We start from the raw sequence: 72,089 nt of genomic DNA, 5'->3' as shown, positions 1-72,089 counted from the left end.
TAGGGAAGGGAAGAACAACCTGCTTCTGATTCGAGTGCTCATCTTCTTATTCAGACGACGATATCTGCGTTTGTTAAACGGAGGTTATTATCTGACGTTGGAAGTCTGTAACACCCTCTAAATAATTTGTAATCAAGCTGGAGACACAGAGAGACAGGGAGGACAATCCATACAAAAGAAAAAGGAAACAATACGTTTAACTTCGCTTATAGTTCTCTCTTCATTCAAATGTTAATGTATTTTTAAATAATCGATTGCCTGGTGCATATTGAGCTCGCTATGATATTTCATGAATAAATTATAGATTGTCTACCGTTATATTCATGAATAAATGATGGATTACCTTCTCTAGCCAAAACTAAAGACACATCAGACTGTACTTCTCTTGACTAATAATTCCACTTAAAATAATGCTTTCTTCTTTATCTTAACCCTGTGCTGACTTTAAAATGATATTTATTGTACTCACTTGGAAATATGCATTGTTTTCTTGTATTCTCACTTTGCCAAAATGGCAAATTACTTTCATGTTCTGTCATTCCATCCATTATAAAGTGCTTGTATGCCTTATAAACTGTCCTTTCTGACGCCGGTGATGTGTGTTAATTTTATGCTAGCTTATTCACCTGGAACCACTTACCCCTAAGGCTGATTTAATTGCTACGTGCCTGATCTCTTTCTGACTTCACAAAACTATATTTCCATGTAGGATATTCCATGAAAAGAAGTAACTTTTTTACTTATACAAGTACAGTGTACCGATTAAAAACATACCTGTTCTCTGACTATACAGGTCGATTGACATGGACACTTTTTAGCTATGACTCAGATATACATCAGCATAATAACTATGCCACGATCACTGCCTTACAGATTTGTTACATGCAGTCTGTTCAGCATTTTGCAAATCACATATACAAACATGAATGAAGTAGAGCTTTGTATTATAACTGGATGGTGTGTTAAATGTCATTCTAATATCTAATATTTGATATAGTTAATAGCATCCCAGTAGCTATTATATTAGTAGCTGTTAGACCTAATTTTACCCTTATGAAGTGATATTTTCACTACTGCAGTATTGATGCCATATAAGTAGACCAATAAAAATAAACTGAAATACATACTAATGTATCCGTAAAGTGAAATGTGAAGCCAAGTCTGACCAGTCTTGAGATCCCAATCCTTGAGGTATATAACATATATGATAGAGAGAGGTGGGTTAAAAAATAAAGAAAGGCAGTTGGGTTCACAATTTCAGGATAAAAAAGTGCCCAATCCTGGTGTACACACTAGTGTCAGGACAGGAAAAAATGACAGTGTAGAATCCTCAAGACACGGAATCATTCCTAAAATGGGGCTAGGCCAGGCTCAGGGGGAGTACGGCCCTCCTGTTGTAGAAGGAAGTAGTAGTCCACAAAAACTACAATAACACCCTCTAAGCAAATTCTTTCAAAAATGTGTATTCTGCTTGAATTTAATTTCCACATTGCACATTTGCATTTGTTTTCGTTCTGTATTTATTATGCACATGTAAATATGTTGCAATCATTTTTTGACTTACAGTGCAGCTGTTCCATTAGAGAAGTCCACCCAAATGCTCAAACTGTTACTCCATCTACCGATGTGCCCATTTCTACCTAATGTTACTCATACAGTAGATATAGAATGCAGAACCTAGGACCCACAAAACAAACACAAAGGGGAAGGGGTGAAGGAAGGAAACCTAGAACTTGTAAGGAAGGGAATGACTCACAGTTTTCCTAATGTTACTTGACTCATTTTAAATCACACTTCAATTTTTGAATATCTGAATTGTTTCTTCAAAACTATAAAAACAGAATTTTTTCCCCACAGGGAACCCCCCCCCATTCCCCCATGTCAAGGGTTTGTTCCCTCACTTCCCCCTAAACTATACACCCTGACTCCATGGTCACACTACGGAGGGGAAAGAGAAGAGAAAAAATGCACCCAAACACACACTGTAGTGCATCGGTAGCCATAGTGAATGCATAACCTTCAGAACACTGGTTGTGTTCAGGCTTTTGTTTAATAGCGCATGTTACCTTTAAAGCACATACTGCAGTTTTGTGACTTGTGTGCATTTCATTTCTCATTTGACAAGACAGAAAAAAAAATCTTTGATTATGCTAGATCTAAAGTTATACAGTATATCTGAACCTCAGAACCAGCAGCTTATTTATGGTGCTGTGTACATACAGCTCAATCTTAAATCAGAATAAATCACTTTCCCATAGTTAACATTCTGTCCAGAAATGACCGCATGGGTATTCAGATAAAGTACATTGTTTTCCAAAACTGAATGTTTGGAAAGGAGTTGCTTTTCCATGTTGTTGCTACACATTTTCTATCTACTGCCAGTAAACTCACTACCTTCCCCCAGAGAAAAAGGCAATACTGAAAATGTGGCACTACTTCATGGATTGGGATTCCAAACAATTCAATGTTGTTAGTGTTGTTCAATTCTCTTCTTCCATAACTTATCCACAAAGACTGGCCAGACTATGGACTGGTGGCAGCACATACCCCCAGTACCAGTCACATGTCCCTCACACCTCATCTCCCAGTACCAATCAGCTGTCCCTCACACCTAAACTCCCAGGACCAATCACAATTCCCTCACACCTCAAACTACCATGAGGTGCTGACAAGAACATCTGCCTTGTCATCTTCCAAGCAAATAATTCTAACATATTTATAAAAGTGGATGTGACAGAGCATATGACATGGCCATTTTCTCTACTTGCTATAGAGCTTCATCCAGAGATTTGGACACTCTAATCCAAAGGACATTAGGTAATGAATAGAACAGCTCCTTGACTCCTTGTATAAAATCAAGAGCAATGAAGGGTTTGGGGGATTAAAAGAATGTAACCCCCCAAATATAACCTTAACAGAGAGGATAGAGATGGATACATCTGCAGATGGTCTCACTAGTATTTCAGAGATCCTGAGACAACATAGCCACCCTGAGGATGAGATAGCCATCCTGAGGATGACATAACCCCCATGAGGATGACAATGACATAGCCGCCCCAAGGATGACACGGCCACCCTGAGGATGGCATAGCCACTAAAAGATGAGATATCCATGCTAAGGATGAAACAGCCACCCAGAGGATGACATAACCCCCATGAGGATGACAATGGCATAGCCCCCCCCCAAGGATGACACAGCCACCCTGATGATGACACAGCCACCCTGAGGATGACATAGCAACCACGAGCTACCTACCATATGAAACACAAATTTCTTCAAGATTATTCCATATTACAGTGAGTTTTTCATCCTCTGAATGTGCTTCCATAATCAGGGGGAAGTTAAATATCTGGGACAATTCCATGGAGTACAAGGCTAGAAGCTTTGTCAGGCCTTGATCAGATGGATACTCCCATCCAAGTCCTTATCCTCCCTGAAATTCTACTGCAATACAGAAGGCTGTGGGTTCTATTCCCTCACATGCTAGATGGATTACTGACACTGCAGTGCAGCATGGGGATGGGGTGATGTCCTTCAGATGAGATGTTAAACCAGACATACATCTGCTTGAGTTGGTGGTAGATAGGGTGGATGTTAAAGATCCCAGAGCATCTATCAAAAAGAGTAGATAAAGTTCACTGATGCCCTGGCCAAACCTCTCCTAGTCGTATAAATACCACATCAGGCCTCCCCTGGAAAGAGGCCACTAGCCTAGTGACCAAACCCAGTCAACAAAAGATAAAGTTGAAATAAAGAAACAACTACACTAGTGGTGTTATCAGCTTATTTCCATGCCAAAGTTATATCTGCAAAATTATCTCAGCCCTTTTAGTCTGGGCATCCCAAATCCAATGTAGTTCATAGACACCCCATTTCCAATGTACTTCAAAGCTTTCTGAGGTTACTGACACCAACATTATTTGTTCATCCATACTCTCTGGATGAGGGTGAAAAAGCCCCAACCAATTCCTGTACTTTTGGGGCGTTTACACGACGAACCTACAAACTTTAAAAAGTGTTGCAGCAGTCATTACCACCCTGAGAACAACTTGTGAGGGAAAAGGGAAGAGAGTACAATGCCGTTTGTGAAAAGCATCGCATATCTCAAAGTGCCAACCCACACAACATGCTTAGTGAGTAAATCATCAGGATTTGTGGAACTTAGGGAACTCCTATCACATACTTCATTGTGTTAAAAAATCTGAAAACACACAAGATCCTGTCTTTATTCACCGTAATCCTTGTACAGTCTGATTATAAAACAAGACTACTAGATAAAATCCTTAAAACATGCTCCAAATAACGGCAGCTTAAACCTCTCCAATGTCTGTTTCATATGCATGCCAGTATTCAAAGAGAACTACGGCCAACAAGATGACTGGAAGCACAAGTCTGATGTTAACCTGCATGTAGCTAATTAAGGTAATGCCTGCTTGGTCCAGCTACATCAGTTTCAAAATCAGCAGATCTACCCAGGCTTCTCATGCATGTACATTTTGCAGATTCCCTTTTCTCAGCTTTGGTATCATGTACGTCAAAGAGTGCATCTTAGATGGTGGCAATTCTGGTGGTTCTAAACTGATATGTACATTGGCCACCTTTAAGGTGTTATCCTTGCGCCATTTGGGGATCCTTTTGTAATGCTAATTTGTTATCACAGATGGAAAGACACCCTTTATGTCTTTAGCCTAAGGATGACATCCTCCATTTCATGCAAGGACATCAGATCAATTAGCCGCAATCTCTTTCCCTGATGAGGCCTAGGTAAGTTAAGCTAACTTAGAATAGTTTTAGTGCCCTCAGATCACTTTACTGTATCTTGTCCAAGATATCTGCCTGAACACTGTAACATATGTCTGACATCTCTTTTCAAGTGAACCACTTTCTGAGGAACACATCTAATTGGGAAATACTGTGCACTGTTGGTCTTCCTTTTCATAGCCTGTGATGTAGTTGCAGTGACAATCACAGGTGCTGTAGAACTCCTGATATTCTGCATTCTAATATGTAGTCTCAGTGAATCAATAGGTAGCATCCTCACCTTGGGCCCAGACGGCAGTGAGTTCTATTCTCACACAAGGCAATTGTACTCATTTTTCAATAGTTACACTGCAGTGCAGCACAAGAAGGGGGGGCTGCACTCCTCGGTGTGTTGTCCTTTGAATGAGACATTAAACCAAGGTCTCATCTGCCTGGGTTGGTGGTAGCTCAAGTGGCTGTAAAGGATCTTATGATATTTAGTGAAAAGACTAGAGTAAGTTCCCTGGTATCCTGGCCAAAATTCCTCTAGTCAGCATAAATACCGCCGATGAAGATGCTGTTGATCTAGTGAGATTAACCTGCTCAGCAAAAGTGCATATTAAAAGGTAATATGTCTGGTGTTAGTTTCAAGTGCTTAGCCATTCATTATGTTCTAGCATGTATTAATGTTCTTTACATACCAGGAGTTAAAAGCTCGAAAATCAACTGGCATTGCTTATGTTAGCCCTTCCACAAACTGCCTTCTGTCTAGCAAAGGTATTCATCTCCATTTTCCAAGAACCCGGATTATACAGTTTCTTCTCGGGGTACTGGCCAAAAGTCAGCACGCTCTTCCTCTATCCATTCCATGAATGCTGTATTCTTCAGAGAGAAAGCAGCCCCCAGTAACCACTACTTTCAACAAGTGCTCTGACTTTTATCTACCTGTTTTCTGCATTGCAAAACTCTATGTATTATACTAGTATTAATGACAAAATGTAATCAGTATATTCCCAGAATCCTCCTGTAGCCTGCTAACTGATTTTCCTTATTTCATCTGTACAATACCTGTTAACAATGACACATTGTTATATCTATTTACTGGAGCTTTTCTCCCCGGGTCTCTGCTGAAAAAGGGCTTCGGCTCAGTCAGACATTCCCAGTCAACAAATGTAAAATAAAATAAAATAAATAATAACTACATATATATATATATATATATATATATATATTCAACCTCAATGGTAAATAAATCAAAAACATAGCTCTGAATGATGTGAAAATCCACAAAACTTGTTTACTGCTCTAGTAAAGATCTTCCACTTTAGGCCATATCAGCGAGTTGCCAAGTTCCATAGGCAGACAGAGAGAGAGAGGTGAGTATAGACTGTACTGTAGAGTAAAGTAATAAAATCCAAATCCACAATGATTATCATCTTAGCATGGGGAAGAATAAGTACAGAAGTCATCTTAAACTAACCTAATTGTAGAAGAATTCAGTGCCTGTGTAAGTGTACTGATATCTGCAGTGACAGTAAGATCCTACACAATACATTCATTCATTTTATACATACAGTGAAGCCACAGGTGATCCTTTCTTCTCAAACACCCCATGAAACCCATAACCATTCATAATAATAGCAGAAAGTTCCTTAACTGATGCTGCTCTCCTTTCCCCTCACTTAAGAGATGAATCTGGAGCTAGTCTGAACCCCCTTCCACAGAGAATTTGAACTCTTGTGTTTGAGCACCCTTTTACAGAAGAATCAGTTCTGCCTAGCTAAGCCTGAGATGCTAACAGGAAAAAAGTAGTAATTGAATAGTAGAGATATGATAACTTTACTTCGAGGAAAATAGGTTTTTGTGGTTAATAAGACCTCAAAAAAGTAACACTTTCTTGGAACTTATTGATATTAGATGCAGTGCTTACATAACAGCATGTATCAAGAAAGGGAGGAGAGATACATCATTGTTTCAAATCTCAGGATGCAACTCGGATGTTAAAAACAGCAATGCATGTACTTTAGGTACAGACTTGGTCGGGTATATGTGACAATGGGCTGCCATAAATGTGAAGATCATCCCTCAATGATAAATTAGAACCAGTTTTTCTGCATAAGGGAAAAATCCACCCCCATTGTCAAGGATAGTGAAAAGCTGTCAAGAACTAAAAATGACTCAAAAGGTGCCAGCGGTCATGAGAGTTGTACATCAGGTGTCAGGCTGAAGCTTGCATTCATTCAGCCTATCTCAATCATCAGCTAACTCTTTAGCTTCTCAAGATTACTAAGGGCTGGCCATCATTAAACTAACCAGGATCTAGTCCTTTAAATTAAGGACCACAGCAAACAGCACATTCATAGACAGTATAATCACATAAAACAAATACCAGAAGCAATGTTTCTAAGCATCTCTGCAACTACCCTGCAAGCAGCTAACATCTGTTTGGCAAACAAGGAGGACAGAGCCAGTAATTCCCATTTAACGAGGCCAGACATACTATGTGCTGCAACTTTTCAAGACATCCAATTCAAGGAATCACTCCTCAGCACAAATGGGATTCCACCCTACTGTTCGTAACTCTCAACCTCTTAATGCAAAAAGTCTGGATAAAGTCAAAAATAATGGGGGGGGGTCAAAGGCTGAAAACAGGGACAATTTTGTTTGTATGGATGGATGGATGGATGGATGGATGGATGGCTATATTTTAAATATTGCTCTAATAAACTTATACATTTTCAGAATGGTGACATGATGTCTGAAACTCAAACTTCCCTCATCATGCCGTGACTTCAGTGATTTGCCAGAAAACCACACATTTTATGAGAAACAGACCAAATATATGAGGCAAAAATCTGGACTGTTGAGAGGTATGCTTCTATTACAGGTACACATATGGATTTTATCAGTTCACACCTGTCCAGTTGTGAGCAAATACATAGTTTAAAAAATCAAAGTTATCAGAATAAAACCAGTAATGTGTTCCTCTCATCCCGAAGAAATAAAAAGCAATAAAAAAAGAAGATAAAAGAAGTCACTGAGAATCAGGACATAAAATCTGAAGTGATATAATCAGCCACACTTACAGTTACCCTGAAATGAGTTGTAACTGAGAAGGAAAATCTATATCCTGAGAATGAGAAAGGGTTAGGCCCTACTGAACCAGGACCTCAAAAGTGCAATTCTAGAGAGCATGAATCGACTGCTATCCGACACTGTTGACCCAGCATTTTGTCTTTGTGTGACACATCAACGTGCAATATCATATTCTGTTTTATGACTTTGTCCACATGTTGCTGCTACTACCATTGTAAATCCCAAAGAAGGATTCTGACAAATGAAATCCACCTGTTGAACAGCAGAAGTGGTTTAGTCTCTTTGGATTCTTTAAACTGGTGCTGAACTCCATTTAAGCCCACTAACTGCTTAGTACAGTAATACAGCCTTGACCAGATACTATTATTGTTGGGAATTCTTATAAATGGCCAGTAGACTCACCTCAGTTTTAGTAGAAACATGGAGAAGACGTCTGTTTAAATTCCCCAGGCCTGAAACAGTAGCTGACTCAGTCCATGATGCTTAGCTGCTTTCATAACCGCCTTTTTTGTGAAAGCAAAGCAGCCTTATGATCTATTTATATATATCTATATATATATATATATATATATATATATATATATATATATATATATATATATGTATATATATATATATAAATCCTATATATATATATATATATATATATATATATATATATATATATATATATATAATCCCTATATATATATATATATATATATATAGATATATATATACACACATATAAATCCCTATATATAATATATATATATATATATAAATATATATATATATATATATATATATATATATATATATATATATATATATATATATAATGTATACATGGGTTCCCTAGAACCCATGGAGAAGTCATCAATTCACAGTGCAAAACTAACTAATACAGCTGATCGCACATACTGTTTTTATTTTATTTTTTTTTTAGCAAGATTGTGGTACAATGGGATTGGAGAATTTACCGTTTTCCCAACTGTATGACAATCTTGGAGTTCGTATATATAATTAGTAAGGGGTTTGGGGTGTGCAGTGGCCCCCTGCAAAAAAGTACATTTGATTTTCTTTGAAGCTTTGTGATTCAAAGTGTTGCATATTTCAATCTTTGTGATTTGACCAGTTCTGAATGCATAACAAGTGTTCGAAATTTTTATACTTTTGGCATCTGTCATAGACTTACATTCATATATATATATATATATATATATGTATATATATATATATATATATATATATATATATATATATATATATATATATAGATATATATATATAGATACATATCGACACACACACACACACACACACACACACACACACACACACACACACACACACACACACACACACACACACACACACACACACATCCATGCATTTGTTTTTTGTACTTTATGAAATACCATTAAACTAGGTGACATTCTTCCTATATGCAATGCCTGCATTATTGAGTAATCCGGTTAATGGGTGACTCTGTATCTGTTATCATAGCTAACAAAGGGGTGCCGTTAGATGTCGTGTTGCCATATGCTGACTTGGGAGTAAAATGTTGATAGGTTCAATTTCTGCCTACATTTCAGGATCTTCCATCAGTCATTAATATAAGATAAATCAAATCTAACAACTAAAATCAATAAATACATAAATCTGTAAATTTCTCACTAGGTTAGCAAACAACAGTTTGAGATCATTCATATGATAAAAGACCTTATAATATTCATCAGAGAGCCCCTGCTGTAATCTGACAGCCGCTTTCACTCACTTATTCATTATTACTAAAAATAAAGCATTAACTAAGGCATCAAACGTGAACCATAAAATACTATAGTGAGCTTTCTATTCTTCGAATCAAACTGGATGGCAAGATGCATGGTGCAACATCACAAAAACAATCCGTCATTAGAAATATTCACATCATTATAACACACTAATGTATTACATATGTATAGCAACAATGACACTGTGGTTATTAGTTTAGTGATTTTATAGGCAAAGGATTCACTTAAGTATGTTACTAAGAAGCACATTGTAAATTGAGAGGTTGTGCTTCAGTTAATATATACTGACTGGATGGATGCCTGTAGGAGTACAATATAACCCTTTAAGGATATATAACAGAGAAATGGATGGGGACCCATAAACTGACTCCTGGGGTACTGCCCATGTCCTTATGGACACAGGTAGTCTGTATAATGACTTAAGGCTACAACACAGAAAACCCACTGCCTGGTACTGCCCCATCCCATATCTGGGGAACTAAGATATAATACTGTCATGTCCTGGGTATTATGGGCTAAACTCATAAATCATCTTGTGTTATTAGCATAGAAATCACCTATGAACCAATGAACTTATAAGAAAGTGCACCAGATGAACGTTGCTTTTGCTTTTTAGGTATTTACGTTAAACACCAAAAATTAGATAAGTGTTTCATAAAAAGTTAGCACTTCATTATCCTAGAAAGCACTGGATAGAAAGAATAGTTTCTGTTAGCTGATCATTTAAATGCTTGATTATTTTCTTCAGAAAGCAACTGAGCTACTAAAATGCTCACCATTCAAAGTATGTGTTGTATGTATCACAAGAACATAATTCATGAAAGGGTGTTATTATCCTGGTAGCTGGAGCCATACCTCTCAACCTCTTAGTGCAAGAAATCTAGACAAAGCCCAACCAAATGGGGGAACAAAAGCTCAAAAGTAGGGACATATTTTAAATATTGCTCTTATGAATTTAGAAAGTCGCTGGAGTAACAGGGTTTGTTTTAACAAATATTTTCTGAAGGATTTGAAGTCTAAAACTCAAATATATGTCGTTATTTAGTGACTTTAGTCCACAGATCATCCCAGTGATTTGCCAAAAAACATGACTTTATGAGGAACAGACAAAACAATCTGAGCCAAGAATCTGGACATTCTGTGAAAATATGGACAGTTGAGAGATATGGCTGGAGCAGAGGTTACAGTTGCCAGCTGTAGTGTCTGTGGTACAGTATTTCAGACTCTCAGCCCTCATTTGCCTACTGTATAACCTTGAGCAAGTTTCTTAATGAGGCATTGCTCTCAGGCCACCCTGAAAAGAGACTGTGTCCGGTGAGCCTACCTAGTTAATAAATAAAATTATTACTGTTACTATCAGTAGAATAAATTCAGCACATTTATGATAGGTTAACATTAATTCTAGGTCTACTGCCTGCTAACAATTTTGTGATTTCAAGTCATGTTTCAAATAACATAGTCAGTAAAGCTGCACAAATTTTGCTACCTTTCTTCAAATTTAGAAAAACTTGAGAACATAACCCAGGATTCAAAAAACTTTGTTGCATTGCAGACAGCAAACGTGCATGGTGAACTGCCATGTGCAGAGTGCATGTGATTCAGAGACACATTTACCATGAGCTGGAAATGTCAAGTAGGCCACAGTATAAGCTAATGGGATATACAGTGACATGGTAATATGGAGTATTCTTAACCTGAGTGCCATAGTGTATGCATATGAGACAAAAGAAGATGCAGATTGATTCATAAATGCCATGATACTGTGCCATGAAGTAGTGCCACCTACCTAAATGAACACCAAACGTCCATGTTCATGGTAAAAGAATTGCGAGATCATGTAAGTGGTCGCTGCTGCATTAGTAAACATTTATCTGTAACAAGCTCTAATTGCTTCTAAAGGCCACGATGATGCATAGTCTTATGTCTGTAACAACAATGTTATGGACTGGTGCCACACAGGCAAAAAGGCCATGCAAGACATTGTAAACATATGACAGCCTCATCTGCAGCCCTATGTGACTAGTGGTAACCAACGTAGGTGTCTATATACACTAGTTACAGGGACATTTTGGTAACCTACTGCTGACACAGTGAGTTTATTCAAGGTATCTGCTTTGAGAATATTCCATCAGTTTCTCAATGCCATACTTTAGCATAGGGGGAGCATCTGTGATCCCCACATACAACAGGGGATATAAGAAACAACATAAAGGACATGTATCATGTTACATTGAGGTACTGTGGGCTATAGACTGCACCCCACTGAAAAAAGGTCCCACCTGGGAAACTGGGGAAAGTGGTAAGTGAACCACAAAGGTATCACTTCATCAACTGCTAGGTGGTTGGTAACACACAGGTATGATCTACAATGTGTATGCAGGAGACTGACACAGTTATCACATCTCCCATATATGACACACCTATGAACTGTACCAAGAGTTTGCAAGGGGTGACGTCCCACAGGGCATCTTATTGGCAAAGGTGAATATGCCCTGGAATCTTCATTGATGACACCCAATTGAGAAGAGCAGATACAGTAAATTCCGCAAAACTTTGCACTGAAAAACAACACCAGGCTGTGCTGACCCAAGCAGAGACTGACCACACTGTGCATCATACAGGCTACTCAAGTGAAAATACGCAAAGGGCAAGGCACAGTTATCATCGTTAGCAGAAGTGGGGGAGGGTTCACATGTGTGGATGTATTTTATAGGCAAATGAGTTAGTGCTGAGAACAATGACAACAAGAACTAGTTGTGTATGTGAGCTTTGAGTGGGGATCCGTGTGTGTGTGTGTGTGTGTGTGTGTGTGTGTGTGTGTGTGTGTGTGTGTGTGTGTGTGTGTGTGCATGTGTGTGTGATGTATTATGTGCTGTGGTGGTGTCAGTGTGTTTATCCTGGAACACAACCTCATCAGTAGTTGCAGCACTGTGTATTGATGTACTGGACAGGTACAGGATCAAACATCAAATGGATGTACCTGCCCAAAAACCTGGCTCTGCTAGGAATTGCATTGGTTGTACCACAGCCCTGATTAGATGTTGGCATTCTGTGTGACCATGACAACATATGTTATAAGATATACCACTGCCAAGACTGCCATGACCCAGGCGATGTCATCTCCTGGCTGTAGACCCTTCCACAACACATGTAGTTGTGCAAGTGCTAGTGCTTCATCAGCATGATCTAAAATGTCCACGGTCATGATGGCCACCATATGTGCAGGTAGTGATTGAGTGGCCTTATGAATGGCAGTTGAGCTTGAGAGGACATTGCTTGTTCTAGTATGTGATTTAGTCTAGTAAAACAATCACATAGGCAGGATGTGTATTCCCGTACATGTTTGTTATGTACATGCTGTCTGGTGGACCCCAGCCATAAACAAACTATACAATAGAAGGAGGAAGCTACTAAATGATAGAGCAAAATCCCAAAAAGGGAAGGCATCACTGATCAGTATTAGCAAAAAACTACGGGCACTCATAAAATTGTCTGAGGCCAGCTTCGAGAGAAAAATTGCACAGGACACTAAGGATAATCACAAGGCTTTCTTTAGTTATGTTAGGAACCTGGGTGGTAATTCCCAGATATGCTCAGAATTAGTCCAAAATGACAAAAAATACACTGAACCCACAGACATTGCCAACATCCTAGCTGACAGGTTCAGCGCAAACTTCTCCCCCCCTCCCCACCAAAAGGGCAAATATCTATCCCAGCAGAGTGTTGCCCCCCTGACATCTCAGATACTCAGGTAAGAGCCGCCCTCTCCAAAGCAAAAAACACAGCATCAATGGGACCAGACGGTTTCCCGGGCTGCATCCTACATGATCTCCAAGAAGAGCTAAACCCAAACATAAAACTACTGTTCAATCTCAGCCTTACTACAGGATATGTGCCCAAAGAGTGGCGTACAGCAACAGTGGTCCCTCTCCATAAAGGTGGTGCCTCAACGCATCCTGGAAACTATCGCCCCATAAGCCTGACTAGCTTGGTCTGCAAAGCTATGGAAAGGATCATCATGGACCTCATAAATAAAGATATTGGGGACCTACAGACACTGAATCCTACCCAGTTTGGCTTTGTTAAGGGCAGATCCTGCCTCTTAAACCTGGTTGATTTCTTTGAAACAGTCACCAAGGCCATTGACGAGGGGAAGGTGGTCCACACAGCCTACCTGGACCTCACAAAAGCCTTTGATACAATACCCCACTCGGGCATTATAGATAAGCTCACCAGCTTAAATATAAACCCCTGTGTCACTAGATGGATTGCAAACTGGCTCAAGGACAGAACCCACATGGTTAGAATTGCTGGAGCCATGTCAGACTCCAAACCAGTTACAAGTGGTGTCCCACAAGGCTCAGTCCTGGGACCTCTCTTGTTCGGTATATATTTATCGGAGGTACAGGCCAACACGGAAGGACTGTGGCTGACCAAGTTCGCAGATGACTGCAAACTGGGCGCCATAATTGACTCTCCAGCTGACACAAGCATCCTCCAAAAGGGCCTCATAGAAACAGACAACTGGTGTCAGAGCCATGGCCTCAAGCTAAATGCAAAAAGTGTATAGTCATCCCCTTTGGCAAAAACAAAGTGCCCACAAATTACCACATAGGTGGTAATCCATTAAGTACAGAAGAAGTAATTAGGGACCTGGGAACCCAAGTTGATAGCAATCTCTCATTTGACAACCACTTGGCCAAAGTGGTTAGAAAAACATTTTATATAGCCCACCTAATCATGAAGGGATTCACATCTAGATCAGGGGAGGTCATTGTGCCTCTACTCATCCCTCATCAGGCCCATAATTGAGTACAATGCCCCTTTTGGGATGTACCTTACCAGACACCTGCAGCAACTGGAAAGACCCCAAAAGTACCTCACCAAGAGGATCAAAGGTCTCAAACAGATGCCATATGCTGCCCGGTTAAAGAAACTCCAGCTCTACTCAGTGGCATACCGCCTGTTCAGAGGCGATCTGTGCCTGACGTATAAAGCCATGTCCAACCCGGAATTAATGGATATGCTGCACCTCAGAAAATCCAAATCCCATCGAGCTACCCGCTCGAGAGACTTGAACCTCAGCACTGAAATAAATAGGACATGCTGGATTGACAGATTCATAACCCAGAGGCTCCCTTCACTCTGGAATAAAATCCCAGTCCAGGTTAAGCAGAGTCCCTCATTGACTCTCTTCAAGAGGAATCTTGATGAGTGGATGGGAGATCTTAGGTTTACCCCGGGTATCACTTCTGTGTCACTGTTAGACAGAGGCACAGTATACTAACCTCGAAAAAGGGCATAGCAAAATAAATTTAAAATGGGTGGTGAAAGCCACACACATTCTCGCTAGGCTTATAAATGCCCTAGGGCAGATAGCCTAGTATGAACCTATGGACCTATGTTGCACACCTGACATCACTTTCCTAACTCTGCCGTGGCTGTGATAGTAGAAGCCTGTGGTTCTATGATGGCTCTGCACATTTGCTAGGTTGCCATAGTCACATCAGCTTCAGGAGTAGGGTTGTTAGCATGTCTACAACATGCACTAGTACTCACCCCCCTATGTGTACCTCCCCTCCCAGGGGCTAAGACCAGATCCTGATTTGTGTCCAGCAGGGGGCAGGCAAAGGCACAGCTGCCCCTGCCAACTATGATCCAATGGGAGATAAACTCTGTAAAGCAAGAGTTCTCCTCCAGACTCATTAGATGGGATAATAACCTGGAAGCCCTCCATGTTTAACGTACCAGTAACAAAACCCCTTATTACATCATAGCTAACTATAGGACACCCTCAATGTCCCTCTTGGCCCATACTTGCTACTTGATTAGTATGGAGTGCCTATGTATTCAGCCAAATACCATTCTCCTAGGGGACTTCAACTACCTTTTCATCAACTGGGAGAAATATACATACCCTAACATGTTTGCCCAGAGATTTCATGACTTCATAAATAAAACTTGTTGGACCAGCTAGTCCACTCCCCAGATAGGGGCAACAAAACACCAGATTAGTTCACTCCATTCGGTACAATGCTGTTCTCTGCTAGTTGTTACTTCCTCCCTAATCAAATCAGACAATAAATCAGTCACATTCACCGTAGGTATGAGGCTGGAAGCGTCCTTCAATAACTCAGTATGCAGAGATTATGCTAAAGCTAATCTACTCTACTAAAACTGAGTGATTACCTGGCTAAGTTCAACATTCCCTCTGTGTATTTGGAAACATTTACCCCAGAATTCTACACATATGTAACCACCATGAAAAACTTCTCCAAAGCTAACTTTGGGATCCTAAAAACAGAGGTGGCTAACTTCACGGCACCCATGCAAATTGAGAATAGTTGCATGACCACCGAATCATACACCAATGCACTGTACAAACACGTACACAAATGCATGGATCTCGCCATACCCAATAAAACCAAGACACTCTCCTCCAAAAAAAGGAAGCCAGTCTGGTGGTCCTCTCCTGTAAACAAACTTTACAACAGAAGGAAGAAACTGATGCGGAATAAGGCGAAGTCCCAAGACTGGAAAATCTCTCATCAGCCTCAACAAAAAGTTGAAATCTCTCATCAAATCTTATAAAGCTAGCTATGAAAACACAATTGCAGCAGATAGTAAAGACAACCACAAGGCCTTCTATAATTATGTAAAGAATCTCCACGGCAACACCCAGATTTGCTCTGAGCTACTGCACAATGGTACCTCCTATACCGAGCCAACAGATATTGCCAATATACCGGCAGACAAATTCAGTGCCAACTTTAGTCCTCTTTTCACTCCTAAAGGACCAATCACAATAACAGTAGATTGCCAGGCACCCAGTATTACTGCTGCACAGGTTAAAACAGCACTGTCCAAGGCCAAGAAAACAGCTTCTATGGGACCTGACAATATCCCTGGCTGTGTTCTACATGAACTACAGAGTGAACTGGCACCGCACCTGTGTGCCCTGTTCAATCACAGCCTCACCTCAGGCTTTGTCTCTACCAAATGGTGCACTGGTACAGTCATCCCTCTCCACAAAGGAGGAGGGACTACAGACCCTGGGAACTATTGCCCCATTGCCTGATGAGTCTGTTATGCAAAGCTATGGAAGGCATCATTATGGACCTAATAAACAAGGATATAGGGAATCTCAAACTCTGGATCCCACACAGTTTGGTTTTATGAAGGGTAGATCATGCCTGCTCAACCTGGTTGACTTCTTTGAGTCAGTCACCAGAGCTGTGGATGAAGGCAAGGCGGTTCATAGGGCCTACCTTGATCTGGCCAAGGCCTTTGATATCATTTCCCACCCAGGAATCATAGAAAAACTCACTAAGTTGGGCATCACCCCCTATATCACTAGGTGGGTTGCAAACTGGCTCACAGATAGAACCCACATTGTAAAAGTAGCTGACTCCAAGTCAGACTGCCAACCAGTCTCGAGTGGAGCCCCACAGGGTTCGGTCCTGGGTCCTCTCTTATTTGGTATCTACTTCACTGAAGTCCAGGTCAACACGAAGGGACTCTGGCTGACAAAGTTCGCAGACGATTGCAAGTTGAGAGCTATTATTAACTCCCCAAGTCATGATGACATCCTGCAGAAAGGCCTCACTGAGACCAACGACTGGTGTCAGAACTGTGGCCTTAAGCTCAATGCTAAAATGTGTTGCCATCCCCTTTGGGAAAAAACTTGGTTCTGTTCTATGTGGCACATCTCATGACTAAAGGTTTTGCATCCTGGAAGAAAGAGGTCATTTTCTCCCTCTACTCTTCCCTCATTAGGCCAATCATTGAGTATAATGCCTCATTTGGCATGCGCCTCACTAGACACCGGCAACAACTGCAGGAATCCAAAAGTACCTCACAAACATGATCCTAGGCCTTAAAACAGTTGTTCTATACGGACAGACTCAAAAACTCCAACTATTCTCTGTCTTATATTGCCTACTTAGAGGTGATCTCTGCTTGACTTAAAAAGCCATGTCTGACCCAGCTCTGTTAGAAATGCTACATCTGAAGAAATCCCAATCCCTCTGCACCACACACTCCAGTGACCTCAACCTTATTACCACAATCAACAGAACATGCTGAAGGGAGAGGTTCATAACCCAGAGATTGCCCATGCTATTGAATAGACTTCCCATACATGTCAAACAGAGCAGCTCGCTGGCCCTCTTCAAGAGAAATCTTTATGAGTGGATGGGAAATAGAAAATTCACCCCATGAATCACTCCAATGGCTCTATTCAACAGAGGTACTTGGAACTAATATCGGGTGGCAGGATGGGCTAGGCTTGTAAAGGCTCCAGGGCCATTAGCCTAGTATAAACAGCTGCATAGATGCATCTGTCTCCCACTGAAGTAAATACAGAGCCAGACTAAAAAATAAACTACTATGGTAGATCCCAAATTCAAACAGGTTCTACAATAAATGAAAAAAAGCTCATTGCACATAAAAATAAATGTAGCTCTCTAGTTATCAAAAACACTCTCACTGAACTTAATAAGGAACTCAAGTTGATCAAATCAGCCAAAACTAGATATGAGGTAAAAACAGCCACCAGGCAAAAGTTACCATAAGGCCATCATTAACTTGGTTAGAAATCTCAGAAACAATGTTCAGAACTGTGCAGAGGTAACAGTAAATGCCATCACCAACTCAGACCTAGGCAATCTCCTAGTTGATAAATTTAGTTCTATCTTCAGCCCCATCTCAAATATTTCCACCTATTAAAATATATTCATCATCATCAGCCCCCTTTTTCCCATTTTTCTACATGGGGTTGGGGTGTCATGTTAACTCTTGCCATCTCTCTCTGTTCAATGCCACACTCCTGCCTTCTTCATCACTCATTCCTGACTGTCACTGTTCTTCTCCCACACAATCCATCCACCTCTTTGCTGGACACACTTGTTTCCTCTTGTCTTCTTCCTGTTTGTCTCAAATCTTTTTCACCAGATTGTCTTTTGCTTTTCTGCAATTTAAGCTACTTTGGCTTCTGCTTTTTTTCTCCTCATTTCTTTGTCTGCCCCACAGTGTGCATCCTACCACCCATTTAAGGCACTTCATCTGCATCCCCTCTAGCTTCCTCAACTGCTGTGCCTTCACTGCCCAGGTTTCTGTACCATACAGCAGTACTGGTAGAACTGGTCACACCACTGTTTTGTTCATCTTACTTTTCATTTTCTCTGGCATCCGCCTTTCATATACTACCCTGACACTCCAGGCCAGGTGGCTGCAGCTTTTCATATACTACACCTGACACTCCAAGCCAGGTGGCTGCAGCCTTTCATATACTACACCTGACACTCCAGGCCAGGTGGCTGCTGCCTTTCATATACTACACCTGACACTCCAGGCCAGGTGGCTGCAGCCTTTCATATACTACACCTGACACTCCAGGCCAGGTAGCTGCAGCCTTTCATATACTACACCTGACACTCCAGGCCAGGTAGCTGCAGCATTTCATATACTACCCCTCACACTCCAGGCCAGGTGGCTGCATCCTTTCATATACTACACCTGACACTCCAGGCCAGGTGGCTGCAGCCTTTCATATACTACCCCTGACACTCCAGGCCAGGTGGCTGCAGCCTTTCATATACTACACCTGACACTCCAGGCCAGGTGGCTGCCGCCTTTCATATACTACACCTGACACTCCAGGCCAGGTGGCTGCAGCCTTTCATATACTACCCCTGACACTCCAGGCCAGGTGGCTGCAGCCTTTCATATACTACTCCTGACACTCCAGGCCAGGTGGCTGCAGCCTTTCATATACTACTCCTGACACTCCAGGCCAGGTGGCTGCAGCATTTCATATACTACCCCTGACACTCTAGGCCAGGTGGCTGCATCCTTTCATATACTACACCTGACACTCCAGGCCAGGTGGCTGCCGCCTTTCATATACTACACCTGACACTCCAGGCCAGGTTGCTGCAGCCTTTCATATACTACCCCTGACACTCCAGGCCAGGTGGCTGCAGCATTTCATATACTACCCCTGACACTCTAGGCCAGGTGGCTGCATCCTTTCATATACTACACCTGACACTCCAGGCCAGGTGGCTGCAGCCTTTCATATACTACCCCTGACACTCCAGGCCAGGTGGCTGCAGCATTTCATATACTACCCCTGACACTCTAGGCCAGGTGGCTGTATCCTTTCATATACTACACCTGACACTCCAGGCCAGGTGGCTGCAGCCTTTCATATACTACTCCTGACACTCCAGGCCAGGTGGCTGCAGCCTTTCATATACTACTCCTGACACTCCGGGCCAGGTGGCTGCCACCTTTCATATACTACACCTGACACTCCAGGCCAGGTGGCTGCAGCCCCTATGATTCTAGCTTTGATCTCCATATTCAGACTTACCTTCTCCTCAGCCATCCCTCCCAGCTACTTCTAGCTGTTAACCTGTTGCACTATTTTCCCTTTTATCTCAATTCTCATCTTCTTCTGAACTTCACTATTTACTGCCATTACAACTGTCTTATCTGTACACAGTTTCATCCCATGTGCCTTCAGTTTTGCATTTTACTCTCCTATACTTTGCTGAAGTTCATGCTCAGAGTCTGCCTGTAATGCCACATCATCTACATACAGCAGCTTTGCTGATCTATCGCTTTCAAGCAGTTTGTAAATGTACTCCATCATGGGTATAAACAGCAGTGGGCTCAGAGCTGAACCCTGGTGTGCATCCACCCCTACTGAGAACTCCTCTGGGACACAAAACACTGTTCGTACTTGAGCCGTTTGGTCCTTGTACATAGCTTGCACTAATTCTACCAGTGTTTCTGGGACTTTGAACCACCGCAGTGCTGCCCAAATCAGCTTTCTTGGGACCTTGTCATATGCTTTTTTCAAGTCTAGAAATGCCCAGTTGGAGTCTTTCTTTATCTCTATTTTTTCAACTGTCTGTTTCACTGCAAACAATAGGTCTGTTTTGCTGCATCCTTATTTAAATCCAAACTACTTATCTCCCACCTTACATTCTACTACTCTGTGTATAAAATCACCCTCTCCAGAGTTCTCGTGCAATGTGATAGGAGTTTGATGCCTCTGTACTGCCCACAGTTGTGGATGTCCCATTTGTTCTTGTACACTGGCATGAGTATGCTTATTCTCCAGTCATCTGGGATACACCTTTCTCTCCACACAGCTATGAGTATTCTCAGGAGCCATTTCTCCCCTATCTCACCCAGCATCTTTATCATATCTGCTGTAACCTTATCTGTGCCTGCTGCTTTCCCTGACTTCATTTTCCTTAGTGCTGTTCTTACATCTTCTAGGGTAGGCTCCTCTGCTTCTCTCATCCACTGTTTGCAAATGCTACTTACAAACAATGGTTTATGCTGTGGGCTAACTGTTTCACTGGGGATTACTTTGCAATCACTGATTTTAACCATTCCCTTTCCTTACTAGGAGGAAGTCTACCTGATTTGCATTATTGTATGTGATTTGTGACTGTCACTTTTTCTAAACTATGTGTTGGCTACTATTAAGGCATTTTCCAGACAAAAGTCTAGAATAGCCTCTCTTTCTTTATTCCTGTTTTCCCACCTATGTGGACCAAGGCAGTCATCATGTCCTGTTCTGTCTGTCCTGATATGTGCATTCAAGTCACCCATTTATCAACACCAATTCATGTTGTCCTTCTTTATCTAGCAGGTCCTGCAACTGCTGTCTGAATGCACTCTTTTCCTCACTATCACAACCCTGGTGTGTGGCATAGGCTGAGATTATGAATACTGACCTATAATTGCACTGGAGTCTGACTGCCATGAATCTGTCACTAATTCTGATGATATCCCTTACTGTCTTGTGAAGCCTCTACCTCAACACAATTCCTACACCATTTCTAGCCTGTCCTCTTCCTGAGTAGTGGAGTCTGGATCCAAAGCCAAGTGGCTTTGCTGTACTGCCCTTCCATCTCATCTCTTGGATACACAGGATGGCCAGCCTCCTCCATATCATCATGGCATCCGCTTCCAAGCTGTTTCCTATCAGAGAGCTTACAGTGAATGTAGAAATTCTTAGTTCATGTTTAGCAGCTTGATTGGTTTTATATCCAGTTTTTGCTCAACAGAGCTATCACAGGTAACCCAAGCTGGGCAACTGGACACCAGTTGGTAAGTAGCTTACTGACCCAGGATTTCTGGGCTTTATGGTGGGCATATAATGGTCAGTAGGGGGATATACCATTTGCATGGGTCCCTGGCATAGGTCGGAGTAGGTCCTCAACCCACTTATCACCAGCAAAGATCCATGCCCATTTGACGACATTAGCAAACATGACCAAATGACCTAGAGCAATATTTTACACCCTTGAGTGGCTAGCCATGCTTTGATACATGGTCTGTGATCCATGTTCTCATATCATGAGGATACTGTACAGAAAAGTAGATGCCCAGAGCAGTTGTTTTATACAACACTTCCCCCTACAGAGCACCATGTATAGTCTGTGATGCTGTCCACAGCTCCATTCCTTTGGGTGAGTTTGAGCATGTTTTTTTGGAGATGGGTGGTAACCCACAGAGAACACAGGGACAACATGCAAACTCCAAGCAGGCATTGGCAAGAGGTTAGGATAGAATCTTGTACCTTGTGCATGGAAGGAGAAGACCTTAACCATTATGCCATTAGTATAGTCTTCTTTCACTCCCTGCCAAACTGAGTATCAGCATGCAAGCAGGATTTGTACCAGATGAATGGGAGACAGCCACAGTCATCCCCCTGCACTAAGGTGTGGACCCAGGTAATTAAAAACACATGCATCTGATGAGTCTCATCTGTAAGGTTAAGGAAATGATCATCATGGAATGAATACAGAAGGACATAGGCAACCTACAAATCCTTAACCACAGCCAGTTCATTGTTTTGTCAAGGGAAGATTCTGCCTTCTTAACCTGGTCAACTTTTATAGGGTCACTGAAGCAAAGGCTGAGGGAATATCAGTACACACCACATATGTAGACCTCAGAAAGATGTCTGAAACATCCTGAGCTTGGGTAGAGTTGATAAACCCACTGAGCTCAAAGTAAATCCTTATGTAACTCAGTGAATGGCTTATTAATAGGAACCAAGAAAACAGGCTTAGCGGCTTTACTTCCTTTAAAAGACCTGTTTTACAAGCAGTGCACCCCAGGGGTCAGTCCTCAGCCACTCCTCCTTGGTATTTCATTTTTGGAGTTCAAAGCCTAAGCTAAGAGTTTATGGCTGGCCAAATCTGCAGATGACTGTAAACTTGATGCCATCATAAACTCTACAGAAGACATGAAGATCCTCCAAGAGGAATGTTTCCAAACAAATAGCTACCTATCATGTCTTAAAATTATTCTTCTTCTTCTTCTTTCGGCTTTTTCCCGGTTAGGGGTCACCACAGCGGATCACCTTGTCCACACATTGAATGGCAGTGGAGTTTTACGGTGTCGAGTTGCCAGCCCGGCGCCCAACCTTCCACAGAAGGCACACTCACACGCACACCTAGGGCCAATTTAGAGTGTCCAATCCACCTGCAGCATGTCTTTGGGATGTGGGAGGAAACCGGAGCACCCGGAGGAAACCCACGTGACCACAGGGAGGACATGCAGACTCCGCACAGAAGGCACCCCAGCTGAGGATCGAACCGGAGAACTTCTTGCTGTGAGGCAGCAATGCTAACCACTGCCCCACTGTGGCCGCCCACCTATCATGTCTTAAAATTAAATACCAAAAATATGTGTAATAGTATCCTTTGGCAAACATTATGTTCCCTGTAACTAGCTTATCTACAACACACCACTGAAAATTGGTGCAGTAGTTAGGGACCTGGTCACCTGTATAAGTAATTAATTGCCCTTCAATCACCATGTGTCCACTATTGTAAGAAGGTCCCTGAATGGATAACTTATTAATGAGTATGGTGTCTACATCCAACAATGTGATAATTTCACTGTACTTGGCACTTAATAGTCCGATCATTGACTATAATGGTCCCTTTAGTATGTACATTTTCCAAGCATGTGGCATAACGTGAATGACCATAATGCTTTCTCACAAAGAAAATCAAGGGCCTAAATCATAAAATCTATATTGACTATCTCAAAGCCTTGTCCCTTTTCTTGGTATCTTATAGGCTACTGAGGGGTAATCTCTGCCTCAGATATATGCCTCCGCTGAACCCATCCTTTCAAACCTACTACATATGTAGAAATCCAAAGGTGACATAAAGACCTGGGGATGGAACTGTATCACAGAGGGTAACACTTCTTTGGAATCAAAGCAAAGTACAGGACTTAGCTCTATTCCAGTTAATCTGAATGAGGCACTCCTAAAAATGGAGAACATCAGTATCTGTGCAGTAACTGAGACCTGGTTGAAGGCCTGAGAGAGCACCCCTGCAATACCAAGCTACAACTCTTACCACACATTTTGGCCAGCAAACCAGGATTGAAACACTAAAGGTGGAAGAGTGTCCATATTCACCAAAGATATTCACACAACCAGGTTAGTTGCCCAACATAATGCGTCTGAAATTCTCCAGGTGCAACTAACACTAGGTAAGACTGCAATCCAAATTGTAGCTTGCTACAGATCCCCAACCATGCCCCAAGATTCTCCCTACACCTTTCTAAACATACTGGAAAATATTAATATACAACCAAACACCCTAATACTGGATGATTTCAACTACCCTGCCATTAACTGGGAAAACTACTCATGTACAAACACCTTTGAACAACGGTTCTTGGAATTCATAAATTCAAATGCCCTGGATTAACTAATCCATAGTCCCACCAGGGGCTCCAATATCCTAGACCTGGTCATTACCAGCATGGGAAATCGATGCTCGACACCTATGGTAACCCCTTTGTGGGTCAGATCAGACCATAAGCTAATCACCCTTAACATCCACTTTCCACCCCCACCCCCCAGTAAGGAAACCTCCATAAAAAAACTTCTCCAAAGCCAACTTCATGCTACTCAAGTCAGAAGTTACAAACTTCATAACACCCATGCAGATGGGAACTGAAAGTTCGACTGCTGTGTCCTACACTAAGGCACTGTACAAACACATCCACTCATGCATGAATCATGCCATCCCACATAGAACCAAGATGCTCTCCTCCAAAAAAAGGAAGCCAATCTGGTGGTCCCCTGTCATAAACAAACTTTACAACAAAAGGAAGAAACTGTTGCAGAAAAGAGGAAAATCCCAGGGTGCAAAAAAACTCCCTTACCAGACTCAGTAAGAAGCTGAGATCCCTCATAAAATCCTCTAAAGCTAGTTATGAATATAAAATTGCCAAAGATTCCAAAGACAACCACAAGGCATTCTATAACTATGTCAAGAATTTGAATGGCAATACTCAGATCTGCTCTGAGCTACAACAGAATGGCATTAAATATACTGATCCCAAGGATATTGCCGATATCCTGGCAGATCAATTCAGTGCCAACTTCACCCCCCTCTCACCCCCTAAATGGCCCATCTCAATATTGGAAGATTGCCAAATTCCAGAAATAACAACCACGCAGGTAAAAAAACGCACTCTTCAAAGCTAAGAATACAGCATCCATGGGACCAGATGGCATCCCGGACTGTGTACTATATGAATTACAAAATGAACTGGCACCTCACCTAAGTGTGATGTTTAATCATACCCTCACCTCAGGCTTCATGCCCACTGAGTGGTGCACAGCTACAGTTATCCCACTCCACAAGGGGCGATCCACCTTGGATCCCGGGAACTACTGCCCCATCAGTCTGACGAGCCTGATCTGCAAGGCCATGGAATGTATTATCATGGAACTTATAAACAAAGACATTGGCAGCCTTAAAACACTGGACCCCACCCAGTTTGGGTTCATGAAGGGCCGATCTTGTCTCCTGAACCTGATTGACTTTTTCAAATCAGTCTCCAGAGCCGTGGATGAGGGTAAGGCAGTCCACACAGCCTATCTGGACCTCGCCAAGGCCTTTGACACCATCCCCCACTCTGGAATCATAGATAAACTTACTAAGCTGCGCATTAATTCCTATGTCACTCGATGGGTTGCCAAGTGGCTTACTGACAGAACCCACACTGTAAAAGTAACTGACTCCAAATCCAGCTCCAGACAAGTGACAAGTGGAGTACCTCAGGGTTCAGTCCTGGGACCTCTCTTGTTTGGCATCTACTTCTCTGAAGTACAGGCCAACACTAAGGGACTCAGGCTAACAAAGTTCGCAGATGACTGCAAACTGTGAGCCATTATTGAATCCCCAAATGATGTCGATACTCTGCAAAAAGGCCTTACAGAAACAGATGCTTGGTGCCAGAGACATGCGCTCAAGCTCAATGCTAAGAAATGTATAGTTATCCCCTTTGGGAAAAAACATGTACCTGTGAATTACCACATAGGTGGCAGTACACTAAACACTCAAAGTGTGATAAGAGACTTAGGGACACAGGTGGACAGTGGTCTCACCTTCAATAACCACATTGCCACAACAGTCAGGAAATCCTTCTATGTGGCACACCTCATCACTAAAGGCTTTTCATCCAGAAAAAAGGAGGTCATTGTCCCACTGTACTCATCCCTCACTAGACCCATTATAGAATACAATGCCCCATTTGGCATATACCTCTCAAGACATCTGCAACAACTGGAAAAGCCGCAGAAATACCCCACTAAAAGAATTACAGGCCTAAAGCAGATGCCCTATGCTGACCGCCTTAAAAAACTCCAGCTATATTTTTGTTTTGGTTTTAGAGTTTGTACTGTTAATTGTTGCTTAGATCTCTGTTGAAACTGTTTTCCCCACCTCCCCCTATTTTCTGCCGTGTCTTCAGTTGGTATAACTGTTTTTTACAGCTTGTGTGTTATCTAACTCAAGGATCACTTGCATAAAATTAGACCTGTTAGTAACAGCCTGCATTTCATTGCTGCAACCTGTGTTTTGAGAGACTGCTTTTAAATCTATCTGCAAATATACAGAGCTGAGTATATTCTTTTGGTTTTAGAATTTGTACTGTTAATTGTTGTTTAGATATCTGCCTTGTTCCACCCACCTTCCCTATTTTTGGCTTGTAGTTTAAATTTGGTGGCTTTTGCAGTTGCCCGCCCCACTGTAAATTTGATCTGGGACACTCCCCCAGTCCCATCTCTTTACCACATTCTACCTAATAAACTCTTTCTGTACTTGCTTTTAGTCCTTTATAATTTAATTGTATTTTTTAAACTGTGTTTGGTCTAATATTGCTACATACTCAAGTGTGCTAGCTTGCACTGCATATGAATTGTTTTTACTGCTGTTTTATATACTTTTCTGTAAAAAAAAAAAAAAAACTGTAAGCCTGTTTCCTACCTTTCCTGTAACTAGTGTTCCAGATACAGATTTGCTGTATCCAGGACTGTATGTAAGCTTCTGAGCCCCCCAAGCCTTACTGTGTTGGAGGGAAGCCTTCTAACTTATCAGGGGGAGTGGTAAGCACTAGGTAACCTGTCTACCACATAAGGAGTGGTTCTGGCCCAGAAATGGTAGTTATTGGCCGTTTGGGCAATCTCTTTCATCTCTCTCAACTTTCTGATTTGAAAGCCTGCCTTTGCACTTGTTTCTGTCCTGTAACTCGTCTAGTGCAGATACAGATTCTTAGTTTTAGCACTTAAATTTGCTTATTCGTGCTCAGCACTTGTTCAGAACTTGTAAGCACTAAATAACCTACTAATTACTACAGCACTCAGGAAAACAGCTCTTGTACTCACTTTCCTCACTTATCTAGAGGAAAAGAGTTTTTTATTCAGGCATATCCAAGGGTCAGCTCCCAGTGCTCTCTCCTGTCTATCTGATGAATCTTGGAATCTTGAGGCAGTATAGAAATTGCCTCATGTACACAGACAACCCTCTCTTCCTACCACACAACACTACAACCTGTGAGAGATGAACTTATCTAGCCAAACTGGAGGTAAAGCTCTCTCCAACCAAGACTGAAACTTGACAGTTAAGCGGAGAAGGAAAACATTTGCACCACACCACACTCATCACATAGTCTCACTAAATCTACACCACCAAAATCCACACATAGTAACACAAAAACATTCGCGGATGCTCTCAATAATAATCTATCTAAGCAACAGATACCTCCAAAGTAGAAACGCAAGCAAGCTCCATCCCCCAACACAACCCAAATGACACATAGCCCACAGACTCAGTGTGCCACTCAACCACAGCCAATAAGGCAGAACAATGTACCCAACACACTAGTCATAGGTGACTCTATAGTCAGGCACATTGATGTCCCACTCACCAGGCTAACCAAGGAGAAGGTTACTGTCAGCTGCCTGTCAGGCGCCAGGACCCGCCACATAACCCACGCACTCAGGTCACTCCACAACAAATACAAATATGACTCTGTCATTATCCATGTTGGTGTGAATGACCTGAGACATACCTTCCTGGACTACATGAAAAAAGACATGGAAGAGCTCTCCGATCTTGTAGCCCAAGCAGGTATGACCCTAGCCCTGAGTAGCATTCTGCCATCGCCCAGAATTATACCACAGTACAAGAACAAAATGATTGACTTCAGCAATTGGCTATGCTTCTGGTGTCATTCTAAGAGGATCGGTATCAGTCTGATTGGGATGACATGGTCGACACACCACAATGCTTTGCCAGAGATGGCCTGCACCTGTCACCCCTGGGATTCCAGATACTGGCTAAGGCTCTTGTCGCCCCAATAGTGCCTTTTTTAGGCAAGGTTCAAATGACAAATTCACCACCATAACAGGAACAGGTAAGCAAATACTGAGGGTAATGCTACTCAATGCTAGAAGTCTAAATCTCAAAATGCACTCACTCAAGGCACTTCTTAAAATGGAGAACATCAATATCTGTGCAGTGACTGAGACCTGGTTCAAGGCTCCAGAGAGCACCCCTGCACTACCAGGCTATAACCCATACCACACTTTTCGGCCATGTAACCTGGACCGAAACACTAAAGGTGGAGGTGTGTCCATATTCACTAAGGATATCCACACCTCCACGCTAGTTGCTCAGCATAATGCATCCGAGGTTATCCAAGTGCAACTAACTCTAGGCATAACTGTAATCCAAATTGTAGCTTGCTACAGATCCCCCACCATGCCCCAGGATTCCCACTCTAATGGGCGACTTCAATTACCCCACCATTAACTGGGAAAACTCCTGTGTACCAACTCCTTAGCTCAATGCTTTCTGGAATTCATAAACTCCAATGCCCTGGATCAACTTATCCACACCCCCACCAGGGGCAACAATATCCTAGAACTAGTCATTACCAACATGAGTGACTGGTGTTCCACACCTGTAGTCAAATCCTTGTTGGTATAATCCGACCATAAGCTAATCACCCTAGATATCCACATCCCACCCCCACCCCCCATTAACTCATTCCCTTCAGTACAGCTCTTTTGAATGTGTGCCTTTAACTCCCAGTGGGAGTGGATTAAGCCTTTAAAAAATGAAGTTATCACCTGACAGTTCTAGAAAATACTCATTGAGAGAGGTCAATTATCAATACAGTTGTGTTTGCCATCACATATGCTTCAAGACAAAATATCCTGGTACCTTGTAAGTAACATGGTTTTGGAATTTTTAATGCAAATATGAACAATCAATATTTGATGCCTAGAGGAACAGTAGGAGTTAACTGCAGAAGATGCCTGGAGGAGCACTCGGCTGTAATGAGTTAGAAACAATGATAAAAAATTTCTCCAAAGCCAACTTCATGCTTAAGACAGAAGTGGTGAACTTCATGACACCCATGCAGATGGACAATACAGTTACAACTCCTGAATCCTACACAAATGCACTCTATAAGCACTTACATAAGTGCATGGATCATGCTATCCCAAACAAAACCAAGATGCAATCCTACAAAAAAAGGAAGCCAATCTGGTGGTCCCCTGCATAAACAAACTGCACAACAGAAGGAAGAAACTGTTTTTAAAAGAGAGTAAAATCCCATGAGTGGAGGAGCTCCCTGGTCAGCCTCAGTAAGAAGCTGAGATCCCTTATATGATCCCCCAAAGCTAGCTACAAAAACAAAATTGCCACTAATTCTAAGGACAACCAGAAAGCATTCTATAGCTATGTCAAGAATCTCGATGGCAACACCCAGATCTGCTCTGAGTTACAGCATAATGGCACAAAAATTACAGAACCAACTGATATTGTCAACATCCTGGCAGATAGGTTTAGTGCTAACTTTACCCCCCCCCCCACACCCCCTAAAGGGCCCATATCTATACAGGAAGAATGCAGAGTCCCTGTAATCACAACTACGTAGGTAAAAGCTGCACTTTCTAAAGCCAAAAACACAGCATCCATGGGACCGGACAACATCCCAGGCTGCCTTTTACACGAACTTCAGAACGAACTGGCTCCCCACTTAAACACCATGTTCAATAATAGCCTCGCATCAGGCTTTGTGCCCATTGAATGGCGCACAGCAACAGTTATCCCACTCCACAAAGGGGGAGCCACCACTGATCCCAGGAACTATCGACCTATTAGCCTGATGAGCCTGGTCTGCAAGGCCATGGAACTTATCATCATCCCTCCACCTAAACACGCTGTTCAACCTCAGCCTCTCCCTACGTTCCCATGGAATGGTGCACAGCAATGGTTATTCTTCTCCACAAAGGAGGGGCCACAACTGACCCTGGTAACTATCGCCCCATAAGCCTGACTAGCCTGGTCTGCAAGGCTATGGAGTGCATCATCATGAAATTCATTAACAAAGACATTGGGGACCTCCAACCACTTGATCCGACCCAGTTCGGCTTTGTTAAGGGCAGATCATGCCTACTAAACCTGGTTGACTTCTTCGAGACAGTCACCAAGGCCATAGATGAGGGAAAGGTGGTTCACACAACCTACCTTGACCTCGCCAATGCTTTCGACATCATTCCCCACTCAGGTATTACAAAAAAACTCACCAGCCTGAACATAAACCCCTACGTCACGAGATTGGTTTACCAACTGGCTTACAGACAGAACTCACACGGTAAGAATAGCGGGCTCCAGGTCCGACTCTAAACCAGTCACAAGTAGTGTCCTGCAAGGCTTGGTCCTGTGACCCCTACTGTTTGGCATATACTACACAGAAGTACAGGCAAACTCAGGAGGACTATGGCTAACCAAGTTCGCCAATGACTGCAAACTGGGAGCCATAATGGACTGTCCAGCTGACACGGACATCCTCCAAAAGGGCCTTACTGAGACGGACACCTGGTATCAAAGTCATAGCCTCAAGCTAAATGCCAAAAAATGCATAGTCATCCCATTTGGGAAAAACAAAACACTCATGAATTACCACATAGGTGGCAGCCCCCTTAATACAGAAGAGATAATAAGAGATCTGGGGACCCAGGTAGATAGTAATCTCTCCTTTGACAATCATATTGCCAAAGTAGTTAGGAAATCCTTCTATGTGGCCCATCTAATTACTAAAGGGTTCACATCTAGAAATAAAGAGGTTATAGTGCCCCTCTACTCGTCACTCATTAGACCCATCATAGAGTACAATGCCCCATTTGGGATGTACCTCACAAGACACTTCCAACAGCTGGAAAGACCACAAAAGTACCTCACCAAGAGGATTACTGGCCTCAAACATATGTCCTTTTCAGCCCGACTGAAAAACTCCTGCTGTACTCAGTGGCATATTGCTTACTCAGAGGTGATCTCTGCCTGACTTCCAAAGCCATGTCCAACTCAGAGTTGATGGACATACTCCACTGAAATAAATCCAAGTCACTGCGAGCCACGCACTCTAGTGAGCTAAACCTCACCTCAACAATAAATAGAACATGCTGGAGGGATAGATTCCTGTCACAGAGTCTCCCCATGCTTTGGAACAAAATTCCAAATTACATCAGGCAGAGCCCCTCACTAAGACTCTTCAAGAGAAACCTTGACGAGTGGATGGGTAACAGAAAATACACCCCTGGGATCAATTCATTGGCTCTGCTTGACAGAGGATCAGTTAATTAATCAATGGGGAGGTGAAAGCTGACACACTCTGGCTAGGCTTATAAATGCCTTCGGGCAGATAGCCTAGTATCTACCTATGAACCTATGGAACCCATAAACAAAGACATTGGTAACCTCCAAACTCTGGATCCCACCCAGTTCGGGTTTGTGAAAGGCAGATCATGCCTCCTGAACCGGATTGACTTCTTTGAGGCAGTCACCAAAGCCGTAGATGAGGGTAAGCTGGTTCACACAGCCTATCTTGACCTCGCCAAGGCTTTCGACACCATCCCCCATTCTGGAGTTATAGCTAAACTCACTAAACTAGGTATAAATCCCTACGTCACAAGATGGGTTGCCAACTAGCTCACTGACAGAACCCACACAGTAAAAGTTGCAGACTCCAAATCTGACCTCAAACCAGTGACAAGTGGAGTACCACACGGTTCCGTCCCGGGACCTCTCCCATTTGGTATCTACTTCTCTGAACTACAGGCTAACACAGAAGGCATCTGGCTAATGAAGTTCACAGATGACTGCAAACTAGGAGCCATAGTCAAGTCCCCAAATGATGTGGACATCCTACAGAAGGGCCTCTCTGAGACAGATGCCTGGTGTCAGAGCCATGGCCTCAAGCTTAATGCCAAAAAGTGCAGTGTCATCCCCTTTGGTAAAAACTCTGTACCCATGAGTTACCACATAGGCAGCAATCTACTTAACACCGAATTTGTGATAAGAGACCTTGGGACCCAGGTGGACGGTAGTCTCTCCTTTGATAGTCACATCACCACAGTAGTCAGGAAGTCCTTCTACATGGCACACCTCATCATAAAAGGGTTCTCATCCAGGAAAAAAAAGGTCATTGTTCCTCTCTACTCAGCACTCATTAGACCAATTATAGAGTACAATTCCCCTTTTGGAATGTACCTCACAAGACATCTGCAGCAGCTGGAAAGGCCACAGAAGTACCTCACAAAGAAGATTACTTGCCTCAAACAAATGCCCTACACTGACCATCTCAAAAAATCCAGCTTTATTCTGTAGCATATTGCCTACTCCAAGGTGATCTCTGCCTAACATATAAAGCTTTGTCAAACCCAGAGCTGTTGGACATGCTACACCTAAAGAAATCCCAATCCCTCTGAGCTAGATGCTGTAGGGGCCTAAACCTTGTCACTACAATAAACAGGACATGCTGGAGGGATAGATTCCTGTCCCAGAGACTTCCCATACTCTGGAAAAGGCTACCCATCTATGTCAAGCAAAGTTCTTCATTAGCACTCTTCAAAAAAAATTTGATGAGTGGATGGGAAATAGGAAATACACTCTGGGGATCACTTCTGTGTCTCTGCTTGACAGTGACACAGGAAAATAACTTTCTTGGGTGGCGTAAGCCAGGGAACCTTGTTGGCTAGGCTTACGTAGGCCCTTGGGCAGATAGCCTAGTACCTACCTATGAACCTATGAAAACAACAAATTCACCCATAGTTTAATACTTTTATCATTCATAGATAGAGGTAAAATTTAAATGTATTCCCTCTGGGCTATTTGTACTGAAAATACAAGGGCTTTTGTTTATTTGTATTTATAATACTGGGGTTATGAATTTCTTAGGAATATGTGGTTAGGCTTCAAAAGATCCTCATGTATCAATAGCCTAGTATGTGCCCACAGACCTATTAAACTACCCTCTCTTCATATATAAAATGGGGCACCTGATCCACAAAATAATTTACCCCACCTTCCCTGCCTCCACTCCTGCTTGTTCCTTCAGTTTTCTCCTTATGTTCTATCCCCTGCTTGTTTTCCCCTTTTCATTACTGTCCTATATTCCCATTTCACTCCTTTAATTGATCAAACAATAGATGGACACATAGGAATCAGAGGCCTTTAAGCTTTGTTCCAAATGTCCTTTTTCTATTTCTTTCTACTGCATGCATGGGATCATGCAGACGTTCATCAAGGTGCATGCACGACAGTTGAGTGCAGTTTGTACCTGTCATTCTCTGCGAGCACACACCAGTGCTGCATGCTACTCTTGTATGGGCTACTACAGCTGTGAATGCAATATTTAATAAGCTCAACTCTCTGCATTTATAGGTGGGCTGCCTGCAACTATGGGTTCAGTCTTTCTGAATCTCAGCCATGGACTACCAAAGTGCAAACGACTCCAACGTCGAATTCCGCATAAGCGAAAGGCAAAACCTCGCCCCTTTTTGACCCATGGTAGCACTGGTGTGGAGTTCTGGCATGTTTTTGGCATTTAAAATTTTTTGAGGTTTCAGTTCACTTAAATGAGTGGATTAAGAGGCCGGTTGATCATGTGTGATCGATCATGTAGAGGTAAACCCTTTTACATAATTTATCTTTTGTTCATTTTTACAGGTAAGTAGTAATTGAAGCTGAAACAAATGGCATGTCATTAACAAACAAATCAGAGGAACTGGTTTTAAAGAGTCAGACTGAAAAAGAAGTATTTTTCCAAAACTGGTCAGATGCATTGCAGTAAGTGGAAATAGCACTGCTAAGTAATGTATTAACTGTGTGATCGCCCCATACAGATAAGCTCGTAATTCACTTCCTAGGAGGTTGATTTTATATCATACTGAAAAATTGCTTAAAGCTACAAATCTCTTCAAGAAGTAAGACTAAAATGGTACATTTTTAATTCCAGATTTCTTCAATATATAATTCAAGAACAGATCAGAATGAAATGAAGACATAGTCCATACACTGAAATATTTTCAGAAAACTCTAACTTGAGAGACATTACCTAAGTACTGTATCAAAAAATAAATATCTAGAAAAGTATTCCATTCACCAATACAGACAAACACACACATGCATCCATACAGAAACACACACATAGAAACACACAGGCACATCCACATATTTTAATATTTTATATTTCTCCAATGTACATATTGTCAGCCTGGGATTGTGCTGAAAGTATCCCTTGTGTTAACTACTGTCTTTTTCTGTAGATTTAATTTTGTGTTTTCTTATCATTTCAAAATGGAGTTACTTTCACACCCACATAGTCACTGCTTTTCTATTTGATGTACATTGTTTGTATAATTTACACAGAAACATCTTGCTACAGCAAAATTAGATGTGACGCACACAGTTTGCTAGTTTTATTCTTAGAACTTCTATAGGAATATAAATAGAGTCCCAGACATCGAGTCTTAATTTCTATAGAGTAAAATTCCTTGTATTTGCCATGCATTTTATCCAGGACTAACAGATCCAGAGAGCATCCTTTTATTATTAATTTACTTATTTAAGTTTGTTAACTGCGGAACAGCACTGATAACCAAAGAGTAATTCCAGTCTGTTTTGAAGGTACTAAACAATTTGAGCAGCATCTGCCAACCAGACTATAAATGCAGGGTGAAAACAAAATAATCTTATCTTGAGAAATGAAATAAAAAACAGTATTTAGACAAAGTTCAGAGAAAAGGTACAGGTCATTTTAAGGGGTCCCAGAGACTGATATCAAAACACAGCATGTATGTATAACTTTTCAGCACATATACACTATGGGTTATGTATTAGCAGTAACAGCAGGGCTGTAGCTGGGGTGAGGTGAAGAAGATGATTGCCCCAGGTGGGTGCTGTTAAGGTCATGCTGGGAGGAGTCAATGGGGAACAAGTATAGTACTGTTTTCATCTATGAAGATGTGAGGATATCACTGCTTTGTAAATAAATGTCAGTGCTGCATTTCAGGTTGTAGAAGTGCAGTGCTTTGTAAATGAATGCTAGTACTGCATTTATAGTTGCAACAAGACAGGTAATGTTTTGTAAATGAATGCCAATACTACATCTTCTTTTTCTTTCAGCTTTTTCCCAGTTAAGGGTTGTCACAGCAGAACACCTGTCCGCTCATGTTTGGCAGTGGTGTTTTATGGTGTCGAGTTGCCAGCCCGGTGCCCAACCTTCCACAGAAGGCACACACACTCATAAACTCACACCTAGGGAAAATTTGGAGTGTCCAATCCACCTACAGCATGTCTTTGGGAGGAAGCCCACGTGTCCACAGGGAGGACATGCAGACTCCACACAGAAGGCACCCCAGCCAAGGATTGAACCAGAGAACCTCTTGCTGTGAGGTGACAATGCTAACCGCTGCACCACCGTGGCCACCCAGAAAATGCCATTAACTACAGTTCAAAAAATAAATGCAAGAGAAATAGATAAAGTAGTCCATGAAAAAACAAAAATATCACTGATCATTAAATCACTAGGAACAGCAATGTTATAGTGTCTTACAGAAAGAAAGAGAAAGACAGGGTTCATAAAACGCCAGAAATTCAAAGAAGCAAGAGAAAGATATCCACACAGTTCCAATACTGGTAAGAGCAAAAGGACAAAAAGAAATTACAGTCTATGCTACCAATACATGTAACCCTGTATGAGGTACAGGTGGTTGTAATTATAAGTGCAGTTTTGTAAATGAATGTACTATTGCATTTGTGGTTGTAGTTAGAAGTGCAATGCTTTGTAAATGAGTCCCAGCATTGCATTTATATGTACAGCTGGACATAGTATTTTGTACATGAATGCCAGTACTGCATTTGAGGTCGTAGTTATGCAGTGTCTCATAAATGAATGCCAGTACTGCAGTTATAGTTGCAGCTGGCAGTGCAGTGCTTTGTAAATGAATGCACTACTGCATTTGTGGTTGCAATTAGAAGCAAGGTGCATACTAGTAAGAACAGCAAAATGTTTGCTGCAGCCTGTTACAACTGTAGCAAGCAGCTTGTTAAATTACAAGACTTTCTCAAGTATGGTTTTTTTTGGGGGGGGGGTTGGGGTTGAGAATGGTTCCTGTCTGGACAACTGCTGTTTGCACCAGATGACCTCGCTATAACTCTAAGAGTTTGACCATGTTCACTTCAAACAAGTTGACATCAGGCACAGGTTAGATATATTTAAAATCATAAAATAGGAATATTGAAAGCAGTAGTTATCTAACTGGACATCGAAAGGAGAACAGAGTGATTAGTGCAAGGTAGCATAAACTGAATTTCTTGGTTTCTGCTCATGTACTGTTATACACGGACTACACAGTAAGTTAAGTGGTTTGGCTCAGGGCTGTGCAATACAGTGGGGAGTTGATGGCATTCAAAACTATCGCTAACTCAGGTCAAAGATCTTAGATCTTCTGATATGCAATCCATTGCAATGCTATCTCCTGTTACTCTTCCGGAAAAAAAAGCCATCGTTACATAATAAATATCCTGCCATCTTTTACATATGCTATTCATCTGCAAGTTCTGCTAGTAAGTAAATAAATTGTAAGTTTTTATTTTAATAAATGATTGTGCATTACAGAACCAAAATTCACCTGCAGTGAATTTATTTTTCATAATTTAATATGGAAAATGACAGCTCAGGAATTCAAAGCAATAAAACAATTCAGTCTTGTATATTAAATTGTTTCTATCATAATTCTGTTACCAAGTAACAGAAGTACAATGCTAGGGTATCATACCCTACCCAGGGATATTTTCAACCATAGTTATGTGTCTAAAATGAATATTGTCAAAAATGTATATGTGTTACTTCACTATGTCTTCCAGCTGCCTGCATGCTTAGCCACTGCGTTTGAATATCCTGAACTGCTCAGCTTATAGATAGAAAACTTGTTAATAAAATCTTTGTGTAAGTCAAAATATGTAAATTCCTAATAATTCCATCCATTCCACATCACAATTCAAAATCACTTCCTAAGAATTGTTTATATTATAGTGATCATTATAAGGGAGGTATGAAAGGTGCAGCCCCCTTCATAGGAGTGGAGTTTTATCCCCCATAGAACAACTAGAGATTTTTTACAAAAGTCCATCAGATGGATTGTACCATTTTGTAGTCTGTTGCTCTATGTTTGCTTTCTTAATCTGACATTTTGTCTACTCAATTGACAGTGACATGTCTAGGTTTGCCATTTTCTGAGCAATGCCTAATGCTATGTGTCTGAACTGAGGTATACCAGTATAGTGGGGTCACATCTGTGTCTGAACTGAGGTATACCAGAATAGTGGGGTCATCTCAGGTGTGGATCCATTATTGGATGCAACTGCTTCAGAGCTGCACCATCTTCTAGATCATTCCACAATGATATTCCCTATTAATTATATTGTATGCATGAGAACTGTAAAATCTTTGGTGGTTCAAGATGCCGTTAACAATAGAATGAATATTCCGAATACCCCGATATTTTTTCTATCATGTCTTGTGCTACAGCTTGTATCCCTTTGGTTATTTAGGGGTCTAGGTATCTTATATTTTACCACCTTGTTATAGTCCGAAGATTGTGCACCCTGGAATTGGCCTTTTCTAGACATATTACTATGTATGTGTGACTGCTTAATTTAATGATCCATTATCCATGAGGACTTTTACTTGATTAATTAAGTTAAGCACATTGTCAGTTTTGAATGTTATAATAGCCCATTTTTAATTATTTTCCCCATTTTAACAACTAAAACTATCAATACTATGTTTCCATCCTCCCTATCTAAGCTTTGTTCTGTTTGTTTTTGTCTTCACAATAAACTTACAACATAAGTGGCTGCAAAGGTTTCATCACATTTAATCACATATACATGGAGTTCAGGGAATTTCATTTCTAGTACCTTCTCCTTACATGGACAGAAATTAAACATTTAATATATATACCCAGGGTCTCTTTTCCAGTACATTCTGCTTCCACAGACAGAAATGAAACATTTAATATATATATACCCAGGGTCTCTTTTCCAGTACATTCTGCTTACATGGACAGAAATGAAACATTTAATATATATACTCAGGGTCTCTTTTCCAGTACCTTCTGCTTACATGGACAGAAATGAAACAATTAATATATATACTCAGGGTCTCTTTTCCAGTACCTTCTCCTTACATGGACAGAAATGAAACATTTAATATATATACCCAGGGTCTCTTTTCCAGTACATTCTGCTTACACAGACAGAAATGAAACATTTAATATATATACCCAGGGTCTCTTTTCCAGTACATTCTGCTTACATGGACAGAAATGAAACATTTAATATATATACCCAGGGTCTCTTTTCCAGTACATTCTGCTTACACAGACAGAAATGAAACATTTAATATATATACCCAGGGTCTCTTTTCCAGTACATTCTGCTTACACAGACAGAAATGAAACATTTAATATATATACCCAGGGTCTCTTTTCCAGTACCTTCTCCTTACATGGACAGAAATGAAACATTTAATATATATACCCAGGGTCTCTTTTCCAGTACATTCTGCTTACACAGACAGAAATGAAACATTTAATATATATACCCAGGGTCTCTTTTCCAGTACCTTCTCCTTACATGGACAGAAATGAAACATTTAATATATATACCCAGGGTCTCTTTTCCAGTACCTTCTGCTTACATTGACAGAAATGAAACATTTAATATATATACCCAGGGTCTCTTTTCCAGTACATTCTGCTTACACAGACAGAAATGAAACATTTAATATATATACCCAGGGTCTCTTTTCCAGTACCTTCTGCTTACATGGACAGAAATGAAACATTTAATATATATATACCCAGGGTCTCTTTTCCAGTACATTCTGCTTACACAGACAGAAATGAAACATTTAATATATATATACCCAGGGTCTCTTTTCCAGTACATTCTGCTTACATGGACAGAAATGAAACATTTAATATATATACCCAGGGTCTCTTTTCCAGTAACTTCTGCTTACATGGACAGAAATGAAACATTTAATATATATATTCCCAGGGTCTCTTTTCCAGTACATTCTGCTTACACAGACAGAAATGAAACATTTAATATATATACTCAGGGTCTCTTTTCCAGTACCTTCTGCTTACATTGACAGAAATGAAACATTTAATATATATATTCCCAGGGTCTCTTTTCCAGTACATTCTGCTTACACAGACAGAAATGAAACATTTAATATATATACTCAGGGTCTCTTTTCCAGTACCTTCTGCTTACATTGACAGAAATGAAACATTTAATATATATATTCCCAGGGTCTCTTTTCCAGTACCTTCTCCTTACATGGACAGAAATGAAACATTTAATATATATACCCAGGGTCTCTTTTCCAGTACCTTCTGCTTACATGGACAGAAATGAAACATTTAATATATATACCCAGGGTCTCTTTTCCAGTACATTCTGCTTACACAGACAGAAATGAAACATTTAATATATATATACCCAGGGTCTCTTTTCAAGTACTTTCTGCTTACATGGACAGAAATGAAACATTTAATATATATACCTTGGGTCATTGCCCTGCTCCTGTTCAAGCATCACTATTGCTGTAGCGGAATCATGCATGCATTTATACCTATAAAACGCATAATTTTACTTCAGAGCTTTTCTCCCTGGGCTTCCACCCAAACGGAATATCCCAGTATACAAATGTAAAATAAAATTAAGTAATAAAATATCTTATATGGGACCCTCACTTATAAATGACACTACGAATCAAGATGATTTCTTAGTTTTATTATTTACCCCCAGAAAATCCAGCCCTGTTGACAAGACTCTTTACTGTTCATTCCCCTAATAACACTATCATTGAAGTTGTCCCTTGTACCAAATTGCTAGGGGTCATCATTGATGACGAACTAATTTTTGACCTTCACATCCACAACAACATCAAAGCAAAACATCAAAAGCTGGGTGCCTTATATAGGCACAACAATTTTGTCAGTCTCTCTGCATAAAAGGCCTTAGCCTCATCCTTCCTACTTCCAACCCTTCTACACAGAGCTCCCATCTTCATCAACCTACAATCCTCCTTAAAAAATAAGCTGGACTCTTGTTACAGCAAAGTCGCTAAATTTGCTTCAAGTGCAAAATATTCTACCCACCATTGCTTATCTCTGCATCAGTTAAAGTGGCTAGAATCCCCCCACCTTACTTACCTACAGTTAACTACAACCCAAAAGATAATCTTTCAACCTGAAAGCTGCCCTTCCCCCACCATGTACCACTCCAATCACCATATCAGTTCTGAAAACAAAATGTTATTATCCATTGAGAAACCCAAACTCTCAGCTGGCCAAATGCTGCACTCTCATTCTGTCTCTAAGTTATGTAATAATATTCCTCCTTCACTCAGGAAAATCAGTAATTCTGCTTCCTTCAAAAAATCCTCACATTACATTTTTCCTCTCACTGGCTATGCTCCTGTACCTCACCAAATACCCCCAGCACTTGATTTCCTTCTCACTCCCCTCTTCTCCCCTGTACCTTTCTGACTCATTTCTGTCACCTTGACTAACTCTGACCTATCACCTGCTTTCTACCCTGAAGTCAATGCTGCTCACCTTAGAACTCAACTTTCATAAACATAGCTGACTGTAATACATTATTGCCACTTCGGGCACTACTTTTCCTCCTATGTCACACTACTGCCCATAACACTTGATCCTAAGCATTAACACAGTTTACTCTTGCATATAGTTAAGGATTTTTGTATGTAATTAATGGAATGACATTGTCCTATGTTTCAACTTCATTTTTTACTTTTGTATGTATCAACATTGTTCTATTGCCTATTTATGTATTACTGTGAAGCTTATGTATATATTACTGTGGAGCTTATGTTTGTAATACTGTGGAACTTTTCTCCCCAGGCCTCCACTGAAAATGGGCTCTTCCTAGGCCCAGTGGACTTTCCCGGTCAACAAATGTAATAAATAAATAAATAAATGTTAATCTGTGATTGTTTATGCATGTATTTGTCTGTGCATACATATGTGTGTGTGTGTGTGTGTGTGTGTGTGTGTGTGTGTGTGTGTGTGTGTGTGTGTGTGTATGCTTGTGTGAGTGTGTGTGAGTGATTTGTATGTATGCACATTTGTGTGGTGTGTGTATATGTGTGTGTGTGTGTGTGTGTGTGTGTTTGCACAAGCACTTGTGTAGTGTGTATGTGTGTGTGTGTGTGTGTGTGTGTGTGTGTGTGTGTGTCTGCGTCTGCGTGTGTGTGCTTGTGTGAGTGTATGTGGGTGATTTGTATGTATGCACATTTGTGTGGTGTGTGTGTTTGCACAAGCACTTGTGTAGTGTGTGTGTGTGTGTGTGTGTGTGTGTGTGTGTGTGTGTGTGTGTGTGTGTGTGTGTGTGTGTGTGTTTCTGTGTGTTTGGAGGTTCATTGTGCCATGTGCCTCGAGTTAACATATTGCTTCTGTAATCGTCTGAACACTTTCCTTGCAAGTTATCTGCCATATGTACAGAGGGCTATTTTGTCATCTATATGCAGGGTGAACAAGTTTAGGGTATGAGACAGGATCACAGTTAACAAGCATTAGCAATGGGGGGGCCAGGGGGCTTTTCTTGTGCCCCAAGTCATCTATATGCAGGGTGAATAAGTTTAGCGTATGAGGCAGGACCACAGTTAATAAGCATTAGCAAGGGGGCAGAGGAGCTTTTCTTGTGCACCAACTTACTATTGTGTGCAAACCCAAATACTTAAACAGCCTCTGACCATTGTGCTAACTCTAAACTTTATCTTAGAAAACCCCTTTCCATAACACCACCACTACATAAGGCAAGCTCAGACACACACATGCACAATACTACCCCTATGCCCTCACCTAACAGTTACTGTAATTGTAAACCACAAACATTCTCACAAATGCATGCATGCACAATGCTACCACTATCCCCTTACCTAACCCTTACTCTAACCATAAACCACAAACACATGCATGCACAATGCTACCACTATCCCCTTACCTAACCCTTACTCTAACCATAAACCACAAACACATGCATGCATAATGCTACCACTATCCCCTTACCTAACCCTTACTCTAACCATAAACCACAAACACATGCATGCACAATGCTACCACTATCCCCTTACCTAACCCTTACTCTAACAAGTCTTGAATGCAAAATCACAAACTAGTAAAACCAAAAACGGCAAGCAGCACTGTAAGCAGAGTCGTAGGACCGATAACTTTCCAATATACACAATTTAATAATGAAATACAATACACTAACACAATACACTGAGCACTTTCGATAGGATCAGTGTCCTACCTTCTTCAGATACCATACAGGTCAATTAACAGGGTTTGTAAATCATTAGAAAGCCACAATTAAACAGTTAACCAAATGCCAGAATAACTCGACTTGTCCTTAAAGGTGCAATGGATAGCTTGGTGCTATGCTCTACCATATGTAAACCGATATAAGCACACTTTTCTCAAATTTAATAAATAAAAAATGCTGCATATTCTTACCTAAAAAGTCAAACAAAAAATATAATAAATACAATTAATATAATTGTGTAAATATAATATAAATTTAGTATAGATGTCCAATGTTTTTCAAAAAGATGAATAAATAAATAAATTTAAATCTGTATGCAGTATGTATAACATAGTGTATAATATATTATAATATGTTATAAAATGTATCTAAAACCTATAAATAAGTATGTTAAAAATCTTCACATATAAGAACACATACCAGGGGCAACCAAAAATTAGTACTCTAAACATTTTACCCATTATTGACACACATTACCAGCTTAAAGTTACAATTGAATGCCATATACAAATCATTGACCTGACAACCCATAGGTAGTATAATAAAGAGGTCATGGTATTCAGCTAAAATCATCTTTTCAAAGCTAACCGTTTCAAAATCCAGCAGGAGTCTCAAATATGCAAGTACTCATGGAGTTTTTTTGGAAAATGTTAGCAAATTAGAATACTCTAGAGACTCCATTTTCCTCACAATAGACGTCAAGGACCTCTACACAGTCACCCCACAGGCTCATGGCCTAGAATGGATCAGAGAATTTCTGATTCTCAAACAAATGGAAGAGAACACTATTTATTTAGTGGAGACATTACTTGAAATTGTATTTAAAAATAATTATATGGTTTTTGATGGACACTTTTTTCTGCAAAAGACAGGGACAGCCATGGGCTCTCCATGTGGGGCAGCTTTGCTATTTGCATCATGGCATACTGGGAGAGATCCTTGCTTTTCCAGAACAAGTTATGTATGGAAAATGTAGCCTGGTCTACTCGTTACCAGGACGATATGTTTATTATATGGAAAGGTCCTACAGCACTTATTCTACCTTTATGGATAGTATACAATCCATGACCGATTTCTTCGAATTTACTTATAAATTTGATGAAATGGAAATTAACTATTTAGATGTTCATCTTGTCAAGGACATAACTAATAGAAGATATAAGAGTGTAATACATAGAAAACCATCCTATTCAAATTCTTTCTTACATTTTACAAGTAGTCACCCCTTTCACCAAAAAAAGGCCGTAGTGAAGGGACAATTAGTGAGAGCGGCTAGGATGGTCACTGATGATACAGATTTCTATTTGGAGTGTTCACTTCTTAAGAGCATGTTTCTAAGTCGTGGGTACCCTAAACCCTTGCTAGATTCTATTGGCTTGGAAGTTAGCAATAAAAGGCAAGTAGGTCATTTTAGGCCCTTGCTAACCAATAGGTTATCTTCTATATCAAATGTCCTGAGTACAGTTAATAATAAGTCTCCTCCTAAGCTTGAATCAGACTACCGTGTCAGCTTCCTTTGTACTTACTCTTTGGACCATTATAACATGAAAGAAATTTTGTATAAGAACTGGTCCATTATAACAGAAGATCTAGGCTTAGTTAAAATGTTAGGCCTACAACCTAAAATCACGTTCAGAAGAGGGGCGAATTTAAAGGCCATATTAGAAAGGAAAAATACTACTAATATCCAAGCTAATTCGGGTACGCACAAACGTGGTGCATGTCACCAATGCAAGTTTAGCACAAACGTGGTGCATGTCACCAATGCAAGTTTATTTGTGGTGACAATAAAATTAAATCGAAAAACAAAAGGGAGATATAACTGTCAAACTAAAGGTATTATATACGCAGCCACGTGTTCTCAATGTACCGTATTTTACATTGGAAAGATGGAGAGAAAACTGAGACAGCGTATTTATGAGCATGTATATGCCATTGGCAAGAAAGACTTGAATAATGCTTTGGTCAGACATATTGCTGACTTTCCTGACCACAGTTTTAAATTCTCAATCCTACAACAAAGATACCCGGGTCCTAGTGGGGGTCCGTGGCAGTTAAATTTAGAGATTGATGAAATTATGTGCCAGATTAGAACTGAAGCCCACATATACCCTGGTCTTAATGAATATTTATCTATTAAAAGCATTTTGAAATGGTTAGCTTTGAAAAGATGATTTTAGCTGAATACCATGACCTCTTTATTATACTACCTAAGGGTTGTCAGGTCTATGATTTGTATATGGAATTCAATTGTAAGTTTAAGCTGGTAATGTGTGTCAATAATGGGTAAAATGTTTAGAGTACTAATTTTTGGTTGCCCCTGGTATGTGTTCTTATATGTGAAGATTTTTAACATACTTATTTATAGGTTTTAGATACATTTTATAACATATTATAATATATTATACACTATGTTATACATACTGCATACAGATTTAAATTTATTTATTTATTTATTTATCTTTTTGAAAAACATTGGGCATCTATACTAAATTTATATTATATTTACACAATTATATTAACTGTATTTAATAGATTTTATGTTTGACTTTTTAGGCAAGAATATGCAGCATTTTTTATTTATTAAATTTGAGAAAAGTGTGCTTATATCGGTTTACATATGGTAGAGCATAGCACCAAGATATCCACTGCACCTTTAAGGACAAGTCCAGTTATTCTGGCATTTGGTTAACTGTTTAATTGTGGCTTTCTAATGATTTAAAAACCCTGTTAATTGACCTGTATGGTATCTGAAGAAGGTAGGACACTGATTCTACCGAAAGCGCTCAGTTTATTGTGTTAGTGTATTGTATTTCATTATTAAATTGCATATATTGGAAAGTTATCGGTCCTACGACTCTGCTTACAGTGCTGCTTGCCGTTTTTGGTTTTACTAACCCTTACTCTAACCATAAAGCACAAACACTCTCACAATATACTCCCACCCATAACACCAATCCAATGATTTTTCTCCGCAAAATGAACTGCTGGCAAAATTTTATTTTACTTTGCATTGTTTGAAAATGAACTGTATGGGGGAATTTAATAAAGCTTACATGATTTTATTTACCATGTAAGTCTTGTGCTGCACTGCTTACATGAACGTAAGCAAGTTTTAGATTCAGTAAACACTGCTGAGCAGCTGATACACACATGTGCCAACACGGCAAGTTCCTTGGCATGCAAATCACCTCATAAGCAGGTGAATCTCATGCAAATGAGGCAGGTAGAGTGATCCAGCAAGCTGATAGACAGCCCTTCGGACCCTGTGTCATTGTCCATAGTGTACATGAAAAAATTCCGTGTACAGGAGCATAGACAGACAAACGGGCTGTGAAACTGGAGATATATGGACAGAAATGGTATACAACATACATATATGAGTGAAACTATCCTCCTGTGCATCTGAAAAATTAAAGGAAATAACTTGTCGTTATTTTATTTTTAATAATCTGAGCATGTTTGTGTAACACACAGCAGTGTGTAAACATGCCTTGTAAATAAAAAAAAAATTAGAAACAATGAAATTAATGTTATGTGACAGAAATGTATTACAGGACCTTGTGTGGAGTATCTACAATGGTGCATCGGTGCTATTGCTAATGTGGTAGGGCTAGGAAGTTTGTAGTTTCTAGACTGTGAGCATGGATCCCTATGCAAATAAGGTGGAGTACTGAATAGCATAAAGGGGTAATTGCGTCCGCATATCACCTTCATGTAGGCAGAGAACCATGTTGATGTTTGCACAGGAGGTAGCTGACATCAGGGGAGGTGTGTCCAATAACTTCTAAGCTTATTTCAGCTTAATTGTGCCTGTTTTCATGGCACTCTGCCATGCTGATCATGCCCTTTCAGGGGGGTGCACCCACTTCTAAGCTTTGTTTAGCTAAGTGGAGCATGTTTCCATGTGTTAGCGAGGCATCCTGCTATGCTGAGTATGGAAATCTTGGGGGGGTGAGTACTAAGAGCTAAGCTCTGTTTACCTACTGGGCACGCATTTGCCTGGTGTGTCACAGTGCTCAGTGTTTCTAAAAGTCATATTAATTAGTTTTGCCCCCTGTTTAACTTAGACTAGAGCCACTAAATGATGTTAATGATATATCGGACAGGTGGAATGCATCATAGGTAGTCAATGACAAAGTCAGTACCTACAGCAGAGCACTATAAAGTATGCAGACACCCTACAATCTGATTTTCCCCCATACTCTGCATCATTGGAGTACATACTTGGGAATTTTAACTGACAGAATACTAGGAGCTGCTGCAGGTCTGCTACATCGGTATATGCTAGATGCTGAAGTCATTGCTGTTGCTGCTGACAATAGGACTAGACTGAGAAGGAGAAGAGTGTTCAGGCCCAGGGTAACCTTCCAGGAGCTACATGAGCTGGACATTGTAGAGAGCAACAGGGTGGACAGGGACATACTACAAGAACTCACTGAGCTCTGCCATCCTCAACTCAGACCCAGAGCCAACAGAGGGGAACCCATCCCAGTGGAAACAAAGGTATGTGTAGCCCTTAGGATACTAGCTACAGAGACTTTCCAAAGACAACTGGGGACATGATGGTGGTCCCACAGTCGGGTTTCTATTAAGCGATCAAAAATCCCTTTAGGTGAATACGAAGACGTCGAACCATATTGCGTGAAGTACATAAACCCCAAATGGTCAAAAATGCAAATTTCAAAATGTCGATTTGTTTTGGTTGGTCTGTCTGCAGTACAGCTCCATAAGGTAAGTGTGCAATAGATAGGACTTTAGTGTTAGGATTTGGGTTAAGGTAAGTGCATAGATAGGTACTGTGTGTAAGAATTAGTGTAGTGTTTTTTTAAGTGTATGTATGTGTATTATTTATTTTTTTTAGGTGTGTGTCTGTAGGGGATGTGTGGGTAGTTACGGACCTTAGGGTTAGGGAGGGGTTAAGGAGGGTGCATAGATAGTTGTGTTTGTGGGGTTTAGTGCAGTGTTGGAGGTAGGGTTTTGGTGCTTTAGTTTAGGTTAGAAGTAGGGTTTGGTTAATGTATGTATGTGGTTTATTTATTTTGTTTGGGTAAGTAGTATGTAGCGGGTGGTGGGGTTGGCCGACTATGACAGTTCAATATTTTTTTTTCGTAGTTTAGTGTGTTCGGGATTTTCGTGTTTCGCGGTATGGGGGTCGATGTTTTGGTATTCGCTCATAGAGTTTTTTGCTTTGCTAATATAGACCCCCCATAGTCATCGGCATCTAGGGTACTCCACCAGCTCCTGGATGCCATGCTACCACTTGCCAGTGAGCACATATCTTTTCCCCACACCCCTGAAATGAGGGCCAGCAATATGCAACACTTCTACTGTGTAGCACACTACCCTGAGCTACTGGTGCCATAGATTGCACTCATGTACACATCAAGTCACCACCCAGTGAGGAGGGTAGAATCTACGTCAACCACAAGGGGCACCACTCCATCAACTGCCAGGTTGTGTGCAATGCCCATGGGATTATCATGAATGTGTGTGCTGGCAGCCCTGGCAGTTATCATGACTCCTATATCTGGCATGCATCACAGCTGTACCAGATGTTTGCTGGGGGGACATTCCACACGGCCATTTACTGGAGGATACTGGTTATGCACTGGAACCGTGGATGATGATACCCATTAGAAATGCACACACACCCACAGAAGAACACCACAACGAGGCACAAGCACAAACTAGGAACATCATAGAGTATGTGTTTGGGCTTCTGAAGTCACTGTTTCAGTGCCTTGATATATCTGGTGTAGCCCTGCAGTACTCTCCAGCCACATGTGCACAGATGTTCACAGTATGTGTCATGCTACACAATATGATCCTGCAGAAACAGCTGCAGCAGGATCATCAGAGGGGGAGGGATACACACCACCCCACCCCTGCCTAGATCACCACAGCCATAGTCACAGAAGGACTCGGAGGAGGAACCCCCTGATGGTGTGTGTGTGTGTGTGTGTGTGTGTGTGTGTGTGTGTGTGTGTGTGTGTGTGTGTGTGTGTGTGTGTGTGTCTGCAAAACAACTTGACATCCCCTCATGGGCTATCCACCTGGAATGGTTATGCACTTTTTGGCCCTGTAACTTGTTGCTGGCTTCTAAACTGCCTCTTCTACAAGGACTGATGATGTCATCTACCTTAGGACTACCAGCTGACACTACTGCATCAGACTTCAGCTGTGGCATGTGCAATAAGTACTGTGAGCTATAGTGTGTAAGACTAAATCAATAGAGGTTCTAATCCCCCTCCAGGCTCCTTGGTGTGTGTGTGTGTGTGTGTGTATATGTCGATATGGCATAAATATGATCACCTTCGCAACCTAAAAATAGGTAGGGTTTTGAAGTGTTTTCTTTGTAGTGTGTGATGTGGCCCCCCAAATGACTGACTACAAGGCCTGGTGATGTCATCAAGCGTAATGTGTCCTAAACTGATATTACTACTACTAGCAGACATGAGGTGTGTTGCTTGCATCATTTACTCTTATCTGTAGTGTGTACTAGTACATAGGTAAGTATTCTCATCTACATACAGCCAACTTGCACTACATGTGTGCTTTGGTGTGTTCTGTACGCAGTAACTGGAATGGTGCTAGCCTCAACATAGCCATTTTTTTGTGTGTTCCTCCTGTTAGAGTATTTTACAATATCATGGAACCATAGGACATTTGAACTTCATTAGCACAATAACCATACAGCCCTCACAACCATAGACATCTATATACATGTAGTTACAGGATCAGCACATATTGCTCCAGTCCATGAGGGACAAAGGCAGATGCCATATGTTGAGATGACGGTTGCCCAGCCAATCATACAGTAGGCATGTGCTGTGGTGTGCAGAGGTGCTCTGTGTGCCATTAGGCAGGGTCCTGTTTTAAAGGTGTGTTTATGTCTGCTAGACAAAATTCTCCCACAAGCATGTAGTACTAAAGTCACATACAAGGTTAGTGTTCTTACAATGAGTTATCCATCTACTATGCCTCCTACAGATAGGCAGCATATGCAATCAAGCACGGTCACACATTGCCCTGTATGCAAGGCACAGATCACCTCTGAGTAGTCTATATGCTACAGGCAAGAATGACACTCATTGCAGACAGTCCCCATTGAACACATACTGAAGACATGAAGTGTTCTTGTGAGGAATATACTGTTGTGTGCAATTGCCAGTACTGCTTGGAAAGGTACATCAACTAATGGCCATTATACTCAGATATTGGCATGCTGAGGGAAGAGTATTTGGAGGTTATGAAAATGTCACTTACAGGTGACTGTGGCCTCAGCTATGCCATATGATTTCTGCCATACCACTGCAGAGACATGGTGATCTGAGGCACATTAGGCGTAAGCTTGTGTGGCCAGGTGTGTGTGCCCAGTTCTTTCACCCCTGAGTATGTACAGCACATGTTGTGACTGATGTGCTACTTACCAGGTACATAGGTCTAACTGATGGAAATTATACTACATATATATTTCGCATGGCATTTATGGCCATTGGTATGTCAACAGGCATGTGTCCACAATACCCTCTTGCAGGATAGTGACATACCACAGAGGCTGTATGAGTTGTCACAATTTGCAGGCATCAGCCAACACTGTTAGCCACAGTAAGTCAGTAGTCACATGTTTTGTGGTTAACATGATGCCATGCAGTAGAGGACCCAGGACTGTGCCCTGTTGAGCACTGCTGCTTACAGATCAGCTATTGCAGGCAGATGTACCTATGTTGTGTGTGCGTGCCATCAATGGGTCACTTATTGACCTCTACCATGACAGTATTGTGGACGCCTGTGTGGGTGCTTCATAAATGTTGCCTGAGCAGAGGATATAGTCAGACAGCTTAGATCACTCTAGGGGGTTGTAAACCCTGAAGTACTCTCACCCAAGTCCTTGGTTACTGCCTTGGAAATATCCACCACATGTAACAGTCATGCTCCTCCTGACACACATCTAAACCGTGTACAGTCATCTATGTGTAGATTACATATATGTGTGCTGATCAGCTCCATGATGATCACCCCTACGGCCATACAGATATGTATACTTAGACAGAGACATGAATAGTTATGTTGATCAGTGGATGCACTACCTCTGCGCATGGGTATAACAGTTGCCATTGTCCACTCAGTGGGTCTGCATCCAGTATTGCTGGCATGATTGCAAGGGTAACCCAATGTTGTTAGTAATCCTTGTCAGATCACAAGTGGGATGCAGCCTGGATTGTTAACATGCACAATAGATGCACTGTATCTTCCAATGAGAGGCCAGTTATGAACTGGTCTGTAAACATGGAAGTTATGGGACAGGTTGTGGGAATGTCATGTGTCACATATGGTGGGGACAAGGGAGTGTAGCTGACGGAGACAGTGTGTGAGTACAGGTTAGGTATGACTACAGACCCATCATGATGTATGAGGTCACCAACAATCTAGGCTTGTCCTTTGAGGTCACACATGTAACTACACTGTGCATTATAGTTCTGCTTTTTTTAGGTGGCTACGTCTGTCACTTACTGTGCCTACATAACATCAAACCAACACTATATGCTTCTTTGAGCTGAAGAGGTAGTGCCTCCATTTTGGGGGATGTCCTCACCCCAACTGGCACAAAACACTGTCCACCTGTTATTGTACTGCCTGCTAATGGCAGTTGGCCACCAGTCAGGTTTGCTGAGCCATGACGAGCCTGTGTCCCTGTTGTCACATACAGCTATGTTAGTGCATTTGTAATGCTGCTGACATACTGCATGGATGTAGAGCTCTTCATACTTCCCTGTCTGATCTGAAGAGGGAGGTGCAGTCACTCCATGTGAACTATCCAACAGGAGCTAATAAATGGCTTTCTTGACATATATGTCTGTATTGTCTGCAAGGGGGTGTAGATGCTAGTAGTTTAATGAGACTGATCTGTGGCCAAATTCCTCTAGGGAGGACCTTACACTGGGGGGGCTATACTGGTCATGCATATTGGTGAACACATGATGCAATACATTGGTTCCACATGTGGGGATGTCACAGCACTGCTGAAAGGCATTGTAGGTAAGGACTTGGAACATCCTTTAGGCAGGTGAACCGCATCATAACTAAGCAACACAGTGTGTACCTATTACATTTCCCTAACATGTCTGTGCTGTGTACAGACAACTTGCATGACTCTTGTCTTGTAACATGCTGGAAGCAACTGCAGTACTTACTTGCACAGAGGACAACTAGCATGTAGTGACAAGTGGTATCCCCAGATCTCTGAGTCATGTCAACCGAAATGCTATGATAGGAGTTAGCATGGAGATGAGCACTAACACTGTCGTACACCTACTAACACAACATGGATATGAGCACTAACACTGTCATACACCTATTTACACTGCATGGATATGAGCACTAACACTGTTGTACACCTACTGACACAGCATGGATATGAGCACTAACACTGTCATACACCTACTGACACAGCATGGATATGAGCACTAACACTGTCGTACACCTACTTACATGGCATGGATATGAGCAGTAACATCCCGGGTTGCGTGCTACATGAACTCCAAGAGGAGCTAAACCCGCACATAAAAATGCTTTTTAACCTTAGCCTTACTACAGGATATGTACCTGAACACTGGCGTACAGCAACAGTGGTCCCACTCCATAAAGGGGGTACCTCTACAGACCCTAGGAATTACCGCCCCACAAGCTTAACCAGCCTGGTCTGCAAAGCTATGGAAAGAATCATTATGGAACTCATAAACAGAGACATAGGAGACCTACAGACACTTGACCCCACCCAGTTCAGCTTTGTAAAGGGCAGATCCTGCCTTTTGAACCTGGTTGACTTTTTCGAATCAGTCACTAGAGCCATTGATGAGGGTATAGCAGTCCATACAGCCTACCTGGACTTGGCTAAGGCCTTCGACACAATACCCCACTTATTCAGGCATCATAGATAAGCTCAACAGCTTAAACGTAAACCCTTATGTCACTAGATGGGTTGCAAACTGGCTAAAGGACAGAACCCATAAAGTTAAAATTGCTGGAGCAATGTCAGACTCAAAGCCAGTCACAAGTGGTGTCCCACAGGGATCTGTCTTGGGACCCCTCTTGTTCGGCATTTATTTCTCAGATCTTAAAGCAAACATGGGAGGGTTGTGGCTGACAAAGTTTGCAGATGACTGCAAACTAGGTGCCATAGTCGATATACCAGCGGACACATACATCCTACAAAAAGGCCTCACAGAAACAGACAACTGGTGCCGGAGTCACGGCCTTAAACTAAATGCCAAAAAATGTATAGTCATCCCCTTTGGGAAAAACAAAGTACCCACAAATTATCACATAGACAGCAACACACTGAGTACAGAAAAAGTAATCAGAGACCTAGGGACCCAAGTCGACAGCGACCTCTCATTTGACACTCACATTGCCAAAGTGGTTAGAAAAACATTCTACCTTGCACACCTCATCATAAAGGGATTCACATCCAGATCCAAAAATGTCATTGTACCCCTATACTCCTCCCTCATCATACCCATGATTGAGTACAATGGCCCATTTGGTATGTACCTCACCCGGCATTTGCAACAGCTGGAGAGACCACAAAAGTACCTCAACAAGAGGATCAAGGGTCTCCAACATATGTCTTATTCTGCCAGACTAAAGAACTCCAGCTCTATTCAGTAACATACCGCCTGCTCAGAGGTGATCTCTGCCTGACGTACAAGGCCATGTCCAATCAGGATCTGATGGACATGCTCCACCTCAAAAAATCCAAATCCATCAGGACCACGAGAGCTAAAGACTTAAACCTCGGCACAAGTATGAAAAGGACATGCTGGAGGGATAGATTCATAACTCAGAGGCTTCCCATGCTTTGGAACAAGATCCCAGTTCATGTTAGGCAGAGCCCCTCACTGACTCTCTTCAAGAGAAATCTTGATGAGAGGATGGGAGATCGTAAGTTTACCCCAGGGGTCACATGTGTGTCACTGCTAGACAGGGGCACAGTAAACTAATTCTATTATATAAGGGGACCATTATTGTGTCACTACTAGACTGAGGCACAGTATTCTAAATCTATTCTGTGCATTTTTGTACCATTTCATGGGGTGGCGAAAGCCACATCACTATGGCTAGGCTTACAAATGCCCCAGGGCAGATAGCCTAGTACTAAACTACGAAACTATGAAACTATGAAACACTGTCGTACACCTACTTACACAGCATGGATATGAGCACTAATACTGTCATATACCTACTTACACTGCATGGATATGAGCACTAACACTGTCATACACCTACTGACACAGCATGGATATGAGCACTAACACTGTCATACACCTACTGACACAGCATGGATATGAGCACTAACACTGTCATACACCTACTTACACTGCATGGATATGAGCACTAACACTGTCGTACACCTACTGACACAGCATGGATATGAGCACTAACACTGTCATACACCTACTGACACAGCATGGATATGAGCACTAACACTGTCGTACACCTACTGACACAGCATCAGTATGAGCACTAACACTGTCATACACCTACTGACACAGCATGGATATGAGCACTAACACTGTCGTACACCTACTGACACAGCATGGATATGAGCACTAACACTGTCGTACACCTACTTACACTGCATGGATATGAGCACTAACACTGTCATACACCTACTGACACAGCATAGATATGAGCACTAACACTGTCGTACACCTACTGACACAGCATGGATATGAGCACTAACACTGTCCTACACCTACATACACTGCATGGATATGAGCACTAACACTGTCGTACACCTACTGACACAGCATGGATATGAGCACTAACACTGTCATACACCTACTGACACAGCATGGATATGAGCACTAACACTGTTGTACACCTACTGACACAGCATCAGTATGAGCACTAACACTGTCATACACCTACTGACACAGCATGGATATGAGCACTAACACTGTTGTACACCTACTGACACAGCATGGATATGAGCACTAACACTGTCGTACACCTACTTACACAGCATGGATATGAGCACTAACACTGTCATACACCTACTGACACAGCATGGATATGAGCACTAACACTGTCATACACCTACTGACACAGCATGGATATGAGCACTAACACTGTCATACACCTACTGATACAGCATGGATATGAGCACTAACACTGTCGCACTCCTCCTTACACAGCATGGATATGAGCACTAACACTGTTGTACACCTACTGACACAGCATGGATATGAGCACTAACACTGTTGTACACCTACTGACACAGCATGGATATGAGCACTAACACTGTCGTACACCTACTTACACAGCATGGATATGAGCATTAACACTGTCGTACACCTACTTACACTGCATGGATATGAGCATTAACACTGTTGTAAACCTACTTACACAGCATGGATATGAGCATTAACACTGTTGTACACCTATTTACACAGCATGGATATGAGCACAAACACTGTCGTACACCTACTTAGCATGGATAAGAGCACTAACACTGTCGTACATCTTCTTACACTGCAATGATATGAGCACTAACACTGTCGTACACCTACTTACACAGCATGGATATGAATACTAACACTGTCGTACACCTACATACACAGCATGGATATGAGCACTAACACTGTTGTACACCGCCTTACACAGCATGGATATGAGCACTAACACTGTCATACACCTACTGGTACAGCATGGATATGAGCAATAACACTGTTGTACACCTGCTTACACGGCATGGATATGAGCACAAACACTGTCGTACACCTACAGACACAGCACTTATATCAGCACTAACACTGTCGCACACCTACTTACACTGCACGGATATGAGCAAAAACACTGTTGTACACCTACTTACACAGCATGGATATGAGCACTAACACTGTCGTACATCTACTTACACAGCATGGATATGAGTACTATCACTGTCGTACATCTACTTACACAGCATGGATACGAGCACTAACACTGTCATACACCTACTGACACAGCATGGATATGAGCACTAACACTTCTGTACACCTAATTATACAGCATGGATATGAGCACTGACACTGTCGTAGAGCTACTGACACAGCATGGATATGAGCACTAACACTGCTGTACACCTACATACACAGCACGGATATGATCACTAACACTGTAGTATACCTACTGACACAGAATGGATATGATCAATAACACTGTTGTGCACCTACTAACACAGCATGGATATGAGCACTAACACTGTCGTACATCTACTTACACAGCATGGATATGAGCACTAACACTGTCATACACCTACTTACACAGCATGGATATGAGCACTAACACTGTCATACATCTACTTACACTGCATGGATATGAGCACTAACACTGTCGTACACCTACTTACACAGCATGGATACGAGCACTAACACTGACACACACCTACTGATGCAGGATGGATATGAGCACTAACACTGTCATACACCTACTTACACTGCATGGATATGAGCACTAACACTGTCGTACATCTACTTACACAGCATGGATATGAGCACTAACACTGTCGTACACCAACTGACACAGCATGGATATGAGCACTAACACTGTCGTACACCTACTGACACAGCATGGATATGAGCACTAACACTGTTGTACACCTACTGACACAGCATGGATATGAGCGCTAACACTGTCCTACACCTACTTACACTGCATGGATATGAGCACTAACACTGTCGTACACCTACTGACACAGCATCAGTATGAGCACTAACACTGTCATACACCTACTGACACAGCATGGATATGAGCACTAACACTGTTGTACACCTACTGACACAGCATGGATATGAGCACTAACACTGTCGTACACCTATTTACACTGCATGGATATGAGCACTAACACTGTCATACACCTACTGACACAGCATAGATATGAGCACTAACACTGTCGTACACCTACTGACACAGCATGGATATGAGCACTAACACTGTCCTACACCTACATACACTGCATGAATATGAGCACTAACACTGTCACACCTACTGACACAGCATGGATATGAGCACTAACACTGTCATACACCTACTGACACAGCATGGATATGAGCACTAACACTGTCGACACCTACTGACACAGCATCAGTATGAGCACTAACACTGTCATACACCTACTGACACAGCATGGATATGAGCACTAACACTGTTGTACACCTACTGACACAGCATGGATATGAGCACTAACACTGTCGTACACCTACTTACACAGCATGGATATGAGCACTAACACTGTCATACACCTACTGACACAGCATGGATATGAGCACTAACACTGTCATACACCTACTGACACAGCATGGATATGAGCACTAACACTGTCATACACCTACTGATACAGCATGGATATGAGCACTAACACTGTCGTACTCCTCCTTACACAGCATGGATATGAGCACAAACACTGTCGTACACCTACAGACACAGCACTTATATCAGCACTAACACTGTCGCACACCTACTTACACTGCACGGATATGAGCAAAAACACTGTTGTACACCTACTTACACAGCATGGATATGAGCATTAACACTGTCGTACATCTACTTACACTGCAATGATATGAGCACTAACACTGTCGTACACCTACTTACACAGCATGGATATGAATACTAACACTGTCGTACACCTACATACACAGCATGGATATGAGCACTAACACTGTCATACACCTACTGACACAGCATGGATATGAGCACTAACACTGTTGTACACCTACTGACACAGCATCAGTATGAGCACTAACACTGTCATACACCTACTGACACAGCATGGATATGAGCACTAACACTGTTGTACACCTACTGACACAGCATGGATATGAGCACTAACACTGTCGTACACCTACTTACACAGCATGGATATGAGCACTAACACTGTCATACACCTACTGACACAGCATGGATATGAGCACTAACACTGTCATACACCTACTGACACAGCATGGATATGAGCACTAACACTGTCATACACCTACTGATACAGCATGGATATGAGCACTAACACTGTCGTACTCCTCCTTACACAGCATGGATATGAGCACTAACACTGTTGTACACCTACTGACACAGCATGGATATGAGCACTAACACTGTTGTACACCTACTGACACAGCATGGATATGAGCACTAACACTGTCGTACACCTACTTACACAGCATGGATATGAGCATTAACACTGTCGTACACCTACTTACACTGCATGGATATGAGCATTAACACTGTTGTAAACCTACTTACACAGCATGGATATGAGCATTAACACTGTTGTACACCTATTTACACAGCATGGATATGAGCACAAACACTGTCGTACACCTACTTAGCATGGATAAGAGCACTAACACTGTCGTACATCTTCTTACACTGCAATGATATGAGCACTAACACTGTCGTACACCTACTTACACAGCATGGATATGAATACTAACACTGTCGTACACCTACATACACAGCATGGATATGAGCACTAACACTGTTGTACACACCTACACAGCATGGATATGAGCACTAACACTGTCATACACCTACTGGTACAGCATGGATATGAGCAATAACACTGTTGTACACCTGCTTACACGGCATGGATATGAGCACAAACACTGTCGTACACCTACAGACACAGCACTTATATCAGCACTAACACTGTCGCACACCTACTTACACTGCACGGATATGAGCAAAAACACTGTTGTACACCTACTTACACAGCATGGATATGAGCACTAACACTGTCGTACATCTACTTACACAGCATGGATATGAGTACTATCACTGTCGTACATCTACTTACACAGCATGGATACGAGCACTAACACTGTCATACACCTACTGACACAGCATGGATATGAGCACTAACACTTCTGTACACCTAATTATACAGCATGGATATGAGCACTGACACTGTCGTAGAGCTACTGACACAGCATGGATATGAGCACTAACACTGCTGTACACCTACATACACAGCACGGATATGATCACTAACACTGTAGTATACCTACTGACACAGAATGGATATGATCAATAACACTGTTGTGCACCTACTAACACAGCATGGATATGAGCACTAACACTGTCGCACATCTACTTACACAGCATGGATATGAGCACTAACACTGTCATACACCTACTTACACAGCATGGATATGAGCACTAACACTGTCATACATCTACTTACACTGCATGGATATGAGCACTAACACTGTCGTACACCTACTTACACAGCATGGATACGAGCACTAACACTGACACACACCTACTGATGCAGGATGGATATGAGCACTAACACTGTCATACACCTACTTACACTGCATGGATATGAGCACTAACACTGTCGCACATCTACTTACACAGCATGGATATGAGCACTAACACTGTCGTACACCAACTGACACAGCATGGATATGAGCACTAACACTGTCGTACACCTACTGACACAGCATGGATATGAGCACTAACACTGTTGTACACCTACTGACACAGCATGGATATGAGCGCTAACACTGTCCTACACCTACTTACACTGCATGGATATGAGCACTAACACTGTCGTACACCTACTGACACAGCATCAGTATGAGCACTAACACTGTCATACACCTACTGACACAGCATGGATATGAGCACTAACACTGTTGTACACCTACTGACACAGCATGGATATGAGCACTAACACTGTCGTACACCTATTTACACTGCATGGATATGAGCACTAACACTGTCATACACCTACTGACACAGCATAGATATGAGCACTAACACTGTCGTACACCTACTGACACAGCATGGATATGAGCACTAACACTGTCCTACACCTACATACACTGCATGAATATGAGCACTAACACTGTCGTACACCTACTGACACAGCATGGATATGAGCACTAACACTGTCATACACCTACTGACACAGCATGGATATGAGCACTAACACTGTCGTACACCTACTGACACAGCATCAGTATGAGCACTAACACTGTCATACACCTACTGACACAGCATGGATATGAGCACTAACACTGTTGTACACCTACTGACACAGCATGGATATGAGCACTAACACTGTCGTACACCTACTTACACAGCATGGATATGAGCACTAACACTGTCATACACCTACTGACACAGCATGGATATGAGCACTAACACTGTCATACACCTACTGACACAGCATGGATATGAGCACTAACACTGTCATACACCTACTGATACAGCATGGATATGAGCACTAACACTGTCGTACTCCTCCTTACACAGCATGGATATGAGCACAAACACTGTCGTACACCTACAGACACAGCACTTATATCAGCACTAACACTGTCGCACACCTACTTACACTGCACGGATATGAGCAAAAACACTGTTGTACACCTACTTACACAGCATGGATATGAGCATTAACACTGTCGTACATCTACTTACACTGCAATGATATGAGCACTAACACTGTCGTACACCTACTTACACAGCATGGATATGAATACTAACACTGTCGTACACCTACATACACAGCATGGATATGAGCACTAACACTGTTGTACACCGCCTTACACAGCATGGATATGAGCACTAACACTGTCATACACCTACTGGTACAGCATGGATATGAGCAATAACACTGTTGTACACCTGCTTACACGGCATGGATATGAGCACAAACACTGTCGTACACCTACAGACACAGCACTTATATCAGCACTAACACTGTCGCACACCTACTTACACTGCACGGATATGAGCAAAAACACTGTTGTACACCTACTTACACAGCATGGATATGAGCACTAACACTGTCGTACATCTACTTACACAGCATGGATATGAGTAGTAACACTGTCGTACATCTACTTACACAGCATGGATACGAGCACTAACACTGTCATACACCTACTGACACAGCATGGATATGAGCACTAACACTTCTGTACACCTAATTATACAGCATGGATATGAGCACTGACACTGTCGTAGAGCTACTGACACAGCATGGATATGAGCACTAACACTGCTGTACACCTACATACACAGCACGGATATGATCACTAACACTGTAGTATACCTACTGACACAGAATGGATATGATCAATAACACTGTTGTGCACCTACTTACACAGCATGGATATGAGCACTAACACTGTCGTACATCTACTTACACAGCATGGATATGAGCACTAACACTGTCATACACCTACTTACACAGCATGGATATGAGCACTAACACTGTCATACATCTACTTACACTGCATGGATATGAGCACTAACACTGTCGTACACCTACTTACACAGCATGGATACGAGCACTAACACTGACACACACCTACTGATGCAGGATGGATATGAGCACTAACACTGTCATACACCTACTTACACTGCATGGATATGAGCACTAACACTGTCGTACATCTACTTACACAGCATGGATATGAGCACTAACACTGTCGTACACCAACTGACACAGCATGGATATGAGCACTAACACTGTCGTACACCTACTGACACATGATGGATATGAGCACTAACACTGTTGTACACCTACTGACACAGCATGGATATGAGCGCTAACACTGTCCTACACCTACTTACACTGCATGGATATGAGCACTAACACTGTCGTACACCTACTGACACAGCATGGATATGAGCACTAACACTGTTGTACACCTACTTACAGAGCATGGATATGTCAACTAACACTGCAATATACCTACTCACACTGCATGGATATGAGCACTAACACTGTCGTACACCTACTGACACAGCATCAATATGAGCACTAACACTGACACACACCTACTGATGCAGCATGGATATGAGCACTAACACTGTCATACACCTACTCACACAGCATGGAAATGAGCACTAACACTGTCGTACACCTACTGACACAGCATGGATATGAGCACTAACACTGTCCTACACCTACTTACACTGCATGGATATGAGCACTAACACTGTCGTACATCTACTTACACAGCATGGATATGAGCAAGAACACTGTCGTACACCTACTTACAAGGCATGGATACGAGCACTAACACTGTCGTACACCTACTGACACAGCATGGATATGAGCACTCACACTGTCCTACACCTACTTACACTGCATGTATATGAGCACTAACACTCTCATACACCTACTCACACAGCATGGAAATGAGCACTAACACTGTCATACACCTACTTACACAGCATGGATATGAGCACTAACACTGTCATACACCTACTTACAAAGCATGGATATGAGCACTAACACTGTCATACACCTACTCACACAGCATGGATATGAGCACTCACACAGTCGTACACCTACTTAGCATGGATAAGTGCACTAACACTGTCATACATCTACTTACACTGCAATGATATGAGCACTAACACTGTTGTACACCTACTTACACAGCATGGATATGAATACTAACACTGTCATACACCTACATACACAGCATGGATATGAGCACTAACACTGTTGTACACTGACTTACACAGCATGGATATGAGCACTAACACTGTCATACACCTACTGGTACAGCATGGATATGAGCAATAACACTGTTGTACACCTACTTACACAGCATGGATATGAGCACAAACACTGTCGTACACCTACAGACACAGCACGTTTATGAGCACTAACACTGTCGCACACCTACTTACACTGCATGGATATGAGCACTAACACTGTTGTACATCTACTTACACAGCATGGATATGAGCACTAACACTGTCGTACATCTACTTACACAGCATGGAAATGAGCACTAACACTGTCATACACCTACTTACACAGCATGGATATGAGCACTAACACTGTCATACACCTACTTACACAGCATAGATATGAGCACTAACACTGTCATACAGCTACTCACACAGCATGGATATGAGCACTCACACAGTCGTACACCTACTTAGCATGGATAAGGGCACTAACACTGTCATACATCTACTTACACTGCAATGATATGAGCACTAACACTGTCGTACACCTACTTACACAGCATGGATATGAATACTAACACTGTCGTACACCTACATACACAGCATGGATATGAGCACTAACACTGTTGTACACCTACTTACACAGCATGGATATGAGCACTAACACTGTCGTACATCTACTTACACAGCATGGATACGAGCACTAACACTGTCATACACCTACTGACACAGCATGGATATGAGCACTAACACTGCTGTACACCTACTTACACAGCATGGATATGAGCACTGACACTGTCATATAGCTACTGACACAGCATGGATATGAGCACTAACACTGCTGTACACCTACTTACACAGCACGGATATGATCACTAACACTGTAGTACACCTACTGACACAGAATGGATATGATCAATAATACTGTTGTACACCTACTGACACAGAATGGATATGAGCACTAACACTGTCATACACCTACTTACACTGCATGGATATGAGCACTAACACTGTCATACATCTACTTACACTGCATGGATATGAGCACTAACACTGACACACACCTACTGATGCAGCATGGATAGGAGCACTAACACTGTCATACACCTACTTACACTGCATGGATATGAGCACTAACACTGTCGTACATCTACTTACACAGCATGGATATGAGCACTAACACTGTTGTACACCTACTTAAACAGCATGGATATGAGCATTAACACTGTCGTACACCTACTTACACAGCATGGATATAAGCACAAACACTGCTGTACACATACTTAGCATGGAGAAGAGCACTAACACGGTCGTACATCTACTTACACTGCATGGATATGAGCACTAACACTGTCATACACTTACTTACACAGCATGGATATGATCAAACACTGTGATACATCTACTTACACTGCATCGATATGAGCACTAACACTGTCATACACATACATACACAGCATGGATATGACCACTAACACTGACACACACCTACTGATACAACATGGATATGAGCACTAACTCTGTCATACACCTACTGGTACAGCATGGATATGGGCACTAACACTGTCGTACACCTACTAACACAGCATGGATATGAGCACTAACCCTGTCGCACACCTACTTACACTGCATGGATATGAACACTAACACTGTCATGCATCTACTTTCACAGCATGGATATGAGCACAAACACTGTCGTACATATACTTACACAGCATGGATACGAGCACTAACACTGTCTTACACCTACTTACACAGCATGGTTATGAGCACTAACACTGACACTCACCTACTGATACAGCATGGATATGAGCACTAACACTCTCATACACCTACTTACACAGCATTGATATGAGCACTAACACTGTCGTACACCTACTTACACAGCATGGATATGAGCACTAACACTGTCGTACACCTACTTACACAGCGTGGATATGAGCACTAACAATGGTGTACACCTATTTAAACAGCATGGATATGAGCACTAACACTGTCATACACCTACTTATACAGCATGGATATGAGCACTGCCACTGTCGTACACCTACTGATACAGTATGCATATGAGCACTAACACTGTCGTACTCCTACTTACACAGCATGGATATGAGCACTAACACTGTCATACACCTACTTACACAGCATGGATATGAGCACTAACACTGTCGTACACCTACTGATACAGTATGCATATGAGCACTAACACTGTCATACACCTACTTACACAGCATGGATATGAGCACTAACACTGTCGTACATCTACTTACACTGCATGGATATGAGCACTAACACTGTTGTACACCTACTTACCCTGCGTGGATATGAGCATGAACACTGTCATACACCTACTTACACAGCATGGATATTAGCACTAACTCTGTCGTACACCTACTTACACAGCATGGATATGAGCACTAACACTATTGTACATCTACTTACAAAGCATGGATATGAGCACTAACACTGTCGTGCACCTACTGACACAGCATGGATATGAGCACTAACACTGTCATACACCTACTTACACTGCACGGATATAAGCACTAACACTGTCGTACACCTACTTACACAGCATGGATATGAGGATTAACACTGTTGTGCACCTATTTACACTGCACCAAACCCTGTTACTTTTGTTTAAGGCCAGATCATGCCTACCGACTGTAACCAGTGGACCCCATTGACTGTTACACTATGCAATAGATGTCTGACATATTTCTCACTCCACCAACCTTGGCCTGACAAGGTGTATGATAATATTAGGCCAGCAGGCCTTGCTGGAAACTGTGTATGTCATGTACAGTGTTATATCAGCTGGTGGATAGGCAAGTGTCTGACAGTCATACTCTGGGACGATAGTATTGGGCGATATATACTGCAATGATGCCAGTCACCAGTGGAGTTCACCATCCTCTATTACTGGTGTACCCCATCTACCTATTCCCTCTGTGCAGTCACAGCCACTGTCAGTGACCTCTGACTGAGTACATTAGCAGGTGATTGCATATTAGGAGTTGTCACAGAATCCCACACAGAATCAACCGTTATCCAGGATGGCCGAAGGCACAGTCAGTTGTTGTCAAATACCAACGACTGCACAATACTATCTTGTGGGACATCATCCATCCCTGCAAAATATTGTAGTATCCACACACCATACACAGTTGAGACATTACACATGAAGTTATGGACACAGACAGTAATTTAGCCTTTGACTTTAACTGGTTGGTAAGATCTGGGGATGCATTCACTGTTGTGCAACCTGTGTTAACAAGTTTGGGATGTAAATCCCAGACTGTCACTGCTATATTGACTGTGGCAATCATCACAGCTATCATCGTGTGCAATTGCAGCCTTGCTATGTCACTACACAGGCATATTGTACAAATGTAGCAGCCACACATGTTCCATGGTACACCAATACACAGTGTAGATAACATGTCCTATGGAGTCCGTGTCATGACCGTACATGTGTAGTCTGTCTCCTATATGCTTTGGAGGGGATTTGTATGGCTCCATACAGGGAAGTGTTGGATCCCATTGTGTACCTCCTGTGTATCCATGACAAGACTAACACATGTCTCACCTGACCTACATGCCTACAACATCACTGTGTATATATAGTACATGCTGGAGAGACAGGTATGTAACATAGACAGTACTCCCTACATGAAACAGGCCCCCCATACATGTGAAGCACATCATGTGCAGGTTACACAATGGTGTACAGAGCACAACAATCATAACTGGTGTTGGGAAACTGACTGTACTGCAGACAGGATATTTGTAGATGGATCATCTCCATCACCACGGCTTGCAGATGTGTGAGTTCCCAATACCCTGGTGACGCTTATCAAGGGTAGCAGACCTGTTCACATATTAGGGATGCATGAGTGCACTGAATGCCACCATTGTCCTTGTTAGCCTGTTATACACATATGAACCTATAAAGCCATGCACTTATAGTGCTGTACCTTGCTGAAGACATAATTCTGCTGTGCTGACATGCCATCCTGTGCTGCTTCATTGCAGCTGTGTTTCCATAGATTATCCCAACAGACCCTTGAAACAGAAACAGTTCTATGACACGCCTATTATCATGTAATTATACAGCCATTACAACATCATACAACATAAGGAACACAAAAATCTGTGGCATACTCATGACAAATTACAGCATACAGTATCTGTTGGTAACCACTACAAGTGGCATGACAAAACAACACAGCATTACACAAGTACATGTCAACTAATGTCAACTACTATAGTCACCCTGTGCATTAGACACATAGCTTCATTTTCCTGCATTGATGGAGAGGATTACAGGGATGTGGCACAGATATCATCACTTTCACAAGGTGTTGCCTGGGGGTGCAGGAGGCCTAGGCAAATGGTTAACAGTATGTGTGTGAGTCAGGAAGGGAAGCAGGTAAGCTGGACCATGGAAAGGTGCCGTGCATGTCTGTTGGTGATCTGCATGTGACAGTGATATTTGACGGTGTGTGTGTATACACAGTCAAGCTCAGCACTAGCCCTACATGTGTGTATGTTGAACAGCTTTGGACTATACATGGTAGAGTTGACAGTTCACCATCTCTGGCCCCAAACATGGGAACTGGTTCTGCCAGGAGTCACACTGGCACTTCCATGCCCAAGTTCAGAAGTGGTGCTAGTACTTGACGGTGACTGCTGTCTACTGGGACTATGTCCCCCACAGGAACACCCAGGACCATGAACCCATCACCTGCCACATCACAGTGTGGACATCACACTCCCTTTTGTAGCTCTGGATGTACTGCCACTATGGGAGAGTGATTGTGCACAGCTATGTGGACTCAAAGAAGATGGGGTTGCTGACCTACATCCATGAGTCCAACATTCAACTCCAGCCACATGTTCCAGCACAGACAATGTGCTGTCCAAGACAGACACTGTCTCAGCCCACCTTCTGTCCACTGCATCAGTCAACTGATCCAGGGAGTCCCCAGTGCAGTGGAGGCAGTCATGGATGTTGGACTGTGCTGCATTCATAACCCTAAGCATATGTCTGGTGTTCAGTTAAGAATGTGCCTGTCCCTCCATGATGGCCTGTGCCACCCATGATGTGATACCTGCAATTGGTGGTGGACAGACAGCAGGCCTCCTACATGCACTCCTCTCAATCCACCTGTGTGGGACCTCTCCAGCTGTCTGGATATAGCCAGTGTCTACACTCATTGGAGCCATAGTTGCCACACTTTCTGTTCAATGTCCCCACCCACTGACTGTCCAATATCTCTGGCCTCTGGGGAGTGGGTATGTGTCGGAAAACTGACTGATAATGGGGGCAGAAGTGGGATGTCAACCTCTGGGACAGATTCATAGGTTCATAGGTTCATAGATTAGTACTAGGCTAACTTTCCTTATGGACCATTTTAAGCCAAGCTTATTACCTCCTGTGAGAATCAAACCCTGCACCTTGAGTCCGAAAGGTAAACAATTTAACCATCACGCCAACCTCCTACCCTCCCATGCCAGCCCCCAAAACCTTGACCTGTGCCACACTGTGGCCACCTTCATTTTTAGTGTCTGAGGAGACACTGACATCAGGTTGTATAAGGGAGAGAAACCAACCACTCTGGTTACCTGTGATAAGAAAGTAAAATGCAGTACATTACTATCTGCACTATTATGTTCTGCAGTACTATGTTGTAAGATATGTAAGGCTCTATACACTGTTATCACTATGACAGATCTGTTGATAACCCAACCTCATATAGTACTGTAGGAAAGTTCTCTTCCCATTAACAGCTGTAGTTACTTCTTCATAAACACCCATTACACTGCAATCTCATCAGCAACAGTGAGGTACACTGTTGACATTAGTATAGACTCTGCAGAGTTGACACATATGACACTGTACTGTCATGGCAATGCTGTCACATCTATCAGTGTGGTCACACCTACAAGGCATGGGTATGAGTCTAATGTGTGTACAGTCAGACAATATGTATGCATTTGGCAATCATACCAACAGTACAGTAATGCAGGCAGCAGGCCTGGGATGACAGTCTAGGGATTACAATGCTGTAAACATGAATAAATAGCAAAACAGTGTCCTGCTTACCAGGAGCAGGACCATGGGGTTGTATGATACCTGACAGACCTGTCTGTGAAAAGTTGAGGGAGAGGTGATGTCAGTACCACCACATGTTCCACCACCACAAAGTAATGCATCCATATATCTCACATTTACAGTAATTATTGTGTTAATTGTTATAGTGGTCATAATCTGAGCATGACAGTCAAACTGCAGTTAAACCCTTCTCTACCCTCCAAAACAGAAAGGCCTGACACCCACGTAAGACTATGCATGCCCTCACACACTGTATGCTAGACTATTGCAGAACTGATCAGCCTGAGCTTATGTGCATGCTTCTCTGCAATTGAAACTGTGGCACCCACATCTACGATGTAGGGAGTGATGGATGCCTGGGAACTGTGGTGTGTCCCTAGATTTACCAGGAATTCCTCAGTGGCTGAGAGTGGTTGTTCTGCTGTAGGTCTTCCACCGGTGATGCCACAATCCCTGGCTACATCTGCCACTCTTCTGCATGCAGCATCAATCATGTCCATTGCACGGTATCACACCTGCTCATATATCCTGTCCTGATGATCTGTGGCATTAACATCACAGACAAGGTCAGCCCAAAATGCCTTCTGCTATTCCCTGTTGTGCCTCCCCTGGAGAGTCGAACTTCATGGTGCTGATGTTGCCCCTCCAGTATCAACTCATTCTCTGCATCTGTGAATGCTGCATGGTGTCATACATACATGTTTGAAAGATAATAACATGGGAACACATGTGAGGTTCACATACATGGAAGTACACTATGTAGAGATACAGCAAGGACAGAATGGCTGGCAATATCCACTGCTGGATCACACATGTCATATTCCACTGTGTGCAAACATACTAAGAGTGTGGATACAACTAGAATACTATCAGGTATTCCCATGTGTGCCATGACAGATAGTGCTGTATGATCATACAGCCCACACTGGAGTCTATTGTAGTGTGTCCCCAAGGGCCAACCCACCTGATAATATGTAAAAACAACTGTGCCAAACAAATAGCAGTGTGTGATTACAACCACTATAAAGTGAGGGGGGGGTCCCATGAGCCCAATGTGCCACACTGACATTATGCACTCCACCTTTGTAGTATTGCCCATCTTCTATATATATAACAAATCCAGAAATCATTGGCATGTCATTATCACAGTTCTAAGAACAGCTTATTGCTTTGATCCCTATTCCCTTAAGTATATTTACATATCTGCTGCCCGATGTAAAAAAAAGGGTTACATACCTGATGGAGTGTCGTACTCCTCTGTGAATATGTGCTGATAGTTAATATTTTACATACACATGTTCTGTGCTAGAAAAGTCTCATAAAGACTGGTTTCCCATAGCTATTTACTTGCTTTTTAACATGCTTCTCATAAGCAAGCCATTGCCTCTTAACCAGTCTGTGATTTTGAAATGCTAATTGCAGCCAACATAGCTGATTTGCACTATCATCAGCCAGTCACATGCAACCACACTACAATGTATAAGGCCTTCATGTAGATTAGGGGCCCTTTCTGATATGTTGTGCTGGACATTAAAGGGGTGAGGAGACTACTTCATCACAGATGGTAGGTCTGTAGCAGCAACTTTTACAGAGAGATGGGTGTGCTACAGGCTGCAGCTGCTGCTGCAGGTAAAAGGCATAGCCAGAGACTGTAAACACTTTGGAGGACAACAAGTAGGACTAACTGTGGGAGCTGTGTCAACAGTGTTGTAGAGGCAGAGCCAGAGTGAGGTTACTCTTTCCAGTCCAATTAAGGCATGTGTTTAAGGTAAGTATATTAGGCAACAGTATCACTAACAGGGTACTGGGTCACATGTTTGTTGTGTCCTTCAGCAACATGGGGGTTAAATATAAAAATACTATAATTCTAGTGCTACACACCACTGGATTTGAACCCAGGACTCTGTGTCGCAAAAAGCAATGTTTGCAAGGCATTTAACAGACTGAGCTATTGAGTCACTGCTACAGCAGGTGTACTTGCAAGATATATCTGTACACATACAGGCTGTGATAAACATGTTCTACATCTATCAGTATGTACATGGTTTTATATGGATGTATTTCTGCACCAGGGTACCAGGGTCCAAGTTGAACATGTATTTTGCCATTAATGCCTTACCGGGTGTCTTTCTACATGTTGCTGATAAAAGGGAAAGTTTACCTGCTATCACAGGCCTCACTTACATCCATTATTATGTCTTTGGCTTTCTAGTGGTGTACTATTGCACCAGAGTCCAAGGTACACTCCCCATTTTTTTCCATTACTTTTTAATCAAGTTTGTTCAGCGCAGCGAGCAGCTCTGCTGAAACACGTGTAATGACTGTAATAGGCCATTACTATGTTTTGTTTAAACTATCTGTTTTAATTAAAAGTTTTGTGGCACGGCAGGTTAATGCAATGGTCTGCAGGTGCAATGGTCTTGGGTTCAAAATATTGAGACACGTGTTTATTTTGTAACTGTGTATTACAATTTTAAAAATGCATACATTCAATATAGCTCTATTTAGCTCAGCTTAGCGAAGTTGCATGATGTGATGAGTTGCACAACATTGTACTAATAATATAAAGAAAAAAATGAGGAGATAAGAAAGTGGAGAAATGAGGTGCAAGCAGGGGGGGGGACATAATGAAAGGCAGGTAAGGATGTGCAGGAAGGATGGAGGAAAGAATCTTAGATATCCATTGTAACAACATTATAACAACTTTGTACATGACTGTGAACTCTGAACCCCTGAGAGATGGGTGAGGACAACATAATTGCATTGTCAAGCCAATTGGACCAAATTACATGTGTCCAGTGGACACGTGTGAAATGGAGATCTATGTATGGGATGATATATTTATTGCTTTTTGTGACAGGTGCCCTTTTATTTTTTTAAGGTGAGTGTGGAATGTTGGGGTAGAGACATAGGTACATGTGGAGGCGGTAAGTTGGGTAGGTGAGGATGCATTTACATTCTTCAGCACTCATGCCTGACTGTCACAGATCTTCTTTCACACAATCCCTCCACTTCTTTAATGGATGCCCTCACATCCTCTTACCTTCTTCCTGTCTGTCCCAAATCTTCCTCGCCAGATTGTCTTCTGCTTTTCTGCATATGTGTTCTCTTTAATCTTTTCTGCAATTGGAGCTACTTTGGCTTCTGCTCTTATGTCCTCATTTCTTCATCTATCCCACAGTGTGCATCCTATCATCCATCTCAGGCACTTCATCTCCATCACCTCTAGCTTCCTCAGTTGCTCTACCTTTACTGCCTGGATTTCTGTACCATACAGTAGTACTGGTCACACCACTGTCTTGTACACCTTACCTTTCTGCTTTTTTTGGCATTCTTATGTCATAGACTATACCTGATACTCTATGCCGGTTGGCTGGCAGCCCCTCTGATTCTAGCTTTAACTTCTTCATTCATGCAGGCTAGAAATGGTGTAGGAATTGTGGTGAGAGAGAGGCTTCAGAAGGCAGTGAAAGATATCATCAGAATTAATGACAGACGCATGGCAATAAGACTCCAGTGTAATGATAGGCAGTATTCATAATCTGAGCCTATGCCCCACAGCAGGGTTGTGATAGTGAAGAAAAGAGTGCATTCAGACAGCAGTTGCAGGATCTACTAGATAAAGCATGACAACATGAATTGGTGTTGATAATGGGTGACTTGAATGCACATATAGGGACAGACAGAACAGGGTATGAGGACTGCCTGGGTCCACATGGTGGGGCAACAGGAGTAAAGAAGGAGAAGCCATTCTAGACTTCTGTTTGGCAAATGGCTTGATAGTGGCCAACACATGG

Source organism: Protopterus annectens, chromosome 12.part0 (assembly GCF_019279795.1).
Source record: "Protopterus annectens isolate FY-2018-M chromosome 12.part0, PAN1.0, whole genome shotgun sequence".
Lineage (NCBI taxonomy): Eukaryota > Metazoa > Chordata > Ceratodontiformes > Protopteridae > Protopterus > Protopterus annectens.
Note: the sequence above shows the minus strand (reverse complement) of the source record.